The sequence below is a fragment of the Bos indicus x Bos taurus genome, unplaced genomic scaffold (genome assembly GCF_003369695.1).
Source record: "Bos indicus x Bos taurus breed Angus x Brahman F1 hybrid unplaced genomic scaffold, Bos_hybrid_MaternalHap_v2.0 tig00011622_arrow_arrow_obj, whole genome shotgun sequence".
Classification (NCBI taxonomy): Eukaryota; Metazoa; Chordata; class Mammalia; order Artiodactyla; family Bovidae; genus Bos; species Bos indicus x Bos taurus.
Genome location: NW_020867858.1, coordinates 6,386 through 78,026, shown reverse-complemented (window position 1 = coordinate 78,026; position 71,641 = coordinate 6,386). Strand labels below are relative to the sequence as shown.

Genomic DNA, 71,641 nt, shown 5'->3' with positions numbered 1-71,641 from the left:
CTTCAAATGAGTCAGCTCTTAGCATCAGGTGGCCAAAGTATTGGAGTTTCTGCTTCAGCATCAGTCCTTCCCATGAATATTCACGATTGATTTCCTTTAGGATGGACTGGGTGGATCCCCTTGCAGGTCAAGAGACTCTCAAGAGTCTTCTCCAACACCACCGTTCAAAAGCATCATTTCTCCGGGGCTCAGATTTCTTTGTAGTCCAATTCTCATATCCATACATGACTACTGGAAACACCATACCCTTGACTAGACGAACCTTTTTTGACAAAGTAATGTCTCTGCTTTTTAATATGCTGTGTTGATTGGTCATAACTTTTTACTTCCAAGGAGTAAGCGTCTTTTTATTTCATGGATGCAGTCACCATCTGCAGTGATTTTGGAGACCCCAAAATAAAGTCTCTCACTGTTTCCACTGTTTCCCCATCTATTTGCCATGAAGTGATGGGACCAGATGCCATGATCTTAGTTTTCTGAATGTTGAGTTTTAAGCCAACTTTTTCACTCTTCTCTTTCACTTTCATCAAAAGGTTGTTTAGTTCTTCTTCACTTTCTGCCATATGGGTGGTGTCATCTGCCTATCTGAGGTTATCGATATTCCTCCCGGCAATCTTGACTCCAGCTTGAGCTTCATCCAGCCCAGCGTTTCTCATGATGTCCTTTGTATATAAGTTAAATAAGCAGGGTGACAATATTCAGCCTTGATGTACTCCTTTTCCTATTTGGAACCAGTCTGTTCTATGTCAGTTCTAACTGTTGCTTCTTGACCTGCATACAGATTTCTCAAGAGGTGGGTCAGGAGGCCTGGTATTGCCATCTTTTTAAGAATTTTCCACAGTTTATTGTGACCCACACAGGTAAAGGCTTTGGCATAGTCAATAAAGCAGAAATAGACGTTTTTCTGGAACTCTCTTGCTTTTTTGATGATCCAGCAGATGTTGGCAATTTGATCTCTGGTTCCTCTGCCTTTTCTAAAACCAACTTGAAGATCTGAAACGTTGCAGTTCACATATTGTCCAAGCCTACTTGGAGAATTTTGAGCATTACTTTGCTAGCGCTTGAGATGAATGCAATTGTGCGGTAATTTGAGCATTCTTTGGCATTGCCTTTCTTAGGGATTGCAACGAAAACTGCCTTTTCCAGTCCTGTAGCCCCTGCTGAATTTTCCAAATTTGCTGTCATATCGAGTGCAAACTTTCACAGCATTGTCTTTTAGGATTTGAATTAGCTCAACTGGAATTCCATCAGCTCCACTGGCTTTGTTCATAGTGATGCTTCCTAAGGTCCACTTGACTTCACATTCCAGGATGTCTTACTCTCGGTGAGTGATCACACCATCACGATTATCTGGGTCGTGAAAATCTTTTTTGTACAGTTCTTTGTATTCTTACCACCTATTCTTAATATCTTTTGCTTCTGTTAGGTCCATACCATTTCTGTCCTTTATTGAGCCCATCTTGGTATCGCTAATTTTCTTGAACAGATCTCTAGTCTTTCCCATTCTATTGTTTTCCTCTAATTCTTTGCATTGATCCCCAAGGAAGGCTTTCTTATCTCTCCTTGCTATTCTTTGAAAGTCTACATTCAAATGGGTATATCTTTCCTTTTCTCCTTTGCTTTTCCCGTCTCTTCTTTTAACAGCTATTTGTAAGGCCTCCTCAGACAGCCATTTTGCTTTTTTGCATTTATGTTCCTTGGGGATGGTGTTGCTCCCTGTCTCCTGTACATTGTCACAAACCTCCGTCCATTGTTCATCAGGCAGTCCATCAGATCTAGTCCCTTATATCTATTTCTCACTTCCACTGTATAATCATAAGGGATTTGATTTAGGTCATGCCTGAATGTTCTAGTGGTTTTCCCTAGTTTCTTTAATTTAAGTCTGAATTTGGCAACAATGAGTTCATGATCTGAAGGAGAAAATTTTTAGCTGTTGAGTATTATGTGTGTGTGTTTGCATAAAGCTATCCTTTCTTCAGGGAAAAACTAAAATATATATACATACACAGTTGTCTGAGAGTGACATAAACGACAACGATGAAATACCAGGACACAGAAATGGGTCTGTGGTGCAGCTCCTGGCCAGGAGGAGGAAAGAGACTCTGAGGAGAATCCTCCCAGGACCCCCACCGCCCAACGCCTCTTCTGCACCTGCTCTGGGGCTCAACTTTGTACTGCGTCCTGAACACCCCCTGGTGGTCACGGGCCCCTATGCAGGGAGGTTTTTGGGCTCACACTGACTTCCCCTCACTGTGTCCTTCACACAGTAGTGCACGGCCGTGTCCTCAGTTGTCACGCTGCTCAGAGAGACTTGGCTCTTGGAGGTTTCCCTCGTGATGCTGAGCCGGGAATTTCAGGGCTGGGTTATAGTATGTACTTCCACCACTGCTTATACCACCAACCCATTCCGGCACCTTCCCTGGAGCCTGGCGGACCCAATCTACACCATAGCTGGTCAATGAGAATCCAGAGACCATGAAGGTGAGGGAGAGGGTCTGTGAGGGCTTCACCAGGCTGGGGCCCCACTCCCGCAGCTGCACCTTGGACAGGACCCCTGTGGAGAGAGAGAAGCACGGTGACCCTTGGGCTCAGAGGCAGCTTCCCCACGTGCCCATGTCTGACCCAGAGACACTCACCTCTGGGGGCTGACAGCACAAAGAGGAGGGTCCACAGTGGGTTCATCTTGGAGCAGATGAGAGTCACCACTCCCGCAAGTCTCTTCAAGCCTGAGGAGGAACCTAAATTTAAGTGAGCTGGTGCTGTGTCTCCCTGTGGCTCTGAGGCTGTGGCCTCAGCACCTGCATTTCTGTCTGTGAGGATATAGACTGGGGATGATGACAGTCACATCATGACAGTCATGTGTGGACTTTACACAGGGTTTGCCAGGGGTGGGGAGTGCTTTCATCAGTGGTGTTATCTCTCCTGGAGCCTGAAAAGAGCAGTGTGTGTCCCCATGTCTGACTGACACCCTGTCCATGTGACCCTGAGATTCAACACTGCAGCTTTGGGACAGGTCAGCTCTCCCTCAGCCCAGGGCTCTCACCTGTGTATCAACTGATGTGGAAACTGCTGTCTATGAAAAGCCCTCCCCTCCATTCTGTTTCATGAAAAGAGTCCTTTTATAGATGGAGATATAATTACAGAATTATAGAAGGAAATATATGGAAAGAAAATTATAGAAGGAAATAGCATTTACCACATTACTTCTAGATTTTCAATAATAGTAGTAGGGTAAATTAGGTAAGGAAGAACCTACCTGTGTGTAGATAATAAGGCACTCAGCTAAAGCAGGATGAGTAAGAATCAGAGCACACATCTGCACCCTCTGGTCTGGACCTGAAAAGTGAGCAGACGCTGTGGGGTGGGGAAGGGGAGGAGTGCCATCCAACACCTGGAAGCAGCTGAGCCTGTTATTTACCAGGTGCAATCAGTGACAACCTTCAAGCCCTGCCCCAGCATCTGACCTGGCCTTGATGAGCTGGAGGACTGGAGGTGACCATACCAATTGCTCTTCGTGTAGAAGGAAATGCAACGCGGTCTTCAGGTTTCAGGACCAAACAGGGCCGGTGAAGGCCCCTCTGTGCACAGGTGTGTTGTGTCAGAACAAGCGTCTGTGGGCTCAGCGAGTCACATGAAGACGTGACCTCACTCCTCAGTTATTTAAATGTGATACATTTTTAAATGATCTTATTTCATTTAATACAATTCAGTTTGGGAAATTGTTTATAATTAAAATTAAATATGTCAAAATACTATTACACATTTTTGCACAAGAGCTCAGACGAAGAATCAATACGACATTGATAAAGGTGCTCCGTCATGTCTGACTCTCTCAGACCCTATGGACTGCAACGCACCAAGCTCCTCTGTCCTCCAGTATCTCCTGGAGTTTGCTCACATTCCTGTCCTTTGAGTCAGTGGTGCCATCCAACCATCTCATCGTCTGTCACCCTCTTCTCCTCCAATCTTTCCCAGCATCAGGGTCATTTCCAATGGATCAGCTCTTCGTAGCAGGTGGCCAAAGTATTGGAGCTTCAGCAGATGGAGGGCCCTATTTGCAAGAGCTGCTTGTATATAAGAAGTCATGTCATCGAATGGCAGCAGAAAGGACAGAGTTCCAGAGAACAAGCCAGTGTCTTAGATTTGTGATGTTGATAGTATTTGGGAAATACAATTTTTTTTCCAGAGCAATAACACTCAGGTCATTTTTCTCATGCACACAATCCTGTGAGGCAGGTGGCCTTGTAACCCTCATATTGGAGAGATAAACTACACCCAGGACTGCAGAGGGTTTCTGGAGCAACCAAGGATAAACACTGGGTGACCGTCAGATCCAGTGTCCACATGTGTGCCCTGAGCCTGGCTGCCCCCTGAACCACTTCAGGACAGAGACGCCTGGGGAGGTTTGAGAGCCCCTTCTGTAACCTGAGCATGAGAACTTTGTTCTCTTCCTGTATTGACATAAAATACATGGAGACAGTAGGGCCCATTACAAGTAATTTCAAGAGTCTAACATTTCATTATTTTTCTTTCACCCCTTAAATCCCAAGTCATCCACTTTTGCACTTCTAACAGCTTTAATGTGGTACTTGATACAATAAACCACATACACTCTGATAAATACTGACGTAGACATCACCATTATCAAGAGAGAACAAATCAGTTCCTTTCATTATTTTCAGGAGTGTCTGGTTTTCCTCTTTACTGTCCCTTCTCTTCTTCGTCCCTGTCCCCATGTAATCTTGATCTTTTCTTCAGGATTACTTGAAGATTATTTCAGATTACTTTTAATTTTCTAGGATTTACAAAATAGGGTCATACTGTATGTATTTTTATTGGAACATCTTAACTCATTGAGCATGACTACTTGTGAATACCACCTTCCTGCTGTCTACCAGGAATCACGGGAATTAACGACAGGTGGGGTTTCCAAGCATCATTATGGCAGTGTTGTTGCATTCATTAAGCTGATCTTTGAAATGGGAATTGTTTCTAATTTCTGGGCATCACAAGAAAGAGGCTATCCTCTTGGAGATATAGAGAGCGAGGAGCTGGGAAGTGTTTCTCTTTTTATTCTGTTTTTAGGAAAAAAGCCTCAAAATGGACAACTTACACATTATCAAAATCTCATCAAGTTTTGTTACTGTTCAGTCACTCAGTTATGTGCGACTCTTTGAGACCCCATGGATGGCAGCACGCCAGGCTTCCCTGTCCTTCACCATCTCCCAGAGCTTGCTCAAACACATGTCCATTCAGTTGGTGATGCCAGCCAGCCTTCTCATCCCCTGTCATCCCCTTCTCCTCCTGCCCTCAAGCTTTCCCAGCATCAGAGTTTTGTTCTAACGAGTCAGCTCTTTGTATCAGGTGGCCAAAGCACTGGAGCTTCAGTTTCAGCATCAGTACTTCCAATGAATATTCAGGATTGATTTCCTTTGAGATTGATTTGTTTTATCTCCTTGCAGTCCTAGGGACTCTCCCGAGGCTCCCCAACACCATACTTCAAAAGCACCAATTCTTCAGTGCTCAGCCTTCTTTATGATCCAAGTCCCACATCCACACATGGCTACTGGCAAACCATAGCTTTGACTATATGGACCCTTGTTGGCAAAGTAATGTCTCTGCTTTTTAATATGCTGTCTAGGGTGGTCATAGGTCTTCTTCCAAGGAGCAAGCATCTTTTAATTTCATGGCTGCAGTCACCATCTGCAGTGATTTTGGAGCCTGGGAGGTGGTTGCTGGGAGTGCGTTAGGCGTGCTGTGAGACTGCCAGGGAGCTGGGGCCTCATGTCTGGGATAGAGGGTGGTGGGGGAGCCAGGTGATACAGAAGTTTTGCAACAAAGGGAAGGTAGTTTGTATGTCAAAAGGGTATTGCTAATTAAAGAAAGCCAGATAACCCAAGTTCAGGAATTTAGTGCTTTTCTGTGTGTGGGAAGATGCAAGAGTCTGGGCTCCCTGAAAACATTCATTTCATAACACCTCAGCTGTCTGGGCCAGTGTCCTGCATTTTCACACCCTGAGTTTCCTCAGGGCTCACTGAGGGGAGTGGCTGCAGCCTGTGGGCTGCTGGACGGCAGGTATTGTTCACCTCCCTGGGCACCCTCGGGGCTCAGGAATTCACCTTTGGGGGGCTGGCATCCCGGGTGACTGTGGCATCCTTGTTTACTGATATGGCAGGAAGTGCTCCATTTCTCAAAGGTAAGAAGAAAAAGGGAGATTTTATTCAAGCCAAACTGAGGATTCTAGCCCCAGAAGGGAAGTGGATTCTCAGAAGTCACTCTGCCTACCAGGAGTCGAAGGCACAGTCATGCACATTTTTGAGACAAAGCATCGTCCATCGGAAAGATGTGAGGGTATTTTACAGAAAGGTCACCAAGGGTGTCCAGCCAGCTAAGTCGTACAAAGTGGGCAGAGGTTAGCCGAGACCCCTCCTGAGCTGGGAAAGAGTGGGCCCAACCTTCCGCCAATTAGCTCCTCCCAGCCCATCCAGGGTTCCTGGGCTCACTCACCAGTCACCGCCATCAGCCCCACTCTTTGATACCTGCTGCTTGGTCCAGGTTTCCTTGGTTCTTCCCCAGAGACAGGGGAAGGTATCTTCTATTTTAGACTCTATTTCTGCTTTCAGTCTGAATCGACTAATACCAAATGCGTGTTTTTCCCCTGGGCTGCTTCAGGTCAAGAAACATGACGAGACTGCCTCTGCGTCCTCTCCCTCCTCCCAAAGCCCTGGATGGACCCGGAGCCACTGACTGTGCTCAGTGGGCCTTTGCAATGGCTAACCCACAGCAGCCCGCTTTCCCCAGCTTCTTCTCCCACATGGGGGAAGAACCTCTGGAAGGAGAAGAACCTTGTGTTTCAAGGGCTCTGGGGAAGAGAGGCCTTTCACCATGGGGTGCTGTCTCTGGTCCACTTGCTTCCTCAGGTATGGGAGGGAGCAGGTGGGCCAAAGGAGGCTTTGTCAAGGTCCAGACCAGATGGACCGGTGTTTAAACACCTAAACCCAGGCTCTCTGCCAGCCCTGACCAGGAGAAGGGGGAACAGTCCTGTCCCTGGACAGGGTGTGGGGCACCTCTTCCACCTGAACTGGGCTCTGCAGGCAGGGGTCGGTGGGAGGAAGGAGGATCCTGGGCGGTTGGGAGGGTCTTCACACAAGAGTGCTGGCAGTGCGTCTCCCAAGCAGACCCAGTGGTCCCTGGGCTCCCGCATACTGGAGCCATTGTGGGGCCAGGAGAGTGTTTCCAGAAACTTCCATCTGAGTTTTAGAACCCAATTTGAGTTTGAGGACTTTAAAGCCTTTACCCAAGAATTGTGGAAAAAAGAGGAGAGCCCACCTAGATTCTAGCGCTGGGTCTGCAGAGCCTGGAGGCCATGGGCACCAGGCTGGCCTCCGGGGGAGTGTCCTCACGGGGGCCAGACACACCCAGCACTTGAGCACAGTCACTCTTGCACACATGTGCATGATGTTCACCTCAGAAAAAGCCAGAGGTCACCCAAGGGTGAGAAATGGCTGTCTGGGCCTCTGCTCTGTCCTGAGGCTGGACGTGGAAGGCTCCCACCCTGCCCAGCTGCCAGAGGACAGTGGGGCTGCCACGTGTGGCAGATCACCCCATTAGCCCCCGACCCTGCGCGAGTAGTCCTCGACTGGGAGTAGTCCTTGACTACCCTGAATCCAGTTTGGGTTTGGCAAAGAGAAGGTACCTAGGAGATGAGGAAAACCTCAGTGTTCAAGAGCACTGATTTGGAGAAACCCCCAATAAAGTTTCCCCTAAAGGGGTTGTTAACACCGGGACCAGCAACTTTGGGTCAAGACCCAGTTGCTGACTCAGGTCTCTCCTGACCAGGCTCAGGCTCAGTTTGGGCTCTTAGGAATACAAAATATGAGAGGACACCTATGTATGCTTTTCAAGATTTATTTCAGAGTTCTGATCAGTGGTCTATCAAAGAGACCTGGTGTGAGAATGCTGACCCTCCTGATACCTGCCCCCACCCCTGTCTGCCGCAGACTTCAGCTTTGCTGTCTATCACTGACTCCTTCTCAGAAGTTCCTCCTACCTCCCCTGCAGTTGTGCAGGGGTCAGGAGGCTGGTTTACACAGGATGCACTGTCTCTTCCTTAATTTTGCTGGTATGGATAGTTTTTACATTTGTGGCCACACCAAAGAGGACTGCAGCTATAAGGGCATACAGGCGACCGAACACCAGTCTCACATAGACTAAAATTGTTTCATCATATGGTACCGATCGAAACAGTCTTGGAGGGGGTCCGCTGTCTTCACTCCCTCCATAACCCGTGTTTTGGCAAAACGGCGGTGCCCAGCCCAGGTGGCAATGGCAGTTGTCTTCACTGTTGCAAACTCCTCTGGAGTTGCATTTCTGAGGGAAACATGTATACTCCATTTCACTAACAGAACCGTTGCAGAAGGTGTTTAAACAGTACGTTCCAGGAGCACAGAGGGAACCATCTCTCACATGGCCATAGTCAACTGCTCCTTGCCCACGGTGTAGGTCCAGCCCAAAACACAAGGCCTCTGACTGATGAGTTTGATGAAATCCAACGTGTTCCTGCAACAGAGGGAGAAAACTGACATTGGTGCACTGCAGCCTTCCACACAACAGATCCCGTAGCGAACAACCTATAAAGTTGATAGACCAAGATATTCTTCTACAGAATCCAAATCGGTAAGCTTTTCTGTTTATAATATAGCACTGATCTGGAGCATTCAAAGCCCCTCTACCAAAGATTTCTTTGCAATGCACACTACGGTCAGTGCAACTTCCCTTAAAGCAGTACCCCTCTTCACCACACGGGGTTCCATCTTGCATAAAAACATCTCTAGGGCAGGTCTTGCTTATCCCACGGCAGTACTCAGGAAGGTCACACATACTCTGGATGGGTCTGCAGAGTGTCCCGGGCTTGGAGAATGTGCAGTTTGTGCAGCATGATTCTGCATCACAAAGACTTGGAGCAGTGAAAGAACAGAGGTTGTTACAGCATGGGTTGCTATAGCACTCCTTGAAGGAGCCGCAGTCGCATTGCTCCTCATTTTCTACTTCTTTGTTTCCACAACGTTCATGTGTCTTCGATCTATTGTAATATACCAGCTCAGGGTGGAACATACAAGCGCTTCTATCACGCATAAGTATATGTTGTAAATGCCCATAGGAGCAGTTACTGAAAGCATCTGTCAGTGACTGGTAGCCATTCATAACGCAGGTGGTCCTTCTCTGGCAAACACAGTCTGGGTCGTCATAATAGAGACCAATACTTCTGCCAATTAGAAAGCACAAATAGAGAGCCACCATTAGAGTATTTTTCCCTGATGTAGCAATTGGCACCAAATTAGCTGGATGGCAGAAACTATATAGGTTTGGAATATAGGCACCATCAGGTGGTTCAACTGTGCTAAAGACTACAGCTGTATGTGGGTTAAAAGCGGGAAATATGGTTGTTGAATAGAACTGGAAATATGCACTCTGTGATCTGAGAGACGCAGTGCTGACTGGGTCCCTAACATTATAAACGTATACGAGGCCAATATAAAACCTTATCTCAAGACCACGATAAACTGCATCAATGATATTGCCCACATCCACCATGTACTCAACACTGTTTGACACATTGTTTACGGTTCTGTAAAATGAATTAGTAGACTGAAATACTCCTTTCATATGTGCTTCATGGAACATATACAGCTTACTAGACATCCTGGGGGCTGCAGTGATGTTTGCTGGAGAAAGCAGAGGGTCCCTTTCCTCCTCATACCCTGGTCTGTGCATCGGTCCCATTGTGCCGGCGTCTGCCACCATCTGAGAAAGAATGTGCTCAAACTTTTGAGAATGCTTGAGGGGGCTGATTTCGTAGGCGAGGTCATCCAACTTCATATAACCCTGGAGACCCCCATAGCACGTGTTTATGGTGACCGTGGAGAAAGGGATCTCCTCCAGGTAGCCAAAGTAGTAGCAGTCTTCAGGGACGAAGGGGTGGTCCGTCTGCAGGACTCCTTGGTCATCCTGAGTCATCATCAGGTATCCAGGCCAAAAGAGCCTCTTGCGTCGCATGTGGATTACATGCCTCTGTCCCCTAAAACGCAGGCTGTAGGAGAGCCAGCCCAACACCTGGGCGCCCTTGCCTTGGTGCAGCTCCTTCCTGGGAATCACCACCTCCGTGGAGATGTAGCGCCATGAGGGACGGTCCGGAGAGCACTGGACAGGGGCCAGCACTGCACAGAGCCCGAGCAGCCAGAGGGCTGCCCTCAGGGAGACCCAGCCCTCTGCCGGCATGGGGGCGCTGCTCAGGGATGTCTGCCAGCGAGGACAGAGAAGGCGAGGCCCCGCAGAGAAGCCAGGTCTGAGCCGCGTGCTGAGGCCACTGCCGTCAGAGGAGACACTGACAGAGAACAAAGGGTGCCGGGGCTGCCAGCGCCCAGCCCTGGGCGGGTCGTGTGCAGAGACGGAGTCACAGTCACAGGGCGAGGCCCTGGGCAAGCCTGGTCATCAGTGCAGCGGGGCTGACCAGGGGCAGGGGGGAGGCTGTGTCCACGAGGGTGGCATGGGAGGGGCAGGGGAGGGGAGCAGAGGCCTGTCTCCACTCCACACGTCCAGCCCTTCTTCCAGCGGTCTGCACGCCCAACGTACACCTGCAACACGGCTCACGGCCCCCCACTCTGCCCCCTGGAGCTGCCAGGGCCCCTCCTGCACAGGCCTCTTTTCTCCCTGCGAGCACCACTTCCTGCTACTTTGGCGATTGAAACCAGACACTGCTCACATCACTTAACATTTGTAGGTGTTGAAAATGTTTTAGAAGCTCATAATTGCGTGTGTCTCATTCCGATTAGCAGGTAGGTCACTTGCAAACCACGTGTTCCTCTTGATTTTTGCTTGGAAGCGTCGTTTAGGCCCCCTGAGGAGCAGGCTCCCCACTCTCCTCTGGGACACTCTCTGTGATTCTTGCTGACCCTGGCTGGTGAGACCAGAAACCAGGCCTGACTGCGAGCCCCCGGGTGACCTTCTGTGTGGTTCTTTCCCGGCAGGGGATGGTTCTCGCCTGTGCCTCTGTGGACCCAGGGGGCTGCATGGTACCCAAGGGGAGCGAGGAAGTATTTCAGGCAGTTTTACACCACTTTGTAGCCATCCACAGAGGACAGAAACTCACTCACAGGGCAGAATCAAAAGCAAGATTTCGCTTTCATCCATAATATGAGAACTCTGTATCAACAGAGGGTGCCCTCTGCTGCATTTTGCTCGTTGGTCTGTTTCTCTTTTTGCCTTCTTGTCTTGGGAGAGAACACGTCTGACTCAGGTCGGATCTGGCTCCTTCCCTTTCACGTCTGTGTTCTGTTGCCTTGACTGCAAGCTGCTCGCTACAGGGAGGTGGCCCACGGTGTACGCAGTGGCTGTCTCCTGAACCCTGCCCCCTTGCCTGAGAGTCAGCTCACAGGAAACCCTTGGTCAAGCCCTGCTGGGCATGGCTGCAGGGGATGAGAACCTGAGCCCTCCATGCAGAATCTGGCTGGAAGCACGAAGTGTCTGCAGCAGCCTGTGGCCTTTAGCACTTTAGCACCCGACCTCCTCACCTCCCAGTCTCCGCACTGTAAGAGAAACAGGAGTCAAACTCCAGGCCACATGGTTCGGGAGGACTCTCGTCGGCCCTCTGCTCTGTCTGTTGGCTCTGCCAGTAAGGCCGCTACTCGTGGCCCCGACTCCTGGCCCTCGGCGGATCGGCCTGTGGTGAGGCGAGCAGAGTGGAAGGAGCGTGGGATCCGGGATGTCTCTGGGCCCTGCTGCTCGGCAGCCCTTCCCCCTTCCTCTTGGCTCTGTATTCAGTGTCAGTGCCTGCTGTCATCCTGGGGGAGTCACAGACTCCTTCAGGTCCTCTTCACCATTTGCAGAAATGGTCAGAGGGAGTACTTCCTGCAGGCGGGGAAGGTGTTTGCTTTTACCTGCTGGATACTGTGGAGGATAGAGCACTGCATCTGCCTTCAGCCCTGTGCAGCAGCGGCTGTCACTGGGGAGGCGCGTGCCAGGGACGATGTCCCAGGAAGGTGCGTCTCTGATTTCTGGGCGTGGTGCTTTTGGTTGCAGGAACACAGGGTGTGCATTGTGTGGGCTCTGGCAGCCCTGTGCTCCTGGGAAGTTCTGTGGTGATAACTGGGTCAACAGTGCTTTTCAGCCCTGAGGTATTCCGAGTCCCTGAGATGTGCAATTGGAGATGAGCTGTCAATGGGAAAGAGCCTGCCGATGCCGTGGAGCCTGGCTCCTACTGTCCACAGGGTCTCCATCTTCCCCATCTGGATGGTCCTCCGTGCGGAGCATCAGCCGCAGAGACAACAACCGAAGACAGGAGTCTCAGGAAGTTCACTCGGCTTAGATGTGATGTACCCGGCCACTATTTCCACCCTTCTGTACCTACACCCTGTCTTCTTCAGAGTGTGGGAGGACACCTGCTGACCAATAGTCTCCACCAGGGATCAGGGCAGCTCTCGAGTTGGGTGTGAAAAGGATCGGTATTCATTCTGGCTGTATTTAGCAGCCCAGTTGGCTCCATGGGTCTCTTGAGGTCGTGTCAGCCTCCTGAGTGTGGGCTGGGGAGGAAACAGGCACAACCTTAGAAGGAGGCAAACATCACATGCCCACAGGCGGCAGGAGAGCCAGTAAAGGCCAGGGACCCCTGGGATTTCTGAGGGGCCCACAGCAGGGCAGCGCCTAAGCCAGACCTGCAGCTGCCATCCACAGGGTCCCCTTCCCTCTGGCAGAGGGGGCCCCGCAGCAATGGGGAGACCTCAGGGCTTGGTGTGGAGAACACGTGGAGCACACGCGTGTGGCCACCAGGGGCATCACCAGCTCCTACGTCCCCTGCACACGTGGTTTACAGAAGCTGTTGTTATTCAGAAGTTGGGGTGCTGGGGTGAGGTCGGGTAGGGGAATAGTCCTGTAGCTCCTTTCTTGGGCTAGAAGGAATCCTGTACAAGGGAGCTGGTCCCCCTCCCCAGAGGGGGTGATTGAGAGGGTGCTCCTGACCTACACGGACCAAAGTGCTGACCCAGAGGGCTTGCCCCCGGTCACCTGCCCCCTGAACAGAGACGCTGTGTGTGAGGTACAGTCAGGGAGCAGATGCAGTGTGGGGAGCGCACAGGTGCCGGGGTGGCTTCATGGGGATCCTGGCCTGGCCCATTGAGGCAGGGCCGTGGGGGCGCCCACAGACTGGCCTGCCTGCTGCCTGATGGAAAAGGGGAGAGTGTGTTGGGACATTTCCAAGAAGCAGACGTTGTTCCAGGACTCCTGCGACCACCGCTTCTGCCAGCCGGGGTTGGCCATGCAGTTCTGCCACCCACTGACCTCCAGCCTTTTCTCTGGACATGGCCAGAGCCGGAGTGGAGGAGGATGGGGGTCTATCGGGGCACGTCTCACACACTCACCCTGAGCTGGCCCCTCCAGCTTCCACAGGACAGCACACTGGGAACAGATACACTTGCATGTTGCATCAGATGCATTTCCAAAGGCAGAGGGGGCTTCATCATCCTTCCATCTTCCCACCACCCAGGCTGCTACTGAGGTGACAGCATGACCTGTGAGCATCGTGGAGGGGCCCTTGGGGCAGGGAGGGCCTCTCGGCCCACTCTGGTGTGTGTGAGACAGAGCTTATGTGGTGGGCCGGGGGTCTGGAACCCCGTGCTTGTAACGAGACCTGTGCTCTCTGTGGGACCACTCCCCTTCTGTGAAGGTCACAGTGCAGTGGATTTTCAGGAGAGTGAGGGTCCGTCCCCACAGGTATGGAGGGGAGATGTCTGAGAGCATCAGGACCAGAGAAAATCCAGACCCTCCCTAGGAGCTCTCCTCACACGCAGGGCGGATGTTCAGCCATACTGTTAAAATGGCTAAAACCCACCAGTCTTGCAATGCCCACTGTGGACCAGTGAGGAGGACAATGGAAAAGCTCATCATTGTTGGTGGAAAGAAGGTTGATCCAGTCACCTTGGCAGGCAGTGTGGCAGTTTCAAAGAAAGGTAACATAATTTTACACTTTTCATAGCATTTGTGAGGTTATCTTGGAATAACCTTGGAGTGGGTTACCATTTTCCATAAAGAAGGCTGAGCACCAAAGAATTGATGCTTTCAAATTGTGCTGCTGGAGAAGACTCTTGAGAGTGTCTAGGACAGCAGGGATATCAAACCAGTCAATCCTAAAGGAAATCAACCCTGGTATTCATTGGAAGGGATGATGCAGAAGCTCCAATACTTTAGCCACCTAATGTGAAGAGGTGACTCATTGGAAAAGATCCAGATCCTGAGAAAGATTGAGGCCAGAAGAAGGGGACGGCAGAGAATGAGGTGGTTAGATAGCATCACCAACTCAATGACTTGAGTTTGAACAAACCCCAGGAGGTAGTTGGAGAAGGCAATGGCAACCCACTCCAATACTCTTGCCTGGAAAATCCCATGGATGGAGGAGCCTGGTGGGATTCAGTCCATGGGGTCGCTAGGAGTTGGACGCAACTGAGTGACTTCAATTTCAGCTTTTACTTTCATGCATTGGAGAAGGAATTGGTAACCCACTCCTGTGTTTTTGCCTGGAGAATCCCAGGGACGAGGGAGCCTGCTGGGCTGCCGTCTATGGGGTCGTACAGAGTCGGACACGACTGAAGTGATTTAGCAGCAGCAGTGGAGGACAAGCGGCCCTGCGTGCTGCAGTTCATGGAGCCGACTTAGCAACTGAGCAATATCCACAGGTTTCTCCTAAGATCGGCAAGCATGCTTCTAGGTGCCTCTGAGTCAACCAAAACATGTCCACACAGGACTGCACACGAACGGCTGGAGCAGCCTCATCCATGACTGCTGGAACTGCAGGCAAGCACAGTGTCCTTTCCCCCAGAGGAAGAGTGGGCCGCCCGTGGTCCTCACGTGCATGGGAAGAATAGAAGAACGAGCTATGGAACCCTCAAGGGTCATCTAGGAATCTTTTCTTTTTAGTGGATGGAAACTTCACATGTCATGAAACTAACCGTTTGACACCGAACAGTTGAGCAGCCACTTCCTCGCTCCGGGTCCTGAGGGCTCCCATCAGCTCTAAGGGAAACCCTGCCCTCTTACTCAGTGGCTTTCTGCTCCTCACTGGTCATGTTAGTGACTCGGGTAAGCCTTGCTGTCCTACAACGTGGAGAAGCTGTTCCATCTGTGAGCTCAGATGTGTGCACCAGGTGATGTGCGCGGCAAAGACCCTGCCCATCAGTGCAGGAGACGCAGGAGGGGAGGCTCCACGGGGCCTTGGGCTGCAGTCAAGACTGTCAGGAGAAATAGGGTCCCTGGGTCAGGAAGATGCCCCGCCTGAGAAATGGCAACCCACTCCAGTGTTCTTGCCTGAAAAATCCCATGAACAGAGAAGCCTGGCGGACTACAGTCCAGGGCATCTCAAAGAGCCAGCTACAACTGAACACGCATGGAGTCTCATTTCTTTCCGTGTTTTATGTTTTGTCTTAGGTTTTGTAGTTTTCAGTGCACATGTCTCTCCTCTCCTTGGTTAAATTTATTGCTAGGCATTTAATTCTTTAACATGCAATTTTAAATGGAATACTTTCTTAATTTCCTTTCTGGACTGTCCATGGCTGGTGTGAATGAACCTTAAATGCATATGGCGAAGTGAAAGAAAGCAGTCTTAAAGGCCTGCATGTTGTGTGACTTCATTTATAGGCCGTTCTGGAAAGGGGAAACTACAGTTAGGGCAGGGCTTCCCAGGTGGTGCCGTGGTAAAGAGTCTGCTTCTAATGTAGGAGACACAAGAGACGTGGGAAACACAGGTTCAATCCCTGGGTGGGGAAGATCCTCTGAGGGAGGAAATGGCAACCCCCTCCAGTACTCTTGCCTGGAAAAATCCCACGGACACAGAAGCCTGGTGGGCTGCAGTCCATGGGGTCTGAACAAGTCAGACTCAACTGAACACCCATACACACACACACAGGACAAACCTGTCAATGGATCTAGGATTCTTCCATATTCCTGATTTTCCCACCTCTTCAGCCCCATCTGTTGAGGGAGGGGCGGGGCTGCACTTGGACAACTTCTGGGTGCCCTTAAATTTGCCAACAATTTTTAGACATAAGACCAATAGCATGATCCATGGGGGAAAAACTGATAAATTGGAGAGCATCACAATGAAAAACACTTGTTTTCTGAACTCACTGTTAAGGGACTCTAACGGCAAGCCACAGGCTGGAAAGATACACTTATAAATAGCATATTTGTAAGAACTTTGTGCTATGAATACACGTGGACACTCATAACTGAACAACAGAAGGTAAGCAACCCAGTGAAAAATGGGTGGTCTGAACTTGCTTCCAAAGATTCACAGCTGACACGTGAACACTTGGAAAGACCTTCCACATCACAAGCCATCAGGGACTGCATGCTTAAAGGATTGTGAGGTACCACTGCACAGTTAGAATGGCTGGAACCCAGATCCCAACATACCAGGTCCTGGACATGACGTAGAGCAAAAGGGGTTTTTTGTTCACTCCTGGGTGGGGCTGCAAAAGGCTCAACCACCTGCAGACGACTTAACACATCTGCATGGAGATGAAGGTGGACTTCATGTTGGATGGAGCCACGGCTCTGAGGCAAAGACTCGGGTCCACACAGAGACCTCACAGGGGCTTGTGTCCGTAGAGTGCACTGACGCTTCCCCCCCCAGTGCTGATATTTTGATTACAGAATCTTTACTGTACGGAACACAATCCTCTGACACAGTGCTTATTGTATGGAACACACTCTTTTGACACAACGTGTATTGTACGTAACACACTCCTCTGACTGAGTGTGTATTGTACACAACACACTCCTCCAACAGAGTGCTTAGTGTATGGAACACACTCCTCTGACAGAGTATCTATTGTATGGAAAACATTCCTTTAACAGTGAACACACACCTCTGACAGGGAACACCCTCTAAAAATGAACATATTCTTCTAACAGTTAACACAATCCTGTAACAGCAAACACACTCTACAGATAGGGAACACACTCCTGTACAAGCGAACACACTCCTCTGATGGAATACAGTCCTCTGAGAGTGAACACACAACTCCTTTGATGGTGAACACAAATTCTCACAGTGAACACACTCCTGTAACAGTGAACACATGTTTGTACCCACTTTTCTCAGGACCCCGACCCAATCGTCTTTGTCATCATCAGCCCCAGCACAGCCGCCCTGCTCCTCCGGGTTTCTGACACCCTCAGGATGGGGGTTTTCACACTGTGTGTCTCACACAGTAATAAACAGCCGTGTCCTCAGACCTCAGACTGCTCAGCTCCATGTCGGCGGTGCTGGTGGACGTGTCTGCAGCCAACGTGACTCTGCCCTGGAACTTCTGTGCATACTTTGCTCCACCATCTTTGCTGTCAATCTGTCCATCTGTTCAAGCCCTTGCTGAGGGGCCTGTCACACGCAGTGCATGTAGTCGGTGAAGGTGTATCCAGAAGCCTTGCAGGACACCTTCACTGAGGCCCCAGGCTTCCTCAGCTCAGCCCCCACTGCACCAGCTGCACCTGGGCGTGCACCCCTGTGGACAGGGGACAGAAGTGCATGGAGCCCCTTGACTGGACCCTGTCCCTTCTTCACCACAGCACCTGGATGACCCTGACCTGGAGCCAAGGCCACCAGGAGGAGGACTGTCCAGCTCCAGTCCCTGGTGAGGGCTGTGGTCCCAGGACTGCTGTGCAGAGCCGGTGTTGCTCTGGGTGATGTTCTCAGGGCTCAGAATATCTGTATTTAACGTAGGACACCTCAGGTCACCTGCATGTTCTGAGGCTGAAAACTTCACACTCAATACACAGGCGATATTAGGAAGGAGCAGACATATGACCCATGGCCATGCTCAGTGGGTGTGTGTCTGTGTCCTCATGCTTGTTTGAGGGCGTGTGTCCTGCCAGGTCCCTGACTCCTGTGCACAGAGCTCTTCCACTGAGGGACCCACCCCAGAGGACACAGTCCCCATCGTGAACCAGCCTTTAGTGCCACAGAGACATCTTCACCTCTAATCAGTGTGTTTCCCCAAAGTCAGCCACCACTGGGTATTCACATACACACACACACCTGTCACATACACACACACACCTGTCTCACATACACACCTGTCACACACACACCTGTCACAGAGACATACAGACACACACACACCTGTCTCACACACAGACCTGTCACACAGACATACAGACATGCACACACCTGTTACACACACACACCTGTCACAAACACCTGTTACACACATACCTCTTACACACCCACCCGTCAAACACACATGCACACACAAACCTGTCACACACACACACTTGTTACACACATACGTGTTACACACACACATGTCACACACACAAACACACACACATGTCACACAGTGACATGCTCACTCACACACTTACACACACACATACACACAAACACAGCCACACACATGCACACATTCACGCTCACAAAGATGCACACATACATATACTAATACACATACACATTCATGCACACACTCACACAAAAACATGCACACACATCCACACTTGCATGCTCACATACACACTCACACACATTTCACACATATCTTCACATACTTCTCATGGCCTCACCGAGCTGTGTATCCCAACAGGCCCCAATGTTAAATGTCACCAGTCCTTGTCCTGCTAGTTATTGTTTTCAGTGAAAAGAGAAGACTCCATCTCTGAGACTCTCAGCCCCGCCCCACATGCTCCTGGGCAGCAGCCCTGACTGGGGTCCTGGGCACCCCCTGCCTGGGCTCATAGGGCAGTCCTAGCAGTGTTTCTAGTCTGGTGTTGAATGGCTGTGTTCCATCTTCAGAATATTCTTCTAGAGACAGCATGTTCTTTTAATAACTCTAGAAATAGCCTTGGAGAAGGAAATGGCAACCCACTCCAGTGTTCTTGCCTGGAGAATCCCAGGGATGGGAGAGCCTGGTGGGCTGCTGTCTCTGGGGTCTCACAGAGTCGGACACAACTGAAGCGACTTAGCAGCAGCAGCAGCAGAAATAGCCTCAATAAATGCACGCACACTGTAGAGAGACCCCAAGGAAGGAGTTTGTGAGAACACCTGGACGTCGCCTCCCTGGGGCTGCAGGTGCACTGATGCAGTTGACACTCACAGTGAGTCCAGAGGCTCTCGAGGACTTGGGGTCTCTTCGCCTCCTGGAGCCCCCCGTGGGCTAACATCATGTCACAGGATAGTTGCATGCAGAAACACGGGGCTTGATGCCACTCCACCTACCGTTCACTCCTGGGCTCACCTGTTCTTGCAGCACCTGGATCCTGCAGGGGCCCCACAAGAAGGTCCAGATGAGCCCCCTTGACGAAAACCAGTGCAGTCGCCCCAGACAACTCACAGCACAAGCACCTGAGGGGCTCCTAGTGCCCACACCTGTGAGAGGAGACACCTGAGACGCTGGAGGAAGACGAGGCAGAGCCCTTGTCAGCTGACTCAGGGGAGGCTGCCATGAGGGAGTGCTCACCCAGGGAATGGGGCGGTGAGCATGCTCAGTCACCTCAGTCATGTCTGACCCTTTGAGACCCCACAGACTGTAGCCCACCAGACTCCTCTGTCCATGGGATTCTCCGGGCAGGACCACTGGAGAGGGTTGCCACAACAGCACCCTGCAGAGAAGCTAGGTCAGCTGTGTGCATGTCTGCTGGCAGAAGATCTCTTCAGCAGGATGGCCTCGGGGTGCATCCATCATCAGACTCCAACCTGCATCTCACCATCCCTCCTGACCACCAGCCTGAGGACCTCAGGACCTGGTGTCAGTGGGGAGATAGACCCACTGCTGTGTCAGCCACGTGTCCTCCAGCAGGACCCTGTGACAAACCTGCTTCCCCCTGTTCTGAGTCTCTGATGGAACCTTCATAAATATTCCTGAGCATGTCAGATAGCCAAGAAAGGAGAGGGATACTGGCCATGTCGACCAGGCAGGACAGAGCACGTCTGAGGCCAGCAGTGAGGTGCTCCAAGCCTGGTCTCCAGCCATGGGTACCAGGGCCTCAGCACCCTGGCTCCTGATGGTTGTCTGGCTGTGGTGTCTGCACACTAGATCCCCTCCTCAAAGAGGCTGCATATAGTAGCTCTGCCAGGTCCCTGGAGGTCACATGTGGGTAGGGGCTACTTGCATTGTTGAGGTTGAACATGCATGACTCAGGGGATCTGGGTCTGGGCTCTGAGCGTCGCCAGGGTTTTCAGTACTGGCCCATCTGCGTTCTACTCCCTCCTGGGCTGCAGTGCCCTGGTCCTGTTCCTTCTCTTAGCCATGAGATATGACCCCTCCGTAGGTCTGTAGTGGACAAGAATTTCTGTTCACCTCCTAGGAGAAGCTCGGGGAAGAGCTCTTCCATGGAGGGTCTGCCTGATGAACCTTCTGGGTAGGTGTTAACATTTCTCAGTGTTGGCCTTCCCCTTGTCCGTCAGGTGTCCTGAAGGGATAAATATGAACACTCACCTTGAAGACCTGGATGTTTGTGGAGTTATATCCCACAAACCATGGACTGTGGCCCAGGATCTCTCATCCTCACAGTGGTTATTGCTGGTCCTGCAGAAATTGGTAGTAATTATCCTGAAGGTGCTCCTCCAGCTTCGCATCCTGGGAGATCTCACCTGGACTGTGGATTGCCCAGCTCTGATGTTGAAGCTGAAGCTGCAATGTTTGGACTCTGTTTGTAAGAAAGTTTTGGTTTGAAAATTTCCTTGCTTTAATGATGGAAATCAGGAGGAACAACCTCTTGATATAGGAACCAGCCGGTTGCTGATGGTTGTCCTTGACCTGGAGTGGACAGAAGCTTGAGCAAGTTCTGGGAGTTGAGATGGACAGGGACAGTCTGCATGCTGCAGTCCATGGGGTTGTGAAGAGTCAGCCATTACCGAGCGACTGAATTCAAAGCTCAATGGTGGAAATCGTCCTGCAATATAGGATTTCACCTCCTGGTGACCGGAAGTTCTGCTGGAGAAGGGATAGGCTCCCACTCCAGTATACTTGGGTTTCCCTTGTGGCTCAGCTGGTGAAGAATCTGCCTGCAGTTTGGGAGACCTGGGTTTGATTTCTGGGTTGGGAAGATGCCCTGGAGAAGGGAAATGCTACTCACTCCAGTATTATTCCTTGGAGAATTCCATGGACTATTTAGTCCATGGAGTCACAAAGAGTTGGATACAACTGAGCAACTTTCACTTTCTCATTGTTTACTCTGTTCACTTTGTCTTTGTGTGATTTCTGTTGAATGAGACTCACATAATTATCTAAAGATGGAGCTAGTGATAAGGAACTGCTTCAGATCAGATCAGTCCCTCAGTCGTGTCCGACTCTTTGAGACCCCATAAATCACAGCACACCAGGCCTCCCTGTCCATCACATACTCCCAGAGTTCACTCAGACTCACGTCCATCCAATCAGTGATGCCATCCAGCCATCTCATCCTCTGTCGTCCCCTTCTCCTCCTGCCCCCAATCCCTCCCAGCATCAGAGTCTTTTCCAATGAGTCAATTCTTCACATGAGGTGGCCAAAGTACTGGAGTTTCAGCTTTAGCATCATTCCTTCCAAAGAAATCCCAGGGCTGATCTCCTTCAGAATGGACTGGTTGGATCTCCTTGCAGTCCAAGGGACTCTCAAAGAGTCTTCTCCAACACCACAGTTCAAAAGCATCAATTCTTCGGTGCTCAGCCTTCTTCACTGTCCAACTCTCACATCCATATATGACCACAGGAAAAACCATAGCCTTGACTAGACGAACCTTTGTTGGCAAAGTAACGTCTCTGCTTTTGAATATGCTATCTAGGTTGGTCACAACTTTCCTTCCAAGGAGTAAGCGTCTTTTAATTTCATGGCTGCAGTCACCATCTGCAGTGATCTCGGAGCCCAGAAATATAAAGTCTGACACTGTTTCCACTGTTTCCCCATCTATTTCCCATGAAGTGGTGGGACCGGATGCAATGATCTTCGTTTTCTGAATGTTGAGCTTTAAGCCAACTTTTTCACTCTCCACTTTCACTTTCATCAAGTGGCTTTTGAGTTCCTCTTCACTTTCTGCCATAAGGGTGCGGTCATCTGCATATCTGAGGTTATTGATATTTCTCCTGGCAATCTTGATTTCAGCTTGTGTTTCTTCCAGTCCAGCGTTTCTCATGATGTACTCTGCATATAAGTTAAATAAGCAGGGTGATAATATACAGCCTTGACGAACTCCTTTTCCTATTTGGAACCAGTCTGTTGTTCCATGTCCAGTTCTAACTGTTGCTTCCTGACCTGCATACAAATTTCTCAAGAGGCAGATCAGGTGGTCTGGTATTTCCATCTCTTTCAGAATTTTCCACAGTTTATTGTGATCCACACAGTCAAAGGCTTTGGCATAGTCAATAAAGCAGGAATAGATGTTTTTCTGAAACTCTCTTCCTTTTTCGATGATCTAGCGGATGTTGGCAATTTGATCTCTGGTTCCTCTGCCTTTTCTAAAACCAGCTTGAATATCTGGAATTTCATGGTTCATGTATTGCTGAAGCCTGGCTTGGAGAATTTTGAGCATTACTTTACTAGCATGTGAGATGAGTGCAATGTGTGGTAGTTTGAGCATTCTTTGGCATTGCCTTTCTTTGGGATTGGAATGAAAACTGACCTTTTCCAGTCCTGTGGCCACTGCTGAGTTTTCCAAATTTGCTGGCGTATTGAGTGCAGCACTTTCACAGCATCATCTTTCAGAATTTGGAATAGCTCAACTAAAGTTCCATCACCTCCACTAGCTTTGTTCATAGTGATGCTTTCTAAGGCCCACTGGACTTCATGTTCCAGGATGTCTGGCTCTAGGTCAGTGATCATGCCATCGTGATTATCTGGGTCGTGAAGATCTTTTTTGTACAGTTCTTCTGCGTATTCTTGCCATCTCTTCTTAATATCTTCTGCTTCTGTTAGGTCCATACCATTTCTGTCCAATAAGTAGATGTAAGAGACAGAAGTTTGATCCCTGGGTCAGGAAGATGCCCTGGAGGAGGGCATGGCAACCCGTTCCAACATTCTTGCTTGGAAAATCTCATGGACAGAGGAGCCTAATGGGCTATAGTCCATTGGATGGTAAAGAGGCTGACATGACTGAAGCGACTAGCATTCATAGGACAAAAGTGTTTAAAATCACTAAGTTCCATAAGATAAAGGTAGTGTTTGTTCCATGAGACAGTCAGGAGGGATGGTTGAACACCAGGACGGTGCCCACAATGGCTTCTTTATTCATCAGGGAATATTCAGTATATTCCTTAGATGTATTGTACTCTCTCCTTGAAAGACTTGTCCTTGTATAAACTTCTGGTGGTTCATACCTTGACAAGAAAGCTGAGGACATAAAGTAAGAATTGCTTTTCAAGTACAAGCTTCCCTTTAGTATGTGTCCTCTATCTGCCATAAAACCACCCAAATGACAGAAGCTACTGCACCTACTAGAGCCTGTCAATTAGTGAAGGGAGGAATGCCCCTCGGTGGTGCTCAAAGAGCTGACACCACACTCAGAGCATTATTCATAGTTTTCTCCATGGAAATTCAGTGGGACCCCCAACCCAGGTTGATGTAGAAGGTGAGTCTGAGGACACCACAGACATAGATGAAGGAACACAGATGACACAAACTTTTCATGTTCCTGCATCTGTGTGTGGTGTCAGCAGACTCAGCTTCTATCTCAGGCTGGCATGGAGGTCCTGCTGCATCTCCATGGAGAGAACTGTGGCTGATGCTGTGAGGGAGGTGTCAGTTCACTTAGCACCACCAAGGGGGGTTCTTCCCTGGCTCTGGGTTTATACACCTCTGTTGTCTGAGTCCAGCTGCACTTACACTGCTGACCCCTGGCTAGCTCGTTCACTGGCCCTGCTGTGATGAGCAGCACTGCTGAGTCACTCAGAGCCTCTCCTGTGGACTTAGCGAGATTACACCAAATGTCCAGAGAAGGGGCCTAAGTGACAAGAGGAAGCAACCCTAAAAGACTGTGCCTTTCGTGCAGTGAGGATATCCTCCCCTATCCCAACCACCATTCTGCCTCAGAGACTGAGGAGGTAACTAAGAGTCATGAATGCAGAGAAGTTCCCCAGAAAAACTGCTACAAGGAGAGGAAGCCCCCTGAGAGGAGACCAGCTGTCAATCACCATCTGCACCTGCTCCTGAAACACACAATTGTGTGTCCCCAGCACCCGCTGGTGGTCATGGGGCCCCCGGAGGGTGGCTGGTGTCTGGGCTCACACTGACTTCCCCTCACTGTGTCTCTTGCACAGCAACACACGGCCATGTCCTCAGTGGTCACAGAGCTCAGTAGCAGGGAGAACTGATTCTTGGATGTCTCTGAGATGGAGGTGTGGCTCTTAATGGAGGGGCTGTAGTAAGTGTCACCATCATAGTTTATGCATGCCATCTGCTCTAGCCCCTTCCCTGCGGCCTGGCGAATCCACTTCTGACTATAACCACATGATGGTGTAAGCAGAGATAGCACATGTGAGGAGAGGGTCTCTGAGGGCTCACCAGTTCTGGGCCCAACTGCTGCAGGACACCTGGGAAGGAGAATCATCAGTCCCTATCAGTAACCTGCAGTTGCAACCATCCTACAGACCCATGTCTGCACCTGAGACCTCACCGTGGGGAGCTGTCACCAGGCAGAGGAGAAGACCCCACACCCCCATCTTCTACACCACCACCCTGCCTTCCCTGACACCTCAGCCCTGTGGGAGGAGGGATGTGAGCTCCCTTACCCAGGGGTGGATTGTACCCTGGAGCATGAGGAGGAGTTTCCATGTGGACCAGCCCTGTCCTTGTAAGTGGGGATGGAGTGTGATCACCATCCCCGTGGCCTTTCTGGGTCCCTGTGAAGTCTCTTTTCTTCAGCTCTCTCAGTATTTGAATTTGGTTAGGGGAGCACGTGTTTTATGAGCTACATTGAAATCACTGCATCTAGGAAGAGGCCTGAAGACACAATATAGGATGGCCCTGTCTTTTCATATAGATATTATTTTATCATGTGACTATTTCAGTTCAGTTCAGTCACTCAGTCGTGTCTGACTCTTTGTGACCCCATGGACCACAGCACGCCAGGCCTCCCTGGCATCACCAACGTCACATCACCAACTCCTGGAGTTTACCAAATTCAAGTGCGTGGAGTGAGTGATGCCATCCAACCGTCTCATCCTCTGTCGTCCCCTTCTCCTCTCGCCTTCAATCTTTCCCAGCCTCAGGGTCTCTTCAAATGAGTCAGCTCTTAGCATCAGGTGGCCAAAGTATTGGAGTTTCTGCTTCAGCATCAGTCCTTCCAATGAATATTCACGATTGATTTCCTTTAGGATGGACTGGGTGGATCCCCTTGCAGGTCAAGAGACTCTCAAGAGTCTTCTCCAACACCACCGTTCAAAAGCATCATTTCTCCGGGGCTCAGATTTCTTTGTAGTCCAATTCTCATATCCATACATGACTACTGGAAACACCATACCCTTGACTAGACGAACCTTTTTTGACAAAGTAATGTCTCTGCTTTTTAATATGCTGTGTTGATTGGTCATAACTTTTTACTTCCAAGGAGTAAGCGTCTTTTTATTTCATGGATGCAGTCACCATCTGCAGTGATTTTGGAGACCCCAAAATAAAGCCTCTCACTGTTTCCACTGTTTCCCCATCTATTTGCCATGAAGTGATGGGACCAGATGCCATGATCTTAGTTTTCTGAATGTTGAGTTTTAAGCCAACTTTTTCACTCTTCTCTTTCACTTTCATCAAAAGGTTGTTTAGTTCTTCTTCACTTTCTGCCATATGGGTGGTGTCATCTGCCTATCTGAGGTTATCGATATTCCTCCCGGCAATCTTGACTCCAGCTTGAGCTTCATCCAGCCCAGCGTTTCTCATGATGTCCTTTGTATATAAGTTAAATAAGCAGGGTGACAATATTCAGCCTTGATGTACTCCTTTTCCTATTTGGAACCAGTCTGTTCTATGTCAGTTCTAACTGTTGCTTCTTGACCTGCATACAGATTTCTCAAGAGGTGGGTCAGGAGGCCTGGTATTGCCATCTTTTTAAGAATTTTCCACAGTTTATTGTGACCCACACAGGTAAAGGCTTTGGCATAGTCAATAAAGCAGAAATAGACGTTTTTCTGGAACTCTCTTGCTTTTTTGATGATCCAGCAGATGTTGGCAATTTGATCTCTGGTTCCTCTGCCTTTTCTAAAACCAACTTGAAGATCTGAAACGTTGCAGTTCACATATTGTCCAAGCCTACTTGGAGAATTTTGAGCATTACTTTGCTAGCGCTTGAGATGAATGCAATTGTGCGGTAATTTGAGCATTCTTTGGCATTGCCTTTCTTAGGGATTGCAACGAAAACTGCCTTTTCCAGTCCTGTAGCCCCTGCTGAATTTTCCAAATTTGCTGTCATATCGAGTGCAAACTTTCACAGCATTGTCTTTTAGGATTTGAATTAGCTCAACTGGAATTCCATCAGCTCCACTGGCTTTGTTCATAGTGATGCTTCCTAAGGTCCACTTGACTTCACATTCCAGGATGTCTTACTCTCGGTGAGTGATCACACCATCACGATTATCTGGGTCGTGAAAATCTTTTTTGTACAGTTCTTTGTATTCTTACCACCTATTCTTAATATCTTTTGCTTCTGTTAGGTCCATACCATTTCTGTCCTTTATTGAGCCCATCTTGGTATCGCTAATTTTCTTGAACAGATCTCTAGTCTTTCCCATTCTATTGTTTTCCTCTAATTCTTTGCATTGATCCCCAAGGAAGGCTTTCTTATCTCTCCTTGCTATTCTTTGAAAGTCTACATTCAAATGGGTATATCTTTCCTTTTCTCCTTTGCTTTTCCCGTCTCTTCTTTTAACAGCTATTTGTAAGGCCTCCTCAGACAGCCATTTTGCTTTTTTGCATTTATGTTCCTTGGGGATGGTGTTGCTCCCTGTCTCCTGTACATTGTCACAAACCTCCGTCCATTGTTCATCAGGCAGTCCATCAGATCTAGTCCCTTATATCTATTTCTCACTTCCACTGTATAATCATAAGGGATTTGATTTAGGTCATGCCTGAATGTTCTAGTGGTTTTCCCTAGTTTCTTTAATTTAAGTCTGAATTTGGCAACAATGAGTTCATGATCTGAAGGAGAAAATTTTTAGCTGTTGAGTATTATGTGTGTGTGTTTGCATAAAGCTATCCTTTCTTCAGGGAAAAGCTAAAATATATATACATACACAGTTGTCTGAGAGTGACATAAACGACAACGATGAAATACCAGGACACAGAAATGGGTCTGTGGTGCAGCTCCTGGCCAGGAGGAGGAAAGAGACTCTGAGGAGAATCCTCCCAGGACCCCCACCGCCCAACGCCTCTTCTGCACCTGCTCTGGGGCTCAACTTTGTACTGCGTCCTGAACACCCCCTGGTGGTCACGGGCCCCTATGCAGGGAGGTTTTTGGGCTCACACTGACTTCCCCTCACTGTGTCCTTCACACAGTAGTGCACGGCCGTGTCCTCAGTTGTCACGCTGCTCAGAGAGACTTGGCTCTTGGAGGTTTCCCTCGTGATGCTGAGCCGGGAATTTCAGGGCTGGGTTATAGTATGTACTTCCACCACTGCTTATACCACCAACCCATTCCGGCACCTTCCCTGGAGCCTGGCGGACCCAATCTACACCATAGCTGGTCAATGAGAATCCAGAGACCATGAAGGTGAGGGAGAGGGTCTGTGAGGGCTTCACCAGGCTGGGGCCCCACTCCCGCAGCTGCACCTTGGACAGGACCCCTGTGGAGAGAGAGAAGCACGGTGACCCTTGGGCTCAGAGGCAGCTTCCCCACGTGCCCATGTCTGACCCAGAGACACTCCCCTCTGGGGGCTGACAGCACAGAGAGGAGGGTCCACAGTGGGTTCATCTTCGAGCAGATGAGAGTCACCACTCCCGCAAGTCTCTTCAAGCCTGAGGAGGAACCTAAATTTAAGTGAGCTGGTGCTGTGTCTCCCTGTGGCTCTGAGGCTGTGGCCTCAGCACCTGCATTTCTGTCTGTGAGGATATAGATTGGGGATGATGACAGTCACATCATGACAGTCATGTGTGGACTTTACACAGGGTTTGCCAGGGGTGGGGAGTGCTTTCATCAGTGGTGTTATCTCTCCTGGAGCCTGAAAAGAGCAGTGTGTGTCCCCATGTCTGACTGACACCCTGTCCATGTGACCCTGAGATTCAACACTGCAGCTTTGGGACAGGTCAGCTCTCCCTCAGCCCAGGGCTCTCACCTGTGTATCAACTGATGTGGAAACTGCTGTCTATGAAAAGCCCTCCCCTCCAATCTGTTTCATGAAAAGAGTCCTTTTATAGATGGAGATATAATTACAGAATTATAGAAGGAAATATATGGAAAGAAAATTGTAGAAGGAAATAGCATTTACCACATTACTTCTAGATTTTCAATAATAGTAGTAGGGTAAATTAGGTAAGGAAGAACCTACCTGTGTGTAGATAATAAGGCACTCAGCTAAAGCAGGATGAGTAAGAATCAGAGCACACATCTGCACCCTCTGGTCTGGACCTGAAAAGTGAGCAGACGCTGTGGGGTGGGGAAGGGGAGGAGTGCCATCCAACACCTGGAAGCAGCTGAGCCTGTTATTTACCAGGTGCAATCAGTGACAACCTTCAAGCCCTGCCCCAGCATCTGACCTGGCCTTGATGAGCTGGAGGACTGGAGGTGACCATACCAATTGCTCTTCGTGTAGAAGGAAATGCAACGCGGTCTTCAGGTTTCAGGACCAAACAGGGCCGGTGAAGGCCCCTCTGTGCACAGGTGTGTTGTGTCAGAACAAGCGTCTGTGGGCTCAGCGAGTCACATGAAGACGTGACCTCACTCCTCAGTTATTTAAATGTGATACATTTTTAAATGATCTTATTTCATTTAATACAATTCAGTTTGGGAAATTGTTTATAATTAAAATTAAATATGTCAAAATACTATTACACATTTTTGCACAAGAGCTCAGACGAAGAATCAATACGACATTGATAAAGGTGCTCCGTCATGTCTGACTCTCTCAGACCCTATGGACTGCAACGCACCAAGCTCCTCTGTCCTCCAGTATCTCCTGGAGTTTGCTCACATTCCTGTCCTTTGAGTCAGTGGTGCCATCCAACCATCTCATCGTCTGTCACCCTCTTCTCCTCCAATCTTTCCCAGCATCAGGGTCATTTCCAATGGATCAGCTCTTCGTAGCAGGTGGCCAAAGTATTGGAGCTTCAGCAGATGGAGGGCCCTATTTGCAAGAGCTGCTTGTATAGAAGAAGTCATGTCATCGAATGGCAGCAGAAAGGACAGAGTTCCAGAGAACAAGCCAGTGTCTTAGATTTGTGATGTTGATAGTATTTGGGAAATACAATTTTTTTTCCAGAGCAATAACACTCAGGTCATTTTTCTCATGCACACAATCCTGTGAGGCAGGTGGCCTTGTAACCCTCATATTGGAGAGATAAACTACACCCAGGACTGCAGAGGGTTTCTGGAGCAACCAAGGATAAACACTGGGTGACCGTCAGATCCAGTGTCCACATGTGTGCCCTGAGCCTGGCTGCCCCCTGAACCACTTCAGGACAGAGACGCCTGGGGAGGTTTGAGAGCCCCTTCTGTAACCTGAGCATGAGAACTTTGTTCTCTTCCTGTATTGACATAAAATACATGGAGACAGTAGGGCCCATTACAAGTAATTTCAAGAGTCTAACATTTCATTATTTTTCTTTCACCCCTTAAATCCCAAGTCATCCACTTTTGCACTTCTAACAGCTTTAATGTGGTACTTGATACAATAAACCACATACACTCTGATAAATACTGACGTAGACATCACCATTATCAAGAGAGAACAAATCAGTTCCTTTCATTATTTTCAGGAGTGTCTGGTTTTCCTCTTTACTGTCCCTTCTCTTCTTCGTCCCTGTCCCCATGTAATCTTGATCTTTTCTTCAGGATTACTTGAAGATTATTTCAGATTACTTTTCATTTTCTAGGATTTACAAAATAGGGTCATACTGTATGTATTTTTATTGGAACATCTTAACTCATTGAGCATGACTACTTGTGAATACCACCTTCCTGCTGTCTACCAGGAATCACGGGAATTAACGACAGGTGGGGTTTCCAAGCATCATTATGGCAGTGTTGTTGCATTCATTAAGCTGATCTTTGAAATGGGAATTGTTTCTAATTTCTGGGCATCACAAGAAAGAGGCTATCCTCTTGGAGATATAGAGAGCGAGGAGCTGGGAAGTGTTTCTCTTTTTATTCTGTTTTTAGGAAAAAAGCCTCAAAATGGACAACTTACACATTATCAAAATCTCATCAAGTTTTGTTACTGTTCAGTCACTCAGTTATGTGCGACTCTTTGAGACCCCATGGATGGCAGCACGCCAGGCTTCCCTGTCCTTCACCATCTCCCAGAGCTTGCTCAAACACATGTCCATTCAGTTGGTGATGCCAGCCAGCCTTCTCATCCCCTGTCATCCCCTTCTCCTCCTGCCCTCAAGCTTTCCCAGCATCAGAGTTTTGTTCTAACGAGTCAGCTCTTTGTATCAGGTGGCCAAAGCACTGGAGCTTCAGTTTCAGCATCAGTACTTCCAATGAATATTCAGGATTGGTTTCCTTTGAGATTGATTTGTTTTATCTCCTTGCAGTCCTAGGGACTCTCCCGAGGCTCCCCAACACCATACTTCAAAAGCACCAATTCTTCAGTGCTCAGCCTTCTTTATGATCCAAGTCCCACATCCACACATGGCTACTGGCAAACCATAGCTTTGACTATATGGACCCTTGTTGGCAAAGTAATGTCTCTGCTTTTTAATATGCTGTCTAGGGTGGTCATAGGTCTTCTTCCAAGGAGCAAGCATCTTTTAATTTCATGGCTGCAGTCACCATCTGCAGTGATTTTGGAGCCTGGGAGGTGGTTGCTGGGAGTGCGTTAGGCGTGCTGTGAGACTGCCAGGGAGCTGGGGCCTCATGTCTGGGATAGAGGGTGGTGGGGGAGCCAGGTGATACAGAAGTTTTGCAACAAAGGGAAGGTAGTTTGTATGTCAAAAGGGTATTGCTAATTAAAGAAAGCCAGATAACCCAAGTTCAGGAATTTAGTGCTTTTCTGTGTGTGGGAAGATGCAAGAGTCTGGGCTCCCTGAAAACATTCATTTCATAACACCTCAGCTGTCTGGGCCAGTGTCCTGCATTTTCACATCCTGAGTTTCCTCCGGGCTCACTGAGGGGAGTGGCTGCAGCCTGTGGGCTGCTGGACGGCAGGTATTGTTCACCTCCCTGGGCACCCTCGGGGCTCAGGAATTCACCTTTGGGGGGCTGGCATTCCAGATGACTGTGGCATCCTTGTTTACTGATATGGCAGGAAGTGCTCCATTTCTCAAAGGTAAGAAGAAAAAGGGAGATTTTATTCAAGCCAAACTGAGGATTCTAGCCCCAGAAGGGAAGTGGATTCTCAGAAGTCACTCTGCCTTCCAGGAGTCGAAGGCACAGTCATGCACATTTTTGAGACAAAGCATCGTCCATCGGAAAGAGGTGAGGGTATTTTACAGAAAGGTCACCAAGGGTGTCCAGCCAGCTAAGTCGTACAAAGTGGGCAGAGGTTAGCCGAGACCCCTCCTGAGCTGGGAGAGAGTGCTGATCTTTAGGAAGTTACACGGCCGGTGTCGAAAGAGAGGAAACTTGCCCTTTCCCTTGGGGCAGGCCCTCTGCCATCTGAGGAGCACAGGCTGAGCTGTGCCACAGAACCACAGGTGCCAGGAAGGCCCAGCACGGGGAGGGTGCACACTACACTGAGGGCCTGTCCTGCCTTAGATATAAAAGCCATCTCATCAATTCTCAGGGTCACTTCAGGTGTGGAGGGGAGAGGGGTGTCCCCTTGGTGTCCACATGGGCTTGCAGTGGCTTCATAGAGTGAGTCTTTGCTTCCCATGTGGGGAGATCACTGGGCGAGCTGTACAGAGTTCTAAGTGTCTGGTTCGAGTCTGTGCAGTGAACTGGACAGAATTTGGCTTCCTAGAATTTCATCTGGACTTCCCTGGTGTCTCACTGGTAAAGAAGCCTCCTGCCAATGCAGGAGATGCTGGTTTGATCCTGGGTCAGGAAGCTCCCCTGGAGAAGGAAATGGCAACAGACTCCATTATTCTTGCCTGGGAAATCCCATGGCCAGTGGAACCTAGCAGGTGATACAGTCATGGGGTTGTGAAGAGTTGGACACAACTTAGTGTCTAAACCACAACAAACAAGAATAAGAGTTTCATTGATGATGTCTGGCTGTTTGCTGACACGTCATCCAGCCCGAGCTTCTCCTTTTGAAGGCATCAGGGCAGGGTCCCCACACACGGCCATAGGGCATCTGGGCAGGATTCCTACACGCGGGCATGACCAGTTTTGCAGATGTCCGAAAGCTTGCCCCAAATCCACCAGGGCCCGGATTAGCCTGTGCAGATGATTACAACTCGGTAACCTCAGCGCTTTCTTGAGGATTCGCATTCTAATTAGATTCTTACTTCTGTCTCACTCAGTTTTGTGGCTAGAAAAGGAACGTTCTGGGTGCCGGCATTGACTTTGTTGGCATGCTCTGCTAACCCTTGTGCTCTGGACCTGCTCGGTCCTCCCAGCCTGCAGTGTGTCCAGGGCAGAGGAGCAGAGCCTGCAGGGGGAGCAGGTGGTGCAGGGCAGGGAGAGCCCCTGAGGTGGGGCAGAGACAGGGAACACTGCTGCAAACATGGCTGGACGGCTGGGCTGTCCATGAGCACTGCCCGCTGGGGTAGTGGCCTCCAGCTTGAGGGTGTGTCGTGCCCTGCCTGAGGGGCAGGGCCGCTGGAGTGAATCCCATGGCTAGGCTTTGGCTCCACAGGCATGGCCATGCTGGGGGTGGGCGCACAGTCTCGGAGCTGCGGGTGGGGCAGGTGTGTCTGCTGCTGCAGGTGGAGGGAGGGGCTCAGGCTGCAGCAACAGAGTGGCAGGAGCTGGTGAAGACCCTGGCAGACTGAATGCTTGGTGTGGCCTGGGCAGCACGCCCGGTGCCCAGATGTCACTCGCTGGGTCCTCACCAGGAATTCCCAGGGGACCCGTGGGAACTGTGACGATTAATTACTCCACAGGCTTGGCACGGGCTGCAAAGGACCCAGCACACCGTCTCCTGCCAGCTGCTGGTGGGGCCAGATCTCCATGCAAGAACGGAGGCTGTGATGAGAAGACGGCGCTGGGGGTGGGTGGGCAGGGTTGGTTCTAGGGTGGGGAAGGGCTCTGGCTTCTGGGGAGGATGGCGCAGAGGCACGGAGTCCAGGGCAGGTCTGCAGTGAGCTCAGGCTGAGTGGACGACGCGCACTGTGCTGGGTCTGGATGGAGGACTCGCCAGGCCCTGCATTCTGGGGCTGATATTGCGCTTTTGAGGACAACAGGAGCTCCTGGCCACTGCTCCAGGCTTCCCGTGGGCACCTGCACGGGGCTCCAGGCAGAGGGCACGTCTCCCCTCATCCTCTCCAGGTCACCTCTGGAGCCCCAGGTGGCCAGTAGGGTCCCTGGAGCCGAACGCCCCCGGCATGTGCCCTCGTGGGGCTGCAGCTGTGCTGGGCAGCTGTGGCTGCTTGCTGAGGCCCTCACCAGTGTCCAGGCCTACCAGCTAGGCCTGGGCTGGGTGTTGCGGCCTGTCCTGGGGGCTCCATGCAGGTGGGTTTTCCTTCTGAGGCTGCTAGCAGCACCCGGCCCACAGGGACTGCAGTGCTGTCCCCTGTAGGGGGGCCAGCTGGCGTCTATGAGCAAGGACAGCTGAGGGCAGGAGGCGGTGCTGAGGCAGGAAGGCGTGGCTCTGGGGAGTGGTGGGAGGCCTCAGTTCAGTCAGTTCACGTGCTCAGTCGTGTCCGACTCTGCCACCCCATGGACTGCAGCACGTCAGGCTTCCCTGTCCATCACCATCTCCCGGAGCTTGCTCAAACTCATGTCCATCGAGTCGGTGATGCCATCCAACCATCTCATCCTCTGTTGTCCTTGATCCTCCTGCCTTCGATCTTTCCCAGCATCAGGGTCTTTTCCAAGGAGTCAGTTCTTCACATCAGGTGGTCAAAGTATTGGAGCTTCAGCTTGGGCATCAGTCCTTCCAATGAATATTCAGGACTGATTTCTTTTAGGATGGACTGGTAAGATATCCTTGCTGTCCAAGAGACTCTCCAGAGTCTTCTCCAACAGGGAGGCACTGAGGCAGGGCCGGTCAGGAAGATGTGGCTCTGGGGGGTGGTGGGAGGCCTAGGGAGCATCTCCTTCTGGGTGGGCCCAACCTTCCGCCGACGAGCTCCTCCCAGCCCGTCCAGGGTTCCTGGGCTCACTCACCAGTCACCGCCATCAGCCCCACTCTTTGATACCTGCTGCTTGGTCCAGGTTTCCTTGGTTCTTCCCCGGAGACAGGGGAAGGTATCTTCTATTTTAGACTCTATTTCTGCTTTCAGTTTCTGAATTGACTAATACCAAATGTGTGTTTTTCCCCTGGGCTGCTTCAGGTCAAGAAACATGATGAGACTGCCTCTGCGTCCTCTCCCTCCTCCCAAAGCCCTGGATGGACCCGGAGCCGCTGACTGTGCTCAGTGGGCCTTTGCAATGGCTAACCCACAGCAGCCCGCTTTCCCCAGCTTCTTCTCTGACATGGGGGAAGAACCTCTGGAAGGAGAAGAACCTTGTCTCTCAAGGGCTCTGGGGAAGAGAGGCCTTTCACCATGGGGTGCTGTCTCTGGTCCACTTGCTTCCTCAGGTACGGGAGGGAGCAGGTGGGCCAAAGGAGGCTTTGTCAAGGTCCTGACCAGGTGCCCCAGTGTTGAAAGCACCTAAACCCAGGCTCTCTGCCAGCCCTACCAAGAGAAAGGGGATCAGTCCTGCCCCTGGACAGGGTAGGTGGCACCTCTTCTGCCTGCACTGGGCTCTGCAGGCAGGGGTCGGTGGGAGGGAGGAGGACCCTGGGCGGTTGGGAGGGTCTTCACACAAGAGTGCTGGCAGTGCGTCTCCCAAGCAGACCCGGTGGTCCCTGGGCTCCCACAAACTGGAGCCATTGTGGGGCCAGGAGAGTGTTTCCAGAACCTTCCATCTCTGAGTTTTAGAACCCAGTTTGAGTTTGAGGACTTTAAAGCCTTTACCCAAGAATTGTGGAAAAAAGAGGAGAGCCCACCTAGATTCTAGCGCTGGGTCTGCAGAGCCTGGAGGCCATGAGCACCAGGCTGACCTCCCAGGGGGTGTCCTCATGGGGGCCAGACACACCCAGCACTTGAGCACACTCACTCTTGCACACACGCACATGATGTTCACCTCAAAAAAAGCCAGAGGTCACCCAAGGGTAAGAAATGGCTGTCTGGGCCTCTGCTCTGTCCTGAGGCTGGACGTGGAAGGCTCCCACCCTGCCCAGCTGCCAGAGGACAGTGGGGCTGCCACATGTGGCAGATCACTCGATTAGCCCCCGACCCTGCACGAGTAGTCCTCGACTGGGAGTAGCCCTTGAATACCCTGAATCCAGTTTGGGTTTGGCAAAAGAGAAGCTACCTAGGAGATGAGGAAAACCTCAGTGTTCAAGAGCACTGATTTGGAGAAACCCCCAATAAAGTTTCCCCTAAAGGGGTTGTTAACACCGGGACCAGCAACTTTGGGTCAAGACCCAGTTGCTGACTCAGGTCTCTCCCGACCAGTCTCAGGCTCAGTTTGGGCTCTTAGGAATACAAAATATTAGAGGACACCTATGTATGCTTTTCAAGATTTATTTCAGAGTTCTGATCAGCGGCCTATCGAAGAGACCTGGTGTGAGAATGCTGACCCTCCTGATACCTGCCCCCACCCCTGTCTGCCGCAGACTTCAGCTTTGCTGTCTATCACTGACTCCTTCTCAGAAGTTCCTCCTACCTCCCCTGCAGTTGTGCAGGGGTCAGGAGGCTGGTTTACACAGGATGCACTGTCTCTTCCTTAATTTTGCTGGTATGGATAGTTTTTACATTTGTGGCCACACCAAAGAGGACTGCAGCTATAAGGGCATACAGGCGACCGAACACCAGTCTCACATAGACTAAAATTGTCTCGTCATATGGTACCGATCGAAACAGTCTTGGAGGGGGTCCGCTGTCTTCACTCCCTCCGTCACCCGTGTTTTCGCAAAACGGCGGTGCCCAGCCCAGGTGGCAATGGCAGTTGTCTTCACTGTTGCAAACTCCTCTGGAGTTGCATTTCTGAGGGAAACATGTATACTCCATTTTACTAACAGAACCGTTGCAGAAGGTGTTTAAACAGTACTTTCCAGGAGCACAGAGGGCACCGTTTTTCACTTGGCCATAATCAACTGCTCCTTGCCCACGGTGTAGGTCCAGCCCAAAACACAAGGCTTCTAACGTATGCGTTTGATGAAATCCAACGTGTTCCTGCAGTGGAGGGAGAAAACTGACATTGGTGCACTGCAGCCTTCCACAAAGCTGATCCTGCTGTGAACAAGCTATAAAGCGGACAGACCAAGATGTTCTTCTACAGAATCCAAATCGGTAAGCTTTTCTGTTTATAGTATAGCATTGATCCGGAGCATTCAAAGCCCCTCTACCAAAGATTTCTTTGCAATGCACACTACGGTCAGTACAAGTTCCTTTAAAGCAGTACCCCTCTTCACCACATGGGGTTCCATCTTGCATAAAAACATCTCTAGGGCAGGTCTTGCTTATCCCACGGCAGTACTCAGGAAGGTCACACATACTCCGGATGGGTCTGCAGAGCGTCCCGGGCTTGGAGAATGTGCAGTTTGTGCAGCATGTGTCTGCATCACAAATACTTGCCTCAGTGAAAGAACAGAGGTTGTCACAGCATGGGTTGCTATAGCACTCCTTGAAGGAGCCGCAGTCGCATTGCTCCTCATTTTCCACTTCTTTGTTTCCACAACGTTCGTGTGTCATCGATTTATTGTAATATACCGGCTCAGGGTGAAACATACAAGAGCTTCTATCACGCATAACTATATGTTGTAAATGCCCATAGGAGCAGTTACTGAAAGCATCTGTCAGTGACTGGTAGCCATTCATAATGCAGGTGGTCCTTCTCTGGCAAACACAGTCTGGGTAGTCATAATACAGACCGATACTTCTGCCAATTAGAAAGCACACATAGAGAGCCACCGTTAGGGTATTTTTCCCTGATGTAGCAATTGGCACCAAGCCTCCTGAATGGCAGAAACTATACAGACCTGGAACATAGACACCATCAGGCGGTTCAGCTGTGCTAAAGACTACAGCTGTATGTGGGTGAAAAGCAGGAAATAAGGTTCTTGAATAGAACTGGAAGTATGCACTCCCTCGTCTGAGAGATGCAGTGCTGACTGGGTCCCTAACATTATAAATGTGCATGACACTTATATAAAACCTTGTCTCAAGACCACGATAAACTGCATCAATGATATTGCCCACATCCACCATGTACTGAACAGTTTCTGACACATTGTTTGCAGTTCTGTAAAATGCATTAGTAGACTGACATAATCCTTTCATAAGTGCTTCATGAAACATATACAGCTTACTAGACATCCTGGGGGCTGCAGTGATGTTTGCTGGAGAAAGCAGAGGGTCCCTTTCCTCCTCATACCCCAGTCTGGGCATCGGTCCCATTGTGCTGGCATCTGCCACCATCTGAGAAAGAGTGTGCTCAAACTTTCGAGAATGCTTGAGGGGGCTGATTTCGTAGGCGAGGTCATCCAACTTCATATAACCCTGGAGACCCCCATAGCACGTGTTTATGGTGACCGTGGAGAAAGGGATCTCCTCCAGGTAGCCAAAGTAGTAGCAGTCTTCAGGGACGAAGGGGTGGTCCGTCTGCAGGACTCCTTGGTCATCCTGAGTCATCATCAGGTATCCAGGCCAAAAGAGCCTCTTGCGTCGCATGTGGATTACATGCCTCTGTCCCCTAAAACGCAGGCTGTAGGAGAGCCAGCCCAACACCTGGGCGCCCTTGCCTTGGTGCAGCTCCTTCCTGGGAATCACCACCTCCGTGGAGATGTAGCGCCATGAGGGACGGTCCGGAGAGCACTGGACAGGGGCCAGCACTGCACAGAGCCCGAGCAGCCAGAGGGCTGCCCTCAGGGAGACCCAGCCCTCTGCCGGCATGGGGGCGCTGCTCAGGGATGTCTGCCAGCGAGGACAGAGAAGGCGAGGCCCCGCAGAGAAGCCAGGTCTGAGCCGCGTGCTGAGGCCACTGCCGTCAGAGGAGACACTGACAGAGAACAAAGGGTGCCGGGGCTGCCAGCGCCCAGCCCTGGGCGGGTCGTGTGCAGAGACGGAGTCACAGTCACAGGGCGAGGCCCTGGGCAAGCCTGGTCATCAGTGCAGCGGGGCTGACCAGGGGCAGGGGGGAGGCTGTGTCCACGAGGGTGGCATGGGAGGGGCAGGGGAGGGGAGCAGAGGCCTGTCTCCACTCCACACGTCCAGCCCTTCTTCCAGCGGTCTGCACGCCCAATGTACACCTGCAACACGGCTCACGGCCCCCCACTCTGCCCCCTGGAGCTGCCAGGCCCCCTCCTGCACAGGCCTCTTTTCCTCCCTGCGAGCACCACTTCCTGCTACTTTGGCGATTGGAACCAGACACTGCTCACGTCACTTAACATTTGTAGGTGTTGAAAATGTTTTAGAAGCTCATAATTGCGTGTGTCTCATTCCGATTAGCAGGTAGGTCACTTGCAAACCACGTGTTCCTCTTGATTTTTGCTTGGAAGCGTCGTTTAGGCCCCCTGAGGAGCAGGCTCCCCACTCTCCTCTGGGACACTCTCTGTGATTCTTGCTGACCCTGGCTGGTGAGACCAGAAATCAGGCCTGACTGCGAGACCCTGGGTGACCTTCTGTGTGGTTCTTTCCCGGCAGGGGATGGTTCTCGCCTGTGCCTCTGTGGACCCAGGGGGCTGCATGGTACCCAAGGGGAGCGAGGAAGTATTTCAGGCAGTTTTACACCACTTTGTAGCCATCCACAGAGGACAGAAACTCACTCACAGGGCAGAATCAAAAGCAAGATTTCGCTTTCATCCATAATATGAGAACTCTGTATCAACAGAGGGTGCCCTCTGCTGCATTTTGCTCATTGGTCTGTTTCTCTTTTTGCCTTCTTGTCTTGGGAGAGAACACGTCTGACTCAGGTCGGATCTGGCTCCTTCCCTTTCACATCTGTGTTCTGTTGCCTTGACTGCAAGCTGCTCGCTACAGGGAAGTGGCCCAAGGTGTATGCAGTGGCTGTCTCCTGAACCCTGGCCCCTTGCCTGAGAGTCAGCTCACAGGAAACCCTTGGTCAAGCCCTGCTGGGCATGGCTGCAGGGGATGAGAACCTGAGCCCTCCATGCAGAATCTGGCTGGAAGCACGAAGTGTCTGCAGCAGCCTGTGGCCTTTAGCACTTTAGCACCCGACCTCCTCACCTCCCAGTCTCCACACTGTAAGAGAAACAGGAGTCAAACTCCAGGCCACATGGTTCGGGAGGAGTCTCGTCGGCCCTCTGCTCTGTCTGTTGGCTCTGCCAGTAAGGCCGCTACTCGTGGCCCCGACTCCTGGCCCTCAGCGGATCGGCCTGTGGTGAGGCGAGCAGAGTGGAAGGAGCGTGGGATCCGGGATGTCCCTGGGCCCTGCTGCTTGGCAGGCCTGACCCCTTCCTCTTGGCTCTGTGTTCAGTGTCAGTGCCTGCTGTCATCCTGGGGGAGTCACAGACTCCTTCAGGTCCTCTTCACCATTTGCAGAAATGGTCAGAGGGAGTACTTCCTGCAGGCGGGGAAGGTGTTTGCTTTTACCTGCTGGATACTGTGGAGGATAGAGCACTGCATCTGCCTTCAGCCCTGTGCAGCAGCGGCTGTCACTGGGGAGGCGTGTGTCACGGACGATGTCCCAGGAAGGTGTGTCTCTGATTTCTGGGCGTGGTGCTTTTGGTTGCAGGAACACAGGGTGTGCATTGTGTGGGCTCTGGCAGCCCTGTGCTCCTGGGAAGTTCTGTGGTGATAACTGGGTCAACAGTGCTTTTCAGCCCTGAGGTATTCCGAGTCCCTGAGATGTGCAATTGGAGATGAGCTGTCAATGGGAAAGAGGCTGCCGATGCCATGGAGCCTGGCTCCTACTGTCCACAGGGTCTCCATCTTCCCCATCTGGATGGTCCTCCGTGCGGAGCATCAGCCGCAGAGACAACAACCGAAGACAGGAGTCTCAGGAAGCTCACTCGGCTTAGATGTGATGTACCCGGCCACTATTTCCACCCTTCTGTACCTACACCCTGTCTTCTTCAGAGTGTGGGAGGACACCTGCTGACCAATAGTCTCCAGCAGGGATAAGGGCAGCTCTCGAGTTGGGTGTGAAAAGGATCGGTATTCATTCTGGCTGTATTTAGCAGCCCAGTTGGCTCCATGGGTCTCCGGAGCTCGTGTCAGCCTCCTGAGTGTGGGCTGGGGAGGAAACAGGCACAACCTTAGAAGGAGGCAAACATCACATGCCCACAGGTGGCAGGAGAGCCAGTAAAGGCCAGGGACCCCTGGGATTTCTGAGGGGCCCACAGCAGGGCAGCGCCTAAGCCAGACCTGCAGCTGCCACACACAGGGTCCCCTTCCCTCTGGCAGAGGGGGCCCCGCAGCAATGGGGGGGACCTCAGGGCTTGGTGTGGAGAACATGTGGAGCACACGCGTGTGGCCACCAGGGGCATCACCAGCTCCTACGTCCCCTGCACACGTGGTTTACAGAAGCTGTCGTTATTCAGAAGTTGGGGTGCAGGGTGAGGTCGGGTAGGGGAATAGTCCTGTAGCTCCTTTCTTGGGCTAGAAGGAATCCTGTACAAGGGAGCTGGTCCCCCTCCCCAGAGGGGGTGATTGAGAGGGTGCTCCTGACCTACACGGACCAAAGTGCTGGCCCAGAGGGCTTGCCCCCGGTCACCTGCCCCCTGAACAGAGATGCTGTGTGTGAGGCGTCGTCAGGGAGCAGATGCAGTGTGGGGAGTGCACAGGTGCTGGGGTGGCCTCGTGGGGATCCTGGCCTGGCCCATTGAGGCAGGGCCATGGGGACACCCACAGAGCGGCCTGCCCGCTTCCTGACAGAAAAGGAGAGAGTGTAATGGGACATTTCCAAGAAGTGGATGTTGTTCCAGGACTCCTGCGGCCACCGCCTCTGCCAGCCGGGGTTGGCCATGCGGTTCTGCCACCCACTGACCTCCAGCCTTTTCTCTGGACATGGCCAGAGCCGGAGTGGAGGAGGATGGGGGTCTATCGGGGCGCATCTCACACACTCACCCTGAGCTGGCCTCTCCAGCTTCCACAGGACAGCACACTGGGAACAGAGACACTTGCATGTTGCATCAGATGCATTTCCAAAGGCAGAGGGGGCTTCATCATCCTTCCATCTTCCCACCACCCAGGCTGCTACTGAGGTGACAGCATGACCTGTGAGCATCGTGGAGGGGCCCTTGGGGCAGGGAGGGCCTCTCGGCCCACTCTGGTGTGTGTGAGACAGAGCTTATATGGTGGGCCGGGGGTCTGGAACCCCATGCTTGTAATGAGACCTGTGCTCTCTGTGGGACCACTCCCCTTCTGTGAAGGTCACAGTGCAGTGGATTTTCAGGAGAGTGAGGGTCCGTCCCCACAGGTATGGAGGGGAGATGTCTGAGAGCATCAGGACCAGAGAAAATCCAGACCCTCCCTAGGAGCTCTCCTCACACGCAGGGCCAATGTTTAGCCATACTGTTAAAATGGCTAAAACCCACCAGTCTTGCAATGCCTACTGTTGATCAGTGAGGAGGACAATGGAAAAGCTCATCATTGTTGGTGGAAAGAAGGTTGATCCAGTCACCTCGGCAGGCAGTGTGGCAGTTTTGAAGAAAGGTAACATAATTTTACAGTTTTCATACCATTTGTGAGGTTATCTTGGAAGAACCTTGGAGTGGGTTACCATTTTCCATAAAGAAGGCTGAGCACCAAAGAATTGATGCTTTCGAATTGTGCTGCTGGAGAAGACTCTTGAGAGTGTCTAGGACAGCAGGGATATCAAACCAGTCAATTCTAAAGGAAATCAACCCTGGAAATTCATTGGAAGGGATGATGCTGAAGCTCTGCTACTTTAGCCACCTGATGTGAAGAGGTGACTCATTGGAAAAGATCCAGATCCTGAGAAAGATTGAGGCCAGAAGAAGGGGACGGCAGAGAATGAGGTGGTTAGATAGCATCACCAACTCAATGACTTGAGTTTGAACAAACCCCAGGAGGTAGTTGGAGAAGGCAATGGCAACCCACTCCAATACTCTTGCCTGGAAAATCCCATGGATGGAGGAGCCTGGTGGGATTCAGTCCATGGGGTCGCTAGGAGTCGGACACAACTGAGTGACTTCAATTTCAGTTTTTACTTTCATGCATTGGAGAAGGAATTGGTAACCCACTCCTGTGTTTTTGCCTGGAGAATCCCAGGGACGAGGGAGCCTGCTGGGCTGCCGTCTATGGGGTCGTACAGAGTCGGACACGACTGAAGTGATTTAGCAGCAGCAGTGGAGGACAAGCGGCCCTGCGTGCTGCAGTTCATGGAGCCGACTTAGCAACTGAGCAATATCCACAGGTTTCTCCTAAGATCGGCAAGCATGCTTCTAGGTGCCTCTGAGTCAACTGAAACACATCCACACAGGACTGCACACGAACGGCTGGAGCAGCCTCATCCATGACTGCTGGAACTGCAGGCAAGCACGGTGTCCTTTCCCCCAGAGGAAGAGTGGGCCGCCCGTGGTCCTCACGTGCATGGGAAGAATAGAAGAACGAGCTATGGAACCCTCAAGGGTCATCTAGGAATCTTTTCTTTTTAGTGGATGGAAACTTCACATGTCATGAAACTAACCATTTGACACCAAACAGTTGAGCAGCCACTTCCTCGCTCCGGGTCCTGAGGGCTCCCATCAGCTCTAAGGGAAACCCTGCCCTCTTACTCAGTGGCTTTCTGCTCCTCACTGGTCGTGTTAGTGACTCGGGGAAGCCTTGCTGTCCTACAATGTGGAGAAGCTGTTCCATCTGTGAGCTCAGATGTGTGTGCACCAGGTGATGTGCGCGGCAAAGACCCCGCCCGTCAGTGCAGGAGACACAGGAGGGGAGGCTCCACGGGGCCTGGGCTGCAGTCAAGACTGTCAGGAGAAATAGGGTCCCTGGGTCAGGAAGATGCCCTGCCTGAGGAAATGGCAACCCACTCCAGTGTTCTTGCCTGAAAAATCCCACGGACAGAGAGGCCTGGCGGACTACAGTCCAGGGCACCTCAAAGAGCCAGCTACAACTGAACACGCATGGAGTCTCATTTCTTTCCGTGTTTTATGTTTTGTCTTAGGTTTTGTAGTTTTCAGTGCACATGTCTCTCCTCTCCTTGGTTAAATTTATTGCTAGGCATTTAATTCTTTAACATGCAATTTTAAATGGAATACTTTCTTAATTTCCTTTCTGGACTGTCCATGGCTGGTGTGAATGAACCTTAAATGCATATGGCGAAGTGAAAGAAAGCAGTCTTAAAGGCCTGCATGTTGTGTGACTTCATTTATAGGCCGTTCTGGAAAGGGGAAACTACAGTTAGGGCAGGGCTTCCCAGGTGGTGCCGTGGTAAAGAGTCTGCTTCTAATGTAGGAGACACAAGAGACATGGGAAACACAGGTTCAATCCCTGGGTGGGGAAGATCCTCTGAGGGAGGAAATGGCAACCCCCTCCAGTACTCTTGCCTGGAAAAATCCCACGGACACAGAAGCCTGGTGGGCTGCAGTCCATGGGGTCTGAACAAGTCAGACTCAACTGAACACCCATACACACACACACAGGACAAACCTGTCCGCGGATCCAGGAATTCAAGGGAGGCCATTGAACAGATGAAGCCCAGGTGACTTTTAGGGCTGGTGAAGCTATCCTGTATGACCTGGGATGGTGGACCCACGATATTATGCCCTTGTTAAAAGTCACTGAGCTTGATGGCATAACGGATGAAAGTTAACGCGCACGTGTAAAACATCATTTAGGAGGTCCTGATTCTCAGGATGAAGTACAGACTGTAAAAAATGTCTAGTGACATTATACATCTTACAAGAGCATACTGAATGTGGTGGGATCTGTGGGAACTTTCCCAACATGTGGGGTCTGTCAGGGTGAGGGTGGAGGAGTGCTCACCGGGGCTGAGCCTCGACAGTGACCATGTGTGTCCACACGGACAGTGCTGACCACCCAGAACACTGCATGTGCATACTGGGACCCGAGCACTAGGTGCCAGATGGCATATGATGGGAACCAGGCTTCTCGCTGTTGGGTGGGCAGTTCCGGATGCCAGGGAGGAAGGCTAGAGAGGCCCGTGGAGTTTTGGGGTGGGGGTGGATGCACCACTGTGTTTGCAAGTTCGGTCTAATACTGGCAGAGAAGACCAGATCCAGAAATCCTGCTAGACCCCAGAGTGTATCTGGTGCAGGACACTGTCACACGCTTCCTTGCTCTGCTAGCCAAGCAGCCATAGTCAGCCCAGGTGCATGAGAACAACTATCCTGAAACTCCTGGTTTCTAATAACTTCTCACACCTGAAGAAAGCAGAATTGCTTAGAGAAATGGCTAATTCCAGGGCTGGGAGAGGGAGTGTGCAAGACAACACTGGGGCAGTCTGTGTGTAGTCCCACAGCCTATGGAGTCTTCCAAGACACAAAACCACTCGGGAATTTCAAAGGGCTACAAGCACCAACCCCAAAGCTTAGCCAACCCCAGGCTAAAAGTGGAACAATTTGAACAAAATTAAAACATTATGTCTATTTTAATTCAAAGTACAGAATAAACATCCATTAGTACTGGTTTCAATACATGATTGATGAGAATAAAGCATGTGGGGGAGAAGAGACCGAAATCCCATGGAGAAGAATTCCATGTTCCTTCCATGTTCCTGATTTTCCCAACTCTTCAGCCCCATCTGTTGAGGGAGGGGTGGGGCTGCACTTGGAAACTTCTGCTGCTGCTGCTGCTAAGTCACTTCAGTCCTGTCTGACTCTGTGCGACCCCATAGATGGCAGCCCACCAGGCTCCCCTGTCCCTGGGATTCTCCAGGCAAGAACACTGGAGCGGGTTGCCATTTCCTTCTCCAATGCATGAAAGTGAAAAGTGAAAGTCAGTTATGTCCGACTCTTAGTGACCCCCTGGACTGCAGCCTACCAGGCTCCTCCGTTCATGGGATTTTCCAGGCAAGAGTACTGGAGTGGGGTGCCATTGCCTTCTCCAAAATTGGAGAGCATCACAATGAAAAACACTTGTTTTCTGAACTCATTGTTAAGGGAATCTAACGGCAAGCCACAGGCTGGAAAGATACATTTATAAATAGCATATTTGGTAAGAACTTTGTGCTATGAATGCATGTGAACACTCATAACTGAACAACAGAAGGTAAGCAACCCAATGAAAAATGGGTGAAGTCTGAACTTGCCTCCAAAGATGGACAGCTGACACGTGAGCACTTGGAAAGACCTTCCACATCACAAGCCACCAGGGACTGCATGCTTAAAGGATCGTGAGGTACCACTGCACAGTTAGAATAACTGGAACCCAGATCCCAACATACCAGGTCCTGGACATGACATAGAACAAGAGGGCTGTTCACTCCTGGGCAGGGCTGCAAAAGGCTCAACCACCTGCAGACGTCTTAATACATCTGCATGGAGATGAAGGTGGACTTCATGTGGGATGGAGCCGTGGCTCTAAGGCAAAGACTCAGGTCCACACAGAGACCCCACAGGGGCTTGTGTCCGTAGAGTGCACTGACGCTTCCCCCTCAGTGCTGATATTTTGCTTACAGAATCTTTACTGTACGGAACACAATCCTCTGACACAGTGCTTATTGTACAGAACACTCTTCTGACACAACGTGTATTGTACGTAACACACTCCTCTGACTGAGTGTGTATTGTACACAACACACTCCTCCAACAGAGTGCTTAGTGTATGGAACACACTCCTCTGACAGAGTATCTATTGTATGGGAAACATTCCTGTAACAGTGAACACACGCCTCTGACAGTTAACACACGCCTCTGACAGTGAACACACTCCTGTAATGGTGAACAAACTCCTCTGACAGTGCACACATTCTTATAAAAGTGAACAGACTCCTCTGACATTGAACACACTTCTGCAACAGTGAGCACACTCCTCTAACAATGAACACTCCTCTAAAAATGAACATACTCCTGACAGGGAACACATTCCTCTGACAGGGAACACACTCCCGTAACAGTGAACACATTCCTCTGAGAGTGAACACACTCCTGTAATGGTGAACAAACTCCTCTGACAGTGCAAACATTCCTATAAAAGTGAACAGACTCCTCTGATTGACAGGGAACACTCCTTCATCAGTGAGCACACTCCTCTAACAATGAACACACTCCTCTGACAGGAAACACACTCTGGTAACAGTGAACACACTCCTCTGAGAGTGAACACACTCCTTGACATTGAACACAATCCAGTGAGAGTGAACACACTCTCTGACAGGGAACACACTCCTAAACAGTGAACACACTCCTCTAACAGTGAAAACACTCTTCAGACAGAGACGACAGTTCTCTAACAGTGAACACACTCCTGCAACAGTGAGCACACTCCTCTGACAGGGAACACACACTTCTGACAGTGAACACAAGCCTGTTACAGCAAACACACTCCTCAGATAGGGAACACACTCCTGTATGAGTGAACACATTCCTCTGATGGAACACAGTCCTCTGAGAGTGAACACACAACTCCTTTGACAGTGAACACAAATTCTGACAGTGAACGCACTCCTATGACAGTGAACACACTTCCCTGAGAGTGAGCACACTCCTCTGACGGTGAACACACTCCTGTAACAGTGAACACATGTTTGTATCCACTTTTCTCAGGACCCCAACCAAATCATCCCTGTCATCATCAGCCCCAGCACAGCCTCCCTGCCCCTCAGGGTTTCTGACACCCTCAGGATGTGGGTTTTCACACTGTGTGTTTCACACAGTAATAACAGCCGTGTCCTCAGACCTCAGACTGCTCAGCTCCATGTAGGCGGTGCTGGTGGACGTGTCTGCAGCCAACGTGACTCTGCCCTGGAACTTCTGTGCATACTTTGCTCCACCATCTTTGCTGTCAATCTGTCCATCCATTCAAGCCATTGCTGAGGGTCCTGTCACACCCAGTGCATGTAGTAGTTGGTGAAGGTGTATCCAGAAGCCTTGCAGGACACCTTCACTGAGGCCCCAGGCTTCCTTAGCTCAGCCCCAACTGTACCTGGGAGTGCACACTGGGAGGACAGGGGACAAAAGTGCATGAAGCCCCTTGACTGGACCCTGTCCCTTCCTTCACTGCAGCACCGGGATGACCCTGACCTGGAACCAAGGCCACCAGGAGGAGGACTCTCCAGCTCCAGTCCCTGGTGAGGGCTGTGCTCCCAGGTCTGCTGTGCAGAGCCGGTGTTGCTCTGGGTGATGTTCTCAGGGCTCAGAATATCTGTATTTAACCTAGGACATCTCAGATCACCTGCATGCTGAAAACTTTACACTCAATACATGGGCGATATTAGGAAGGAGTAGTCTTATGACCCATGATCACGCTCAGTGGGTGTGTGTCCATGTCCTCATGCTTGTTTGAGGGCCTGTGTCCTGCCAAGTCCCTGACACCTGTGTACACAGAGCTCTTCCACTGAGGGACCTGCCCCAGAGGACACAGTCCCCATCGTGAACCAGCCTTTAGTGCCATAGAGACATCTTCACCTCTAATCAGTGTGTTTCGCCAAAGTCAGCAACCACTGGGTATTCACACGCACACACACACGTAACCTGTCTCACATACACACACACACCTGACACACACACACACCTGTCACACAGACATACAGAAACACACACACACCTGTTACACATACACCTGTCACACACACACACACCTGTCACACAGACATATAGACACACACACTCATACACAATTTCATACTCACACATACACACACAAACCCAATCACACACATTCACACACTCAGATGCGCACATACACACCCTCATACTTACATACACACACTCACATACACACACATACAAACACTCATGTATACACACACAAAAACATGCACACACATATACAACCACACACTCACATGCACACTTACACACACTCAGACACTAACACACACAATCACAGACATATACACATGTACTTCTCATGGCCTCACCGAGCTGTGTATTCCCAACAGGCCCCAATATTAAACGTCACCAGTCCTTGTCCTGCTAGTTATTTTCAGTGAAAAGAGAAGGCTCCATCTCTGAGACTCATGGACTCCTCCCCACATGCTTCTGGGCAGTAGCAGCCCCCCATGGGCTAATATCATGTCACAGGATAGCTGCATGCAGAAGCATGGGGCTCGATGCCTGCTCCACCTACCATTCACTCCTGGGCTCACCTGTTCTTGCAGCACCTGGACCCTGCAGGGGCCCCACAAGAAGGTCCAGATGAGCCCCCTTGTCAGATACCAATGCAGTCACCCCTGACAATTCACAGCACAAACACCTGAGGGGCTCCTAGTGCCCACACCTGTGAGAGGAGACACCTGAGACACTGGAGGAGGTTGAGGCAGGGCCCTTGTCAGCTGACTCAGGGGAGGCTGCCCTGAGAGAGTGCTCACCCAGGGAATGGGGTGGTGAGCATGCTTAGTCACCTCAGTCGTGTCTGACCCTTTGAGACTCCACAGACTGTAGTCCACCAGACTCCTCTGTCCGTGGGATTCTCCGGGGAGGAACACTGGAGTGGGTTGCCACAACAGCACCCTGCAGAGAAGCTCGGTCAGCCATATGCATGTCCCCCAGCAGGACATCTCTTCAGCAGGACGGCCTCAGGGTGCATCCATCCTCAGGCTCCATCCTGCTTCTCACTGTCCCTCCTAACCACCTTCCTGAGGACCTCAGGACCTGGCGTCAGTGGGGAGACAAACCCACTGCTGAGTCAGCCACGTCTCCTCCAGCAGGACCCTGTGACAAACCTACTTCTCCCCCCTGTTCTGAGTCTCTGATGGAACCTTCATAAATATTCCTGAGCATGTCAGATACCCAAGAGCAGGAGAGGGATTCTGGCCATGTTGATCAGGCAGGAGAGAGCAGTTTGAGGTCAGTAGTGAGGTGCTCCAAGCCTGGTCTCCAGCCGTGGGTACCAGAGCCTCAGCACCCTGGCTCCTGATGGTTGTCTGGCTGTGGTCTCTGCACACTAGCTCCCCTCCTCAAAGAGGCTGCATATTGTAGCTTGTTAAGTGTCAATCCTCTGCCAGGTCCCTGGGGGTCATATGTGGTTAGAGCCATCCAGCATTGTTGAGGTTGAACACCCATGACTCAGGGGAGCTGGTCTGGGTTGTGTTTGTCTCCAGGGTCTCCAGTATTGGCCCATCCTCCTTCTACTCCCTCTTGGGCTGCAGTGCACCGGTCCAGTCTCTTTTCTTAACCATGAGATCTGCCCCCTCTGTAGGTCTGCAGTAGATAAAAATTTCTGTTCATCTCTTAAGAGAAGCTGTGGAAATAGCTCTTTATGGAGGGTCTGCCTGATGAACCTTCTGGGTAGGTGTTAACATTTCTCAGCGTTGGCCTTCCCCTCGTCCGTCAGGTGTCCTGAAGGGATAAATATGAACACTCACCTTGAAGACCTGGATGTTTGTGGAGTTATATCCCACAAACCATGGAGTGTGGCCCCAAGGATCTCTCATCCTCACAGTGGTAATTGCTGGCCCTGCAGGAATTGGTAGTAATTACCCTTAAGGTGCTCCTCCTGAAGCTTCACATCCGTGGGCAGGTCTCACGTGGACTGTGGATTGCCCAACTCTCTGGTTTTATGCTGGGGGATCCCCCTGCAATGTTAGGACTCTCTTAGGTCCAGGGAAAGTTTTGGTGTTGAGAATTTCCCTGCCCAGGGAAAGTTTTGGTGTTGAGAATTTCCCTGCGTTATGGATGGAAATGTCAGTTTTCATATACTCCACCATTTGATGCAGGAACCAGCAGGTACTGGCAGAGTTCTTCCTTGACCCGTGAGGAGAAGGAGACATCTAATGTCACTAAGAGTCAGAGGAGCCCGGACAGACTTGTCTACTGTTGTAGTTAAGGACAGAGAAGGACACTTACATTTAGGGTAAGATTCCAAGAGGCTGGAATTCAGAAAGCACCACAGTGAGGTGATTGTCATGTCCCTGGTGACCCAGTTCTAGGCAGAAGGCAGGGCAAAGCGTCTCATGGGGATTCCTGGTTCCTGAGGTAATTTCAGAGGAGCCATCCCCCTTCTCTCAGTCCCTTTCCATGTCTGCATCTTTCAGTGAGCCTTTCCATGACCTGGGATTGCAGTCATCACCTCTGTACATGATGTGGGTCACCTGGCGGTGGGGCTGACATGTGGGTTTGCCACGTGGAAGGTTGTTCAAACACTCTCTCTAGGTACATCAACTGCTGAATTCCCCAAGCCTGGAACCACTCACACCTGAGCTCCTTGTTTCATCAGGTTGTGATATTTCTCATTGTTTGGGCTTCCCTGATATCTCAGTAGATAAAGAATCTGCCTGCAATGCAGGACACCCTGGTTTGATTCCTGGGTCCGAAAGATCCCTTGGAGAAGAGATAGGCTACCCACTCCAGTATTCTTGGGCTTCCTGTGGCTCAGCTGGCAAAGAATCTTCCTGCAATGCGGGAGACCTGGATTTGATTCCTGGGTTGGGAAGACCCATGGAGAAGGGAAAGGCTGCCCACTGCAGTATTCTGGCCTGTAGTCCATGGGGTCACAGAGTCGGAAACAACTGAGAGACTTTCACTTTCTCATTGTCTACTCCATTCAATTTGTCTTTGTTTGGTTTCTGCTGAAAGAGCTTCGCATAATTATCTAAAAGTGGCTGTTGTGGTAAAGAACCCACCTGCCAATGCTGCAGATGCAAGAGATATGGGTTTGACCCTGGGTCAGGAAGATGCCCTGGAGGAGGGCATGGCAACCCTCTCCAGTATTCTTGCCTGGAGAATTTCATGGACAGAGGAGCCTAACAGGCTACAGTCCCCTGGGTGGTAAAGAGTCAGGCACAAATAAAGTGACTAGCATGCAGGCATTAGGACAAAAGTGATTTAAAATCATGAAGTTCCATGAGCTAAAAGGTAACGTTTCTTATGTGAGACAGTGAGGAGACATGGCTGAACACCGAGACGGTGCTCACAGTGGCTTCGTTATTCATCAGGGAATATTCTGTGTATTCCTTAGATATATTGTGCTCTCTCATTGAAAGAGTTTTTTCTTGTATAAACTTCTCGTGGGTCATACCTTTTTTTTTAATAGTGTATGATTTTACTTATATGTGGAATCTAAAAAGCAAAACAAATGACACTCAAAACAGAAACCATCATATACACAGAGAAGAAACAGGTGGCTGCTGGAGTGGGAGGTGATGGGTAGATGAATGAGCAGGTGAGGGAGATTAAGAGGCATAAACTTACAAAACAAGTAGGTCATGGAGATGAAATATACATTGTAAAAAAAGAAGTGATTACAGAAATAATAAAACATGTTTAGATTCAGAATAGGTATATGTTATTTCTAAAGCTTTTTAATCATCTCCCCCACCTATATTCTTTGAAAATACATTAGCAAAACAATTAGAGATCCAAAGGGTAATCAGTGCGTATGTGATTTCTGTCTCGACATGTCTGCTGAGGGATATGATTTCTGTCTCGACATGCCTGCTGAGGGAGTGGCCCGTTTTCCAACAAAGGAGCCTTGCTCTTTCCCTTGGAAAAATTCCTCTTACTATAAAACTTGCTTTTTGTTAATCTCACATTCAATTATAGTTATTGTTCTCTGTCTCTTCAGTATTCATTCATTTTCTCAATACGAAACAATGAAATTGTGTAATTGAGTAATACTTATATTATTTCTTTTCTCATTATTTCTATCCCTCGTATAAATAACTAATTATTTTCACACATGCATCATGAGAAATTTATATTTCATTGAGCAACTGGGATGTGCAAGCTTCTTTGTGTACTACTATTTCCTGTACAGACTTCTCAGATTGTTTATTGGAGTACCATTTCTACCTTCCTTCTAACAATAGCTCTTGACCTATTAGCTTAAAAGAAGACAGAGTTGTAATATAAATATCACTTATGAGTCATGAATACATTTCCTATAAATTACACTTTAGAAAAAAGAGAGAGGCATAGGGAGAGGCTACAATTAAAATTTTTTTTTCATTTTAACAGTTTTTAATGAAAGCTATAGACAAGATGACTTTATTCATACCTTAATAAAGCTGAGAATATCAAGTAAGAATTGCTTTTCAAGTACAAGCTTCCCTTTAGTATGTGTTCTCTATCTGTACCACCACCCAAAAGACAGAAGCTACTGCACCTACTAGAGCCTGTCAGTTAGTGAAGGGAGGAATGCCCCTCAGTGGTGCTCAAAGAGCTGACACCACACTCAGAGCATTATTCATAGTTTTCTCCATGGAAATTCAGTGGGACCCCCAACCCAGGTTGATGTAGAAGGTGAGTCTGAGGACACCACAGACATAGATGCAGGAACACAGACAACACAAACTTTTCATCTTTCTGCATCTGTGTGTGGTGTCAGCAGACTCAGCTTCTATCTCAGGCTGGTGTGGAGGTCCCGCTGGGTCTCCGTGGAGAGAACTATGGCTGATGCAGTGAGTGAGGTGTCAGTTCAGTTATCACCACCAAGGGGGGTTCTTCCCTGGCTCTGGGTTTATACACCTCTGTTGTCTGAGTCCAGCTGCACTTACACTGCTGACCACTGGCTAGCTCGTTCACTGGCCCTGCTGTGCTGAGCCGCACTGCTGAGTCACACAGAGCCTCTCCTGTGGACTTAGCGAGCTTACACCAAATGTCCAGAGAAAGGGCCTAAGTGACAAGAGGAAGCAACCCTAAGAGACCGTGCCTTTCGTGCAGTGAGGATACGGTCCCCTATCCCAACCACCATTCTGCCTCAGAGGCTGAGGAGGTACCTAAGAGTCATGAATGCAGAGAAGTTCCCCAGAAAAACTGCTACAAGGAGAGGAAGCTACAGGTCCTGACAGGAGACCAGCTGTCAATCACCATCTGCACCTGCTCCTGCAACACACAATTGTGTGTCCCAGCACCCACTGGTGGTCATGGAGCCCCCAGAGGGTGGCTGGTGTCTGGGCTCACACTGACTTCCCCTCACTGTGTTTCTTGCCAAGTAACACATGGCTGTGTCCTCTGTGGGCACAGAGCTCAGCTGCAGGGAGAACTGGTTCTTGGGTGTGTCTCTGCAGATGGAGGTGTGACTCTTGATGGAGGGGCTGTAATAAGTGTCACCATTATAATACATGCATCCCATCTGCTCTAGACCCTTCCCTGGGGCCTGGCGGATCCAGTTCCTACCATAATCACTGGTGATGGAGTAACCAGAACCAGCACAGGTGAGGGAGAGTGTCTGTGAAGACTTTATCAGTTCCGGGCCTGATTCCTGCAGCTGCACCTGGGACAGAACACGGGGGACAAGGAGAATCAGTCCCTGTCAGTCACCTGCAGTCCCAATTATCCCCACAGACCCATGTCTGTACCTGAGACCCTCATCTTGGGGACCTGTCACCAGGCAGAGGAGAAGACCCCACAGCCTCATCTTCTACACCACAACCCTGCCTTCCCTGAGACCTCCGTACTGTGCGAGCAGAGAGGGGTGAGCTCCCACTGCTCAGGGGTGGATTTTATCCTGGAGCTTGAAGAGGAATTTGCATTGAGGAACTCTATTTCTGTGAATACAGAAAGTCTGTGGTCATACTCACCCTGGTCATCCCAGGGTCCCCATGGATCCCTTCTGAATTTACATGGTTGGAAAGCAAGGGTGGGAAAGCAGTGTGTCTATCAGATGGCTTGGAACTAGATCCCAGGGCAGGTCCCCCTTTCTGAGCCCAGAGTCTCTGTCCTGATGGCCCCCACCTCCTGCCCCTTGCCCATCTCAGCTCAGCCCCTTGTCCTCTCAGGCCTTGGGTCTTTCCTCAGGGCTGAGCCCAGCACAGCTCCTGCTTCCTTTCCCTGTTCCTGTGACGGTCACTGTGATGGGAGAGAGGACAGATGGTGGTGGGCTTCACGTTGACCCCACGGACAAATCCACCTGAGGACCTCTGCATTTCCCCTTATGAATGATCCAGACAGAAGCTCAGAATGGGGTGTGGACTTCAGAGACGTTGAGGCGAGATGGTATCACCCCGATTGATCTCACTGGAATGTGTGTGTGTTGAGTGAGGAAGTGAACTGGCCAAACTGTCAATGCCTATATAAGGACACAAAGTGACAGTATTTATGTTAAGACGCTAAAAAAACTAGCATGTAGGTGAATTTGCAGTATAGAATCTGTGAATGATGAGAATCATTGCATACACAGCACTGGGGAACTCTGACACTAGAGTCTTTAACACACCACATGCTCCAGATTCTAAGTGTGCAATTTGACAGAAAGAAGAAGGGTGGGTCTCTTCCTTCCTCATGTACAAAAACAAAACAAAGATTAAAATGTTTAAATATCTCATGTTTTGTTTCCACGTTTTGAAATCAACATGACAGTCAAGTGTTTTACTGAGTTCCTTAGAAAGATGAAAAATGAAGGAGAAAAAACTTGAGCTGTTGAATATTATATATGTGTGTGTTTGTGTAAAGCTATCCTTAGGTCAAGGAAAAATTAAAACATACGCACACACACACTTGTCTGAGCGTGACTTAAACCAGAACGATGAAATGTCAGGACACACAAGAGGGTTTGTGGAGCAGTCCCTGTTCAGGAGGAGGAAAGAACAGGTTCTGAGGAGAATCCCCCCAGGCCCCCCTCCACCTAACACCTCTTCTGCACCTGTTCCTGAGCTTAGCTTTGAACTGAGTCTTGAGCGCCCCCTGGTGGTCATGGGCCCCTACGCAGGGAGGTTTTTGTCTGGGCTCACTCCGACTTCCCCTCACTGTGTCTTTTGCACAGTACTACAGGGCCGTGTCCTCAGTTGTCACGCTGCTCAGTAATACAAGAGACTAGGCTCTTGGAGATGTCGCTGGTGATGCTGAGCCTGGACTTAAGGGCTGGGTGGTAGTATGTGCTTCCATATCATATATATATCATATTGTACATATGATACCAACCAACTCCAATCCCTTTTGTGGAGCCTGGCGGACCCAGCCTACACCATTGTTGGTTAATGAGAATCCAGACACAGTGCAGGTGAAGGAAAGGGTCTGTGAGGGCTTCACCAGGCTGGGGCCTGACTCCTGCAGCTGCATCGGGGACAAGGACCCCTGTGGAGAGAGAGAAGCACGGTGACCCATGGACTCAGATGCAGCTTCCCCACGTGCCCATGTCTGACCCAGAGACACTCAACTCTGGGGGCTGACAGCACAAAGAGGAGGGTCCACAGTGGGTTCATCTTTGAGCAGATGAGAGTCACCACTCCCGCAAGTCTCTTCAAGCCTGAGGAGGAGCCTGAATTTAAGTGAGCTGGTGCTGTGTTTCTACCCTGTGACCTGAGTGGATATTTGCATACGGGAGGGACCTCTGTATAAAAAGCAGAAAGCAGTGAATAGAGATCCTGTCTATGAGGCTCCCCCTGTGAGGGGGGTGCTGACTGTGCCCTCAGAGAACTCAGCCCCCTCCTGGGGTCCCCCTCCCCACACTAGGAAGACTGTTGAGGAATGAAATGATGAGAGAGGGCTGGTCAGAAAAAAAGAGTCTGTCAGGGAACAATGGCAGATTTTGGGAAGAGACTTTAACTCCCTGGAGGTGTTTACCTTTACTCCTCAGAAGCCCAACACACATTCAGATACCAGCCATTTGTCAGACACAAACTCTTATTTATTTTTCTTTCCTGATTGGCTTATGTTACTCACTCCATATGCAAATATTATAGAAAAATATACATGTAATAATCACATTGAATTCAAATGGAGTTGAGTACAATTTAATGTTTATCAGGATTCCCAAAGCATTTATATTTCCCTTTGCTTTCTTGACTATTCTTTCACCTGAAACAGTTTAAATATCCTCAAGAATCTCTATAGGTGGTTTTTTCACGGTAATTAAGGACAGCATTAATTTTGTGGACAAAGTAGATATTTCTGCTAAGATGCTTGTCTTCCCAGCACGGCTGACTTGCCCAGTGGCCTGTCCTGCCTTTTCCTGTGCACAATTGAGTGTCTGCAGGAACACGTGAACCTCAGGATCTCCTCCTTGAGGGTGGACACTGAGGACCCCAAGGCCAGCGAGGACTGAGGACAGATAGCTCCTGGAAGCTCCTCAGTGCTCCGCTCCCCTGTCTTACTGTGGGCCCTGAGGCTGTGGCCTCAGCACCTGCATTCCGTCTGTTATGATGTAGACTGGGGATGACGACCGTCACAGCATGTCTGGACTTTACACTGGGTTTGCCTGGGGTGGTGAGTGCTGTCATCAGTGCCATCAGTGGTATTATCTCTCCTGGAAAAGATCAATGTGTGTCGCCATCTCTGACTGACACCCTGTCCATGTGACCCTGATCCACTCCTTCCTGAGATATAAACACTGCAGCTTTGGGGCAGGTCAGCTCTCCCTCAGCCCAGGGATCTCACCAGTACATCGATTGAAGTGGAAACTGCTGTGTATGAAAAACCCTTTCCTCCATTCCATTTCATGAAGAGAGTCCTAAATGTACCATATTAATTCTTTAGGTGTTATTTTTGTTCAGTCGCTCATTGTGTCTGACTCTTTGTGACCCCACGGACTGCAGCATGCCAGGCTTCACTGTCTTTCACCATCTCCCAGAATTGCTCAAACTGATGCCATACAACCATCTGGTCTTCTGTCATCTCCTTCTCCTTCTGCCTTCTATCTTTCCCAGCATCAGGGTCTTTTCCAAAGATTTGGCTCTTCCCTTCAGGTGGCTAAAGTATTGGAGCTTCAACTTCGTCATCAGTCCTTTCAATGAATATTCGAGACTGATTTTCTTTAGGAGTGACTGATTTAATGTCCTTGCAGTCTGAGGGACTCTCAAGAGCCCCACAGTTCGAAAGCAACAATTCGGTTTTCAACCTTCTTTATGGTCCTACTCTCACATCCTTATATGACTATTGGGCAAACCATGGCTTTGACCATACAGACCTTTATGGGCAAAGTAATGTCTCTGCTTTTTAATAAGCTGTCTAGTATTGTCAGAGCTTTTCTCCAAAGAGCAATCGTCTTTCGATTTCATGGCTGCAGTCACCATATGCAGTGATTTTGGAGCTGAAGAAAATTAAGTCTTTCACTGATTCTATTGTTACCCTATCTGTATGCCGTGAAGTGATGGGACTGGATGCCATGATCTTAGTATTTTGAATGTTGAGTTTTAAGCTAGCTTTGTCACTCTCTTCTTTCACTTTCATCAAGAGGTTCTTCAATTCCTCTTTGCTCTCTGCCATAAGGGTGATGTCCTCTGTGTATCTGAGGTTATTGCTATTTCTCCTGGCAATCTTGATTTCAGCTTGTGCTTCATCCAGCCCAGCATTTTGCATGATGTACTCTGCATATAATTTAAATGAGCAGGATGGCAATATACAGGCTTGATGTACTCCTTTCCCAATTTGGAATCAGTCCATTGTTCCATGTCCAGTTCTAACTGTTGCTTCTTGACCTGCATACATATTTCTCAGCAGGCAGGTAAGTTGGTCTGGTATTCCCATCTCTTTAAAAAATTTCCACAGTTTGTTATGATCCACACAGTCAAAGGCTTTGGCATAGTCAATAAAGCAGAAGTAGACATTTCTCTGGAACTTTCTTGCTTTTTCAATGATCCAATGGATGTTGGCAATTTGATTTCATATTTACTTACCTTTTCTAAATCCAGCTTGAACATCTGGAAGTTCTTGGTTCACACACTGTTGAAGCTTTGCTTGGAGAATTTTGAGCATTATTTTTCTAGCATGTGAGATGATTGCAATTTTGCAATAGGTTGAACATTCTTTACATTCTTTGGCATTGCCTTCTTTGGGATTGGAATGAAAACTGAACTCTTCCAGTCCTGTGGCCACTTAGGATTTTTCCAAATTTGCTGCTGTATTGAGTGCAGCACATTCAGAGCATCATCTTTTAAGATTTGAAATAGCTCAGCTGGAATTTCATCACCCCCACTAGCTTTGTACCTAGTGATGCTCCTAAGGCCTACTTGACTTTGGACTCCAGGGTTCTGGCTGTATGTCAGTAATCACACCATTGTGGTTATCTTGGCCATTAAGATCTTTTTTTGTATTTGTGTGTGTGTGTGTGTTCATGCCGCCTCTTCCTAATATCTTCTGCTTCTGTCAGGTCCATACCATTTCTGTCCTTTATTGTGTCCATCTTTGCATGACATGTTCCCTTGGTATCTCTAATTTTCTGGAAGTGATATTACACTTTGCTTTCTTTAATTTTGGTCTATTTCTTTGCCTTGGTCACTTAAGAATGCTTTCTTATCTCTTCTTGCTATTCTTGGGAACATCGCATTCTGATCTTTCCTTTTCTCCTTTTGCCTTTCACTTGTCTTCTTTTCTCAACTATTTGTAAGGCCTCCTCAGACAACCATTTTGCCTTTTTGCATTTACTTTTCTTGGGGTTGGTCTTGATCACCCTCTCCTGTACAGTGTCATGAACCTTGGTCCATAGTTATTCAGGTACTCTATCAAATCTAATTCCTTGAATCTATTTGTCACTTCCACTGTATAATTGTAAAGGATTTGATTTAGGTCATAACTGAGTGGTCTTTGGGTTTCCCTAATTTCTTCAATTTAACTCTGAATTTTTCAACAAGGAATTCATGATGTGAGCCACAGTCATCTCCCTGTCTTGCTTTTGCTGACTGTATAGAGCTTCTCCATCTTCGGCTGCAAAGAATATAATCAATCTGATTTTGGTGTTGACCATGTGGTGATGTCCATGTGTACAGAGTCTTCTCTGGTGTTATTGGAAGAGGGTGTTTGCTATGACAAGTGCATTCTATTGGCAAATACTCTGGTAAACTTTGCCCTGCTTCATTTTGTACTCCAAGGCCAAACTTGCCTGTTACTTCAAGTATCTCTTGACTTCCTCCTTTTGCATTCCAGTCCCTTTTGATGAAATGGACATCTTTCCCACCCCCCCCCCCTCTCTTTTTGGTGTTAGTTCTAAAAGACTTCTATAGGTCTTCATAGAACCGTTCAACTTCATCTTCTAAAGCACTAGTGGTCTTTGGCAGTGCAATTTAAGTATGAAATAGACAGTAGAAGGCATCCAAACCAGAAAGGGGAAATACAATTTTTCTTCTTTGCAAAAAATATGATCTATCGAAGGAAACTCAAGTCTTTCATGTGAGAAATTTTGGGGATTCGTAATTTACAGGGTACAAACTGAGAGGGTAACAGGCAGGAAGGTTAGGAAGGAAATTTCCTCCGCAGTGGGAGGAAATAGGCTGCAAGTGTCAGAAACATTTTTTATCTCTCTCAAAAGTGTCACAAGGAAGCAAATTACAAGTGTCAGATTCTTTTCCCTTCTCTATACAAAATTAAAAGGAGGTTTCTTTTAAAATTCTGTGTTGCCGTTTATGATTCCAAGGTCAAAGTCAAACCTCTTATTGTATTAATAATAGCAAAGCAAAAATAAGCTTTGTAGTTGTGAATTCATGGTTTTAAAGAACAATTTCCCTATGTTTTTATTAATTCAAGCCATCCATTGAACCATTTGAGGATTCCATTATGGATTCCAATGATATATCTCATATTGCATGTTGTACCTTTAATTTTGGAAGGCTGTGAGAATGGATGTGCAAGTGATTCCTTACAGCCATCAACATAAGAGATTTCCTTTGTTCAAATTTATGTCAACTTATAACATTAAAAGTGATATTTAGTAAAATAAAATAAAATAAAATAAAATAAAATTCTGTGTTGCCATGATGACATCTGATTGCACATGAACTTAACTTTTCTGAAACCTTGAGCTAACCAATGTGTTTTTCTTATGGAAATGTTTCTCTTAAGCTATGTTAATAAACTATGTATTTACCCTAGACGCTGTCTTTCTTCAAGTCGGTTCCACCTAACTCATAACTGATAATGGCTCAACACACCAGTGAGCTTTACTCATACAATAGTTCTCCTAATTTATGATAATGAGTCTATGTATTTGCTTGGAAATCTGCCTTTCTTCAATATTCTGGGGAAGGAAATTGCAACGCACTCCAGTATTCTTGCCTGGAAAATCCCATGGATGAAGCAGCCTGGTGGGCTACAGTCCATGGGGTTGCAAAGAGTCAGACACAACTGAGCGACTTCATTTCACTTCACTTCAATATTCATTTAAATCGTTTTATGGCTTGAGATGACTCAGCTTATTTCAACGTTATCTCAAAATGCATGTTGTGGGTGAGGGGCCTGGTGCCACTCTCTGAGTTTTGAGACATTTCCTTTTTCTAATTAACAGCCTGCTAAAAGGTATATGCTGCTGCCACATCACTTCAGTCGTGTCAGACTCTGTGCAACCCCATAGACGGCAGCCCACCAGGCTCCCCCGTCCCTGGGATTCTCCAGGCAAGAATACTGGAGTGGGTTGCCATTTCCTTCTCCAATGCATGAAAGTGAAAAGTGAAAGTGAAGTCGCTGCTAAAGACTAGCAAGGGGGCACTCTTTCTGCCCCTTTCTGGGGAACATGTGTATACCTGTGGCGGATTCATGTTGATATATGGCTAAACCAATACAATATTGTAAAGTTAAAAAATAAAATTAAATTAAAAAATAAATTAAAAAAAGAAGCTTTCTCTATCTCTTTTTATTAATAAAACTTTATCACACAAAAGCTTTAAGAGATCAAGTCTTGTCACTGGCCCTGGATTGAATTCCTCTCCTCCAGAGGCCAAGAATCCCAGTATCGTTTATGGTTCAGCAACAACCTTTCATCCTGGTGGCTCTTTCGTGATTCTTCAGGACAAGGTAAGGACTCTTGGCGCTCTAGTTCTTTTTTCTCCTAGCAAACACGTTTTCTGCTGTACTTTACTAACTCTGCAGTGTGCTTGTTGTGTGGTTGATTGAAAGAGACACACGTGTGCGAAGCAAGAGCTCTGTCCTAATCTGTGGTTCTGCAGTGACCTCATACAGCTTATGGCAGAAACCCTGTTGGGGGATTATACCAATGTCCTAATGTAAACAGGCATCAACGTCTCCTTCAGGGCAGCGGCCAGAGATGGATGAAGTGTGTGGACTGAACTCCCCTTTCTCAGTCAAACTTTCTGGTCTCTTTGTCCATTTCATAATTTCCTAGTAATTAGAATTACTAACCTAATCTGTCGGATCATAGGCTTTTAAGAGACTTGTGATCTTTGTTGTTACTGTGTACTGTTACTTAGGTCCCAAACTTGCTTTGGTAGTCAGGAAGCACCTAGCCTCACTAGGAGTAGGAAGTTCAGGAAGTAGATGGAACTCTAGTTCTAGGAGCATGTCTCGGGTTAAAGGTTACTCAGATAGGGAGTACAACGGGCTTCTTCCTTTGGTAATGGTAGCTCTTAATGGGCCAGAGGAGGCTCTCGAGTGGCTTTTCTCCCAACTCCATAGATATTCTTTCTGTGGAATCTGTGGGAATGAATTGGAAAGACTGGCACCAATAAATCGAGGATAAATCACTTTCTCCGGATTTGGGGCTCTGGCCAGCCCTTCATCATCTCCTTGTATCACTTTACTGGTGTGGTGATGCTCGGAAGGAACATCTTGGTTTTATGTTCATACCAGTCTTATTGTGGTCAGGAATATACTCAGGGTTGAGCACAGGCACTCGGGAGATGAATGCTTCCCCTAGCTGTCTTAGCTTGGGAGGCATTCTGGAAGGTTACTCTGATTGCACCTTGGGTGGCATCAGAGGCAAGAAAGGCTTTAATGGTGAGAAACTGGACATTAGTCTGGGATGCCATCAGGTTTACCCCTGATACATCTCCACCCCAACCCAGTGGGATATGGGATAGCACAATTTCCCTCACTATGGCCTGCTATGCAGCTTACTGGGTGGTGCAGTGGTAAAGAATCTGCCTGCAAATGGAGGAAGCACAAGAGACACAGGTTTGATCCCTGGATTGGGAAGATCCCCTGGGGTAGGAAACGGTAACCTGCTCCAATATCCTTTCCTGGAAAATTCCAAGGACAGAGAGAAGCCTGGAATCGCAAAGAGTCAGATATGACTTAGTGACTGAACACACATTTTCTGCTATAGTTAGACCCTTGGTTCATACATAAGTCCATGTAACCTCATACTGTGTAATTAAGTCAAATATGAATCTAAGCTTTATTGTATGGAGGTGGTTTGTTTTACCAGCAGTGTAGGAGGGTTCCCTTTTCTCCAGGCCCTCTGCAGCATTTATTGTCACTGAGGCTTAAAAGGAATCAGCATTTCAATTTATTTATCTGATTAATGGTTATTTTATTTAGAATATAGTTCATTTCCAATGTTGTGTTTTTTTGTAGATGTACAGAACAAGATTAAGACATTCATAGACCCATATCTAGTCTCTCTCAGAGGCTTTGCCCCTGTGGATTATTTCCGAGTGTTGAGCAGTGTTCCCTGTAGTTACAGTGGGCCCTTACGGATGATCTGCTTTTCTTGTGGGCCTGGGCTGTGTGCTCTTATTCCCCCATGCCTGGCACCACCTGAGAGTCATGACTCAATGACACTGGCTACTGGGTGTCCAGTCAGAAGGGACCAAGAAGCAGCATGCAGAGCCAGATAAGATGTGTCTTTTCATGCGCAGTGGACATACAGCGTGTTAGGACTTTGTTTTGTGTTTGGAAAACACACAGAGTCTCTAGAAGTTGATCTGAGCTGTGGGCTTGAAACCGATGTGCAGGGCAAGAGCTCCCACTGGACACTGGCTTGGAAGCTTCTGCACAGGTGACCATATTGTGTTCAGCTTCTTGAGACTGGATTCTTTCACTTAACAATATATATGTCAGATAAGATTTATCCTTGTCTTTCCATGAGTTGATGGCTCATTCCTTTCTATTGCTAAGCAGTATTTCATTGCATGTGTATGGGAAGAAAAGCAATTTTTCCTCTACTCTTCTAGATTCTCAGTTGAGACTTCCCCTGTAAAAAATAAAAAACAAAGGAAAAAAAAGATTACCAGGACAAAAACAGAAGTGTAATAACATGTGTACCTCCTATATATAGGGGAGTCACCCAGGAAAACTGAGTCACTCCCTGAAATGTCCAAAACTGTCATCTCAAATACCATCTTCAGATACAAACAGAAGAAAGACCTTGGGGGTGGGGGAAGCCAGTTATGGCAGCTATCTTGCAAACAGCAAAGAAGCATATGATTTTTTGCAGATTTAAGTCAGGACTTCGCCATTGATAAGAGCTACTTAAGATTTAATCTTTTTTTTTTTTTTCTGGTGCAAAGAGGGACAGCCCTTAAATATGGAGATTTCTCTATTATAAATGTCCTTCACAAAAGGGCAATCACTACTCAATTTTCTGAGATTTCTTTCTTTCTTTTTAAAGACTGAAATAGTCCTTATGCCAGAGAGTCATATTTTGGGGCAGCATACTCTAGTTGCCTTGACATGGATGTACTCCACTTTGCTTGCATTCATCTATTGAAGGACATCCCGATTTCTTCAAGTTTTTAGCTATTATGAATAGTAATGCAGTGCATAATTGCATCCTTGTTTGAACTTGGAGATGTATTTTCAAAGCAGTCGAGCAAACACTGAAAGGATGATTGTTGGATACCAAGGTGAGACTTCTTTAGCTTTGGAAAAAAAAAAAAACCACACAGCTGTCTTACAGAGTGACTGTACATGCATCCCACCAGCAGTGAGGGAGGGTTCCTGTTGCTCCTTACCCTCCAGCACTTGATATTGTCATATATTTGGAACTTAGCAGAGCTAATAGGTGTGGTGGGATATCTCATGATTTTAATTCGTGATTTCCTAGTAGTACATTTTTGTATGATTTTTGCTATCTGTATATGTCTTTTGGACAGGTGTCTGTTCAGATCCTTACCCATTGCTTTATGGGGTTGTTTTAGAAGTCTTTGTCTATTTTGAGTCCCAAATTGTTTATTAGATATGTAGTTTACAAATATCTTAAAATTTATAAAGTCCAAAATATTTTTTATTTCTTTTGTACACTTTTTGTGTGTGTCAAAACTCAAAGCTTATGATCTGAAAACCAAAGCAAGGTCATGTAGATTTTCTGCTATGTTTCTCTATAATTTTGGTAGTTTTGCATTTTAAATGTTTGTGAATAAATTTGAGTGAATTTGGTGCAAAATCTAAAGTTTATGTTTATAGCCATTTCATTTCATTTCATTTCATATGGTTTCCTTCCACTGATGTGTTTCGTATCTGTTTTGGAGAAGTCCTGGGATATTTGGCTCTATTTAAATTGGAATTTGCACAGTTTAACGGATGCCGCAGAACTGCCCTCACGCGGCAGGGCCTCCACTGAACTGTGAGGGCAACTCGGCCTGCACTTTCCTATTGGCTGACAGGGAACGCAGAGCCCGCCTCCCTGAGCTGGCAGAGCACGTGTTCTGCCCACCGACCTTGCGCAGGCACAGCTGACTGGAACCCGGTCTCCTCAGGACTCGCTGGGGCTTTGGCTTGTGGAACGCTTGGGGCTGAGTCCCTGCTGCCAGCCAGGCTTCAAGAAAACCCTGGGGCGGGTGGCGAGTCGACAGTAATGGAAGCTCAGTCTCCTCAGGACCCATTGGGGCTTCAGCTTTGGGGCTTTGTGGCATCCAGTTCACACTGACAGGAGCTGATCTCTTCAGGAACTTTTGGGAGCTGGAGCTGCTGAAGGAGGTGAGGAAAAGTGGAAGGAAAAGTGGAAAAAGGAGAAGGTTCCTTTGCATGGCTGACTGCTGAGGGTGTCTGTTTTCAGAGGACTCAGGAGAGGAAGGGCTTGATGTGGAAAGCTGGCTTTTTGTGCCTGGTGTAGACAGAGCTCAGTGTTCTTTGGTGTGTGGTGTCCAGTTTTCCCAGCACCGTTTGTTGAGGGGACTGTTCTTTCCCCACTGTCTGTTTCTGGCTCCATTCTATGAAGTAACTGACATCAAGCCCTTAGGGCTGTTTTGGGGCTCTCTGTTCTGTTCCTTGGGCCCCTGTGTCCATTTTTGTGCCAATTCCACATTTTCTTGGTGAATCAGCTATGTCATATCAGGTGAAGTCTGGGAGGGAGATGCCTCCAGTCTGCTCTCTTTTCTTGATGCTTTTGGCTATTCAGAGTCTTTTGTGTTTCCACACAAGTGTTCAGAATGTTTGTTCTATTTCTGTGGAAAATGCCATTGGAGCTTTGACCAAGCTTGCTTTGTACTTGAATATTTCTTTGGGTTCCTGACCTGTCTCCTGAGAAATCTGTATGCAGGTAAAGAAGCAACAGATAGAACTGGACATGGAACAACAGACTGGTTCCAAATTGGGAAAGGAATATGTCAAGGCTGTATATTGTCACCCTGCTTATTTAACTTATATGCAGAGTGCATCATGAGAAATGCTGGGCTGGAATCAAGCACAAGCTGGAATCAAGATTGCTAGGAGAAATATCACTAACCTCAGATATGCAGATGACACCACCCTTATGTCAGAAAGTGAAGAGGAGTTGAAGAGCCTCTTGATGAAAGTGAAAGAGGAAAGTGAAAAAGTTGGCTTAAAACTCAACATTCTGAAAGCTAAGTCATGGCATCTGGTCCCAATACTTAATGGCAAATAGATGGGGAAACAATGGAAACAGTGACAGACTTTCTTTTCTTGGGCTCCAAAATCACTGCAGGTGATGACTGCAGCCATGAAATTAAAAGGCCACCTGCTCCTAGGAAGAAGAGTTATGACCAACTCAGCATATTAAAAAGCAGATACATAATTTTGCCAACAAAGATCTGTCTAGTCAAAGCTATGGTTTTCCAATAGTCATCTATGGATGTGAGAGTTGGACTATAAAGAAGCTGAGCACCAAAAAATTGATGCTTTTGAGCTGTGGTGTTGGAGAAGACTCTTAAGAGTCCCTTGGACAGCAAGGAGATACAAGCAGTTCATCCTAAAGGAGATCAGTCCTGAGTATTCATTCAAAGGACTGATGCTGAAGCTGAAACTCCAATACTTTGGCCACCTGATGCAAAAAACTGACTCATTAGAAAAGACCCTGATGCTGGGAAAGATTGAAGGTGGGAGGAGAAGGGGACGACAGAGGATGAGATGGTTGGATGGCATCACTGACTTGATAGACATGAGTTTGAGCAGGCTCTGGGAGTTGGTGATGGACAGGGAAGTCTGGCGTGCTGCAGCCCATGGGGTCACAAAGAGTCAGACACAACTGAGTGACTAAACTTGGGTTCCTTGACAATATTTATCAGTATTCTTTGTGTCCCTAAGCACAGGATAGTTTTTCATTTATTTGTGTCTGTTTTGTTTCTTTCATCCCTGTCTTAGAGTTTTTAGTGTGCTTTCACGGCCTCAGTTAAATTTATTTATTTATTTTTAAAAAGGCTTCTTCCCTGCCTGGAGGCCTTGTGGGCTTTGAGGTGTTTTTTTTTTTTTTTAATATATATTTATTTTTATTTATTTATTTGGCTGCACTGGGTCTTAGTTGCAGCATGTGGGACCAAGTTTCCTGACCAGGGATGGAACCCAGGCCCCCTGCATTGGAAGCATGGAGTGTCAACCACTAGGCCACCAGGGAAGTCCTCTTAATTAAATTTATTCCAAGGTATTTTCTGATACAATTGTAAATGGGATTGTTTTCCTGGTTTCTCTTTCTTTTAAAACATTTTGTTTATCTGTTGGCCGTGCTGGGCTTTGTGTGTGTGCGTTCTCCAGCTGTGTGAGGGGCACACTCTAGGTGAGAAGCATGTGCTCCATAGTGCAGGTGCTAGTATTTCTGGCACAGGTGCTTCGTTGCCCTATGCATTGGTAGGTGGATTCTCAACCACTGAACCACCAGGGAAGTGCTTAATTTCTCTTTTTAATGGCACCTTATTAGTGTATAGAAAGACAACAGATTTTTGTGTATTGATTTTTGTACCTGGCAGTGTTACTGAATTCATGTATTCTAACAGTTTTTTGGTGGTTTGATGTGGAAAACTAGATTCCAGATATCCCAGTTTCCACTATGACCAAGTCTTCCACAGCACCCAAGACATAGTGACCCCCATGATAATCTTGTGGATTAAAAGCACACAGGATGATTACGACCCGGTTGGCCTTTTCTGTGACTTACTTGACTTAATGTCTTCAGTGTTCATCCATGTTGTAACCTGTATTATTGCTTCTTTCATTTTTCATTCCAATTAAACATAGGTAACATTGAGCATGGAATCCATTTCACATGTACAGTTCTATGGCATTAACTACAATCACATTGTTGTACACATATTCTCACCATCCACCTCAACTTCTCATGTGCTTGTTGACTATTTGCACGTCTTATTTGGAGAAGGGTCTACCCAAGTCCTTTTTTCATTTAAAACCTTGAATTGTTTGTAGGGACTTGCAGCGCCCTCTGGCCCAAGCCGGGTCCGCCAGGCAGTCCTCTTGGCGGCATTGGTCTTGGTGAGTCCAGCCTGGCTTGGTCTCCTTGCACCGGGAGTTGGGGAACTGCAGCATCGCTAGTGGCGTTGCAGGGGCGCCACTTTCTCCCTGGCGCTTGCAGGAGAGGGGCCTCTGGGCTCCAGGCGCCCTGGCCCGCGAGTGTGAGGAATCTGCAGCTCCACGTGGACGCGGCCCAGGCGGGGCAATATTTGCTCGGCACTGGCTGTGGCTCACCTGGGTGCAGCAGCGAGGCCTGGGGCCTCTTCCGGAGGTGGGCGTCAGGGCGGAGCGCACCTGGCGCGCTCCTGCGCTCCTCCTCCCAGCTCTTAGCTTGGGTCCCAGGCGTGCTGGCAGGGGTCTTGGGAGCCTGCGCCAAGCGGCTGGGAGCGCTATTTTCTTGCACGGAGCGGGGGTGGGGGGTGGGGTGTTGTGGACCACAGATAAGGGGACCGTAGGTAAGTGGAGGGTGGAGCAGGGAACCACGTATTACACCCTTCCTTGGCACAGTCCCAAAGCTTCCTAACCCTAAACTGGCAGTCGCGGGAAGGGTCGCTGTTGGGATAAAGGCTTTGAGGACATTCCCAAGCCTACCACCTCGCAAAAAGCTCACTCTCGCACGGTTTTCCCAAGCAGCCTACTGCCCCCAGCAAGGTCTCTGCAAGCAGAACCTGAGAGCGATTGGTTTGAGTCACCTTTGGCCTGTGGGAAGTCCAAGGGAATTATCTTGTATGGTGCTTTCACCTGCTGGGACCTCCAAGCCCCATTCTAGCCAGCTGGCCCAGCTCTACCTCCTGCACCTTTGCAGTCCTGCCAGCCCTTGGCCACCTGATGGAATGGGAAAGGGACGGATTGCACCTTAGCGTGGCATGGATTAAAACCCTGGTTGCCCAGGAGAAGGAAGGAGGGCACTTTGCTGCTCTTTCATTGTGGAATCAGTGGCTGTCCTGCTGACAGGGTCCTTTCAATGGAGAGACTCTGTGCAATGAGTTTGGTGTCTTGGAACTGAATAATTAGAACGTTTAAAAATTCTAAATTATGTGGTCCTTTAATTTAAAAACAAAACCCATAGAACTTCTCAGGTTTTTGTAAATTGAGGTCCAAAATTGAAGGCCTATTTTTCTACCACTGTGGCATTCTAAAAAGAAATGTGCATTTTTCAAGAAGAGAGTCAGAAAAGAACCCAGAGGTGCCCCTGAAGTTTGGCAAAGGCCCTGGGAGGTCACTTGTAAATGCTGAGCTGTTGGGAGCCTGCAGCCAGTCTCTTCCTGTGTCTGATGGGCAGACCTCTGCAGGGTTGTCCTTGGCATGGGATACTCTTGTTTGTGGAAATCCAGCTCAGAACCATGTCTTGATGTATAAGAATTTCCCAGACTTGGTCCCCAGCCAAATCCTGTAGGGCCAGGGGTTCCTTCCTTCATGATACCTGTCTGTCTGACTGAAAACCAGCAATGATGTATTTTTCTTTAAATCTGGTCTTCATCTAGGCCTTAGAGTAGGCCTGTATGATATTTCCCCTCCCCATCCAAGAGGCTTGGTATCCAGGAATGAATTATCAGGATCTTTCCTGATCCTGACTGAGTCCCTTCTCTTAACTGGGTTTCCCTGATCTCCATTTAGGCACCTTTGCCCTGGGGTGGCACTAGTGGTGAAAACCTACCTGCTAAAGCAGAAGAGGTAAGAGTTTGATCCTTGGTTTAGGATAATCCCCTGGAGGAGGGCATGGCAATCCACTCCAGTATTCCTGTTTGGATAATGCCCCATACAGAGGAGCCTGGTGGGCTACAGTCCATAGGGTCACAAAGCGTCAGACACAACTGAAGCCACTTAACACACACACAGAGGACCTTTGCACTGTAGACTCATGTGATTGTTTTGGGTCTTTGGAGTCCCTTTTAATTCCACATGTATGTTAGGGTCAGCTTGTGTATTTCTTCCTAAAGACCTTTTAAAATTCATAGTGAAACTTTATATTGAATCTTCATTTCAGATTGAAGCTGCATTACACATTATTGCCATCTTAAGTGTTTCCATCACTGGAATATCTTTACATTTATTTAGGATTTTTTTTCAGCAATGATGTATAATTTCCAGTGTGCCAGTCTTGGCACCGTATTAAATCTATTCGAAATTATTTTATTAATGTTGACATTATTGAAAGGGAATTGTTTTTTAAATTCCTTTTCTGAATATTACTTGCTGGTGTATACAGATAAAACTATGTAATCATTTATTTTTATCAGTTTGGAAAACTTGACAGTTCATTTAAACTTTTGGTGACAATCCAGCACTACATTAGGTTACTTAGTTTGTTCTTGTTTTGGCTTTTGAGAGCTACTTCCATTGCCTCTTGTTTTCATTTAACATTTCTCTTTGTGGGTTTCTTCGCTTTGTGTTTCTTTACTTTCTCATACTTTAAGATTATTCTGGCTCATATAGTTACTGTCTTCGTCCTAGTCTCAGTCATTTCTTCAAAGAGCTTCTGTTATTTTTTTTTTAATTAATTTTGGCTATGCTGAGTCTTTGTGGCTGCATTCAGGGTTTCTCTAGTTGCAGTGAGCACAGGCTACTCTCTGTTTGCTGTGCCTGGGCTTCTCACTGCAATGGCTTCTCTTGTTCCGGAGCTTGGGCTCTAGAGCCTGCAGGCTTCAGCAGTTGTGGCACCTAGGCCTTGTTGCCCCTGGGCATGTGGAATCTTCTAGGACCGGGGATTAAACCCGTGTTCCCTGCATTGGTAGGCAGATTCTTTACCACTGGACCACCAGGGAAGTTTCCTGTTCCCCTTTTATTAGAGAATGATATTAAAAACAGATATGTAGGACCTAATGTACTCAGCTGACATTTAAACCTAATGGAAATATATACATGCATTCCAGCTTATCATTAAAAGTATTCAGCTAAAGGTAATTTATTAAGATGTCTCCAACCTGATCCATTGTGACATGGATATTGTAATCTTTTTGTTTATCTGTAACTTCCCATTCCAGCGGTAAGAAGCCTGGCTTCCACCACTTGTCATGGATTGTATTCAGTGCTTGTTCCATGTGATTATTGGTACAGTAGTTTCAGTACTGTTAGCTCCTGTTTCCCTTGGGAAAGAATTCAGAGTGCACTGTTTATCTCTGGTATAGATTGCCTTTGACCAGCGGATTATATTCATTTCCAAAGTTTACTTTTGTCAGCCTATGCCATCCTTGCCACCAACAGTGAGTTTTTTCCATGCATTTTTGAGTCATTTAGACTCTGCTGCATTCTGTGTTCCATTCTGTGACACTCTCATATCCTAAATAACTAAATTTGAATAGATTATGATTTACTAACTGAGGTCTAAAGATCTATGGGTTTACACAAATGCACAGTGGTAGATATTCATCTGTAATGTCAGTTCAGTTCAGTCGCTCAGTCGTGTCTGACTGTTTGCGACCCCATGGACTGCAGCACGCCAAACTTCCCTGTCCATCACCAACTCCTGGAGCTTACTCAAACTCATGTCCGTGGAGTCGATGATGCCATCCAACCATCTCATCTGTAATGTATCAGATGGAATATTGAACCTCCTACCTCATAATCTTTTTCTAAGTCTGTTTTGCCTTTTTCAGAATGTCATATAAATGGTGTCATTAGTGTGTAGACTGGATTCTTTCACTTAGCAATATACACATAAGATTCATCCATGGTTTTTGTTTGTTGGATGGTTCATTCCATTATATTTCCAAATACTATTCCATTGCATGTGTATTGGAGGAAAAATAAAGTTCCCTTTATATTTCTCTTTTCCTCATTGAGACTTTCCCCCACAACAAAAGGCAGATGAACTGGAGGAAAACAGAAGCTTATTACCATGCATACCCCCTAAATGCTTGTAAGGTACCTAGGAAAACCTGAAATGGCCCAAGCCTGTAACTTATATGCTGTCTTTAGCTAGGAACAAAAGAAAGATATTGGCGGGGGAGACAGAATGATTTGGGAGGTTTGGAAGGAAAGCACAGTAAACAAGGGTCTGGATAGTATGCAGATTTACATCCAAGCCATCTCCATGGACTAGCTTCTCTTAAGACTTAGCTATCCTTCCATTTCTGGTACACAGGTGGAGACAGCCTTAC

At 48.6% G+C, this 71,641-nt stretch overlaps 3 pseudogenes; all 3 read right to left on the bottom strand.

The window, feature by feature from the left end:
* Positions 1–2,157: 2,157 nt before the first annotated feature.
* Positions 2,158–2,727, bottom strand: LOC113889216 (annotated as a pseudogene).
* Positions 2,728–17,228: 14,501 nt separating this feature from the next.
* On the bottom strand, positions 17,229–19,944 carry LOC113889212 (annotated as a pseudogene).
* A 7,441-nt stretch (positions 19,945–27,385) lies between these two features.
* On the bottom strand, positions 27,386–27,955 carry LOC113889218 (annotated as a pseudogene).
* Positions 27,956–71,641: the final 43,686 nt, after the last annotated feature.